Source organism: Marmota flaviventris, chromosome 1, assembly GCF_047511675.1.
Source record: "Marmota flaviventris isolate mMarFla1 chromosome 1, mMarFla1.hap1, whole genome shotgun sequence".
Taxonomy (NCBI): domain Eukaryota; kingdom Metazoa; phylum Chordata; class Mammalia; order Rodentia; family Sciuridae; genus Marmota; species Marmota flaviventris.
Genome location: NC_092498.1, coordinates 121,832,650 through 121,904,738, shown reverse-complemented (window position 1 = coordinate 121,904,738; position 72,089 = coordinate 121,832,650). Strand labels below are relative to the sequence as shown.

The window sequence follows — 72,089 nt, the reverse complement described above, 5'->3', positions numbered from 1 at the left end:
CGTGGTCTGCCTACCGTGCAGGAGGTGGCTGGGCCCCTCTCACCTCTTTTTTATGAGATGGTTAGCCTCTCATGACGGCAAAGGGAGGTTTTTGTCTCAGTTCCCATCATCTGAAGCACTGTGTGAGCATTCAGGCTACTTTCCTGTGTTGAACAGTAATAATTGGCCTCATCCTCCACCTGGAGCCCAGTGATGGTCAGGGTGGCTGTGTTGCCAGAATACGAGCCAGAGAAATGATCAGGGATCCCTGAAGGCCTCGTAGTTCCAAGCATCACAGTTTTGGGGGCAGAACCTAGAATCTGTTGATACCAGCCTACATAATAAGTTCCAACATTGTTGCTATTTCCAGCACAGGAGAGAGTGACCTTCTCCCCTTTAGATGCTGACTTTGAAGATTCTTGAATCAACTTAGACTGTGCCTGGGACCCTAGAACAGAGAAAGTAGTAACATAGAGAGAAGAGGCTGGGTTACTACCTGTACTATGTTAAACCCCTAAAAAGAAAAGATGGACCCAAGTTGTCACACCATCCCTTTTGCGTTCCATAGCAAGTCACCTGAACAGAGAGTGAGGAGGGTGAGAAGAAGATGGGTCCAGGCCATGGTGGAGATGCTCCAGTATCTGCTTCCCCCCCACACACAGCTGAGCAAAACTGCCCACAGTCTCTTATTTTGTCACTCATGTGAGGACAGAAATGAAAGCTTTTATGCAAATCATCACCCTCCCCTGATACTTCTTAGCCTGAGTGTGGTCTAAGCTGAGTAAAGAGTGGTGCCTCTCCTGAGATCCCAAAGGACAGAGATGCTGGGACTAATGAGCACAGGGCAAAGGGCACAGTACAGAACATCAGGGCCTAGCTTTCCAGCTGAGAACTCCCACAGTCCATCAGGTGCCAGGGTTTATTCACCCAGGGTGAATGTTCTGGAGTTTCCCAGAGATATCCTGGAAACCAGCATTGCCCTGCCTTATCAGTACCTACAGAGCGGTAGAGTGTTATATCACCTAGGTACTCCTTATTATGCTTCTGGGTGCTCATTACATTTCAAAGTCCTGGCTTCCTCAGAAGACATATAAGAAGAATGACATAAAACTGTCCTTTGACTGTTCAGATCATTGTATGATTGGAGCGACAGGTGAGTGAACCTCAGAAGAAACATATCTTGCTCTCAGGCAAAACAGCAGGGGCCATTAAGAACCCCTCCATGACTTCTGCATGAGCCAAATGGAATCTGTTGTCTCCCTCTCTCATCACATACCCCCCCCCCCCCCATGGAAGGCCAGTCTCCTTAGCCCATTTAACTGTACCATAGTCATCCTAGGTGGACAGTGTTCATGAATAAAAACACAAAGAAGTCTCCTCAAGAAAATTCCTTTCTTATTATAGACAGAAACTCCTGCTGATCTTCCCAGGAGTCATCTCATAGCATGAGCCTCAGGGTGGAATCCAGGGCCCATGGTCATAGCCAGAGCCTCAGGGTAGAATCCAGGGCCCATGATCTCCCTCATCAGATGGGTCATGCACATCAGGGTGGAGTAAAACGTGCAGAAGTACAGAAGGGCTGGCGTTGTAAAGAGAGAGAGAAAAAGATTTCCCAGAATTTTCCCAGTCTGTCTGAGCTCTGTGTCACAGTGTCATGTTATTTTTGACTAGTCATCAGATCTTCTGTAGCTCTTACTGTGTGTCTGATAGTTTTTAACTCAAATTAAATATACTAATATCATTACTGTCTCTAGTGACCTAATCCACATCTGATATTATATGATAATTATATGAATAAACATACATATGCATATCTGTACATCTATACCTATGTATGTACATAAGAATATATAATTTTCCATTAGAATTACTCAACAAAATTATTAGCACAATATCTCATGGTGAGTCTGATAAACCCAGAGATGCCTGTGGCCTTGAATTTTTCCATTATTGAAACCCCAATTCTTTGGAGAATCAGCCACCTCAATGAACTAAGATAGCAGGGCAGGAGCAGAAGGCAGTCAAGGCTAATTCAGGATGGGTCAACCTGAGACTCTGGAGTCCTCCTCAGAGTATTTTGTTTCACTCTATTTTTTTGAAGTCAGGATAAAGTCCACACTGTATTAGGGCATGAGAAATTATACAGTGAAGGTGTTTCTGATGAGCCATTTCCATAAATCCTTCAGCATATACATGTGTAGAGAAAGGGTGAGGAGTTGAAGCCAGACCGGACAGAGTCTCCCCTGAGTCAACTTCCTGAAATTCCAGAGTATGGACATAGCTACAGCATCTCTGATTCTCTCTCAACTCTTTTGTTGAAAGTGATTCTTATGTGAGTATGTCAATAATTCCTGAGTGTCTCCAGCTACATTGAAGTGCCAGTATGAGAAGCAGATATTTTAAGGTACAGAGAGTAGATGTTTTTGTAGAGCCTGACTGAATGGGGTGAAAGACTGATGCTGCAGGTCACTGTTCAATGAGAGATCACAGCCACATTCACAATGCATCATGGAGGAGATTCTGTTAGCTCAGCATCCCTGATTCCATACAGAACCACTTCTTGTGAGTCTCCATGAGAAAAGGTGTCCGCAGAGAGTGTGTTAATTAGATTTCCATTTCTAGTTATTTTCAAATAACTAGAAATAAAAGAAGAGATAAGGGAAAAAGTTACATTCTAGCCTACAGATTCATAGACTTCAGTCCATGTCACTTGGGTCTGCAGTGGCATATGATATCATGGTAGAATGCATAGTGGAGGAGTTCTGTTTACTTCATGGCAGCGCTGAAGCAAAGAAAGAGAGGAGAGATGCCAAAGTTCTAACATCCTGTTCAAGGGAAGAGCCCAATGATGTAATTTTCTTGGAAAGGCCTCACATTGTAAAAGTTTCACCACCTCCAAAAGCACCTCTTGCTGCAGACCAAGCCTTTAACAATTGGGTTTTTGGAGGAATTTTTCAGATTCAAATGACTAGCTGGAACTAGAATATGAAGAGAAGGGAATCCCACTCTTGGAGCTGATAAGTGGGGCTAGATTTGAGGCAGATTGAACCTGTGACTGATGAGGTGCTCTCAGATCATACAAGTCTGTGTGTCAGGCCTAGATGCTGCATTGGACACAGCTGGAAGAAAACAGCCCAAAGAAGTGATTTATACCATTGAAAAAAAATGTCAAGGTAAGGAGAAGTTATTTGTAATATATGATATTAAGATTTTCTCTAAGGAAAAAGATAAGAGATTTGCACATTTATAATTAGTAGAAACTCTATTGGCTGCCCCCCAAAATGTTAAGAAGTCACCACCTAGCTTAGACTTAGTCTCAAAGAATGCACCTATGAGAGCACAAGTCAGGGAGAAAAAAAAGGGAGTTTTTAATCTCATTTCCCACTTGGTCTGGAACACTGTGCAAGTGCCACTGTTAATATGAAGTGTTAGACAGTAATAATCAGCCTTATCCTCTTGGTGAAGGCCTGAGATGAGTAAAAATCCTGCATTGGCTGAGGCATTTTTAGATTCAGGGAAGTGGCTGGGAACTCCAGAACCCTGGTTCTTATCAGAGTCTGAGGGGTATCTTAGCAGAAACTGGGACTGGTTTTCTGGCTTCTGTGGTACCAGGATATGTGATAGCCAGTAACAACATAATCACTGCTCAGGGTGCAGGAGGATCTGACAGTTTCTCCAGAAGATGCAGAGATGCAGGGTAGCTGATCCAACACAGGCTGGAAGAGGGAACCTGTGAACATAGAGAGTCATGGGTGAGCAGTCAAGGACAAAGTTAGAGCTGCTGATAGTGTCTAGCTAGAGGACTGACTTAGGCCAGGGACTTTGTCCTAGATATGTGAGGATTGTCCCTACCTGAGAAGTGACACAATAGCAGGAGAAGAAGGGGGGCCCTGGCCATGGTGAATACAACCCTTGTGGAGTCCAGACCTGGTGTGGACTGTTCTAGGCCTCTCTTATCCCTTCCCTGCTGACTTAGAGGAGGTGATAATTATGCAAATATGCTCCCACCTACAGCCTCCTTATGTAATACTTATTCAGTGTTTGTAGACATGGAAGTGTAGCATTTAGCATATCCAGAGGGGGTGATGGAACAACAGGGTGCTGGAACAACACAGAACACAAATTCAGATTCCACTCTAAGTTACACTGGGTTCACTTTCCTCTGCCACCTTCACCTAAATTTCGGATCTGTGTTGACTTCTCCATCTTTGAGCATACTCTGTTTCCATAGAAACCATTTTCTGTTTCTTCTCTGTCCTATTTTTTCTTTTTCATGCATGTTTCCATTAAAACTCCATGCAGGGGCTGGGGCTGTAGCTCAGTGGTAGAGCACCTGTCTTGCATGTGTGAGGCACTGAGTCCTCAGCACCATTTAAAAATGAATAAATAAAGATATTGTGTAAACAAACAAACAAACAAAGACTCCATGCCTATTGACAGATGTTATTGTGTTCAGCATTGAGCTCAGCTCCCTATCACTAATAGAAATAGTATCTCTGTTCTTGAGGTGTTTGCTTTTTCAAATGAAAAGCCTACAAGGAACGAATAATACAGTGAATGTTCAATTTTCAATAAAAGAGAAGGGCGGTCATAGACATGTTACTATCATGGACATTTATAATAAAAATCTTAGAGAATAAATTTTTGTTCATGTGCTATTAAAATGTTCATTTTGTTAAGAGAAAATAGACGGTGTAGGAGGCTCAGTTATTTTGAACTGTTACAAAAATATGCTGTATTATGTGGATTATTAAAAAGAGAATTACACATCTCACAATCTGGAAACTGGGAAACCAAGGTTGGCAGACTCTGTGTTGGGCAAGAGCCTACTCTATAGACAGCCATGAACAGAAGGGGTGGAGGATCTCTGCAGGGCTTCTTTCATAAGGTCACTAATCCATGTACTCCTCACCTGATCACTTCCCTAGGGCTCCTTGTCTTAATACCTTCATTTTGGAAATTAGGATTCTATTCTATGAATTTTGGGGAGGCATGCACATTAGTCCACTTAGGTAGAAGTAAAGGCATGACCAACAGATATAAGGGAATGAGGACACAAAGTCCTGGCCAGGCTGGCCAAAGAATGACACCAGAACTTCCTGGGCCAGGCCAGGCCATGTTCAGAACCCTAATGAAGGAAAAAAAAAGACATAGGCAGGATAAGTTTGAGGTCCCATCCCCAAACAGGAAACCAATGAAAAGGGAGTTCTCTAACTTCTTATGTTCCCAGACTGTGAGGATTTCAGCAGCTGCATGAAGTAGGAGGGAAAACAAAAAGATCAGAGTCCAGGCCATAGTGGGATTCTCATCAGGCCCCATTTCTTCAGTCTCTCTGTGTGTTCAGAGAACACTAATCCTTTTTATTCTTTCTGCAAGCACAGAAGAATGAGGTGAGCTTCCTGCAAATGTATTGCTTCAATCACAGTTTGAGTCCTTCTTGTGCCCTGAGACTGACTCTTCTTTTGGATGTTGCTCCTGTGAGGGGCTAAATGATAAGAAGTTTGTGGCCTCATACTCTACAGTGTTCCCAGGAAGCATAAGGCAGAGGAAATACATTTGGGCATAAGGTTTCAGTTTGTGCAGTTGAGAACACACCCACCAGATCCTGCATGTGCTCTTCTACAATACCCTCTGCTGTCTGAGTCAGGGATTCTTCCATGTTGGCGCTAAGATGCCTGGTGCCTCCAGAGAGAAATTTGCCATCTTTACAGCCTTGTCCACAGGCCTCACCCTTGAAGGATCCTTAAAGGGCCTTATCTCTAGTTCATCTCTTCTTCACCTTCATTTGCATACCTCAGTTCTTAGTTCAAAATTATTCCATGTCAACATGGAAATTTCCAGAATAAAATTCCATCATTTTATATGAGCATGGGGCTGGGGATTATGATACACTTCTGTTGGACAGTCTGTCCTGCATCCAGCATAGATAGAGGAGGTGGCACTAAAGGAAGCTATCTTTGAGATCATCAACATCACTGTCCCTTTGTTCCTCTGACCCCAGGTTTCAAGATGGACTTTGTTCCCTATTCTCTGCTTGTGTCTTTATTTACTTTCATAAAATATGTGTTCAAGGACACCATACAACATGAAGCAGAAAAAGACAAGCACAATTATTGACAGTGCAACTTTGAGTGCCCTAGTGAGCTTTGCTTTCTGAGATTCCTGAAGAAACTCCAGCCCTTTCTTTGGGTGGAGTCCAGAAAATTAGAAATTGTGGAGTGAGATGGAATCAGGGGGTTCAGAGAGGTGGAAGAAGGAGAAACAGAAAGAAACAGTGGAACTCATTTGAAGGAGTATATGTGGAATGTAGGTGACTGAATGGGACAGTGAAATGACAGTCCTCACTCATAACAAACTAGGAGTGCACTTGTGAGAGCTCCAGTGAGAGAACAGACTTTAGATTCATATATTTTCAGACATTTAGGGGAAGAAATGCAAGTTTACAAGATGAGTGTTTGTAGTTCCCTGGCAAAAAGGCATTTTTCTTAGTTACAAAAGACCATCATAGAGAGTTTGGAGTTCTTGCTGACTGGGTTTACCTGTCTTACCTCCCTAGATGTCTATCAAAGTATTTCCCAGATTAGAGTTTTCTGAGCATGTGGGAAGAACTATTAATGTCACACCTTTTTCATGCCCCATGGTAGAAAATTTGAAGTAAAATACCTCACTAGTTGATGAATGGAGTTTTTTTTTTATTGTTTTAATTAATTACACATGACAGTCAATGATCTTGACATATCATACATTTGAATCAGATGGGATATCATTTCTCATTTTTATGAGTGTACAGGTTGCAGAATCACATTGGTAATGCAATTACACACACACACACACACAGCAATAATAATGTCTATTTTAAGAATGGTGTTTTGTATCCACTCAGACATCAGCCTCTTGAGTGGGTCTACTCCTAGATTTAATTGAATCAACTAAAACTATCCATAACACCTGGCTGACCGGAAATGTATGTGTATATCTCATAATTTATGAGACCACTGAGATGTACCAAGGATAAACAGTCATTGCCATGTGGCAATTATACATTTTATAATGAAATTTACTTATATTTATTGTGTAAATATCATTTATTTATGAGACAACTAGATAAAGATATTACCTTTCCTATCATACAAGCATCAAGTGAATATCTCATTTAGTAGTTATTCATCGAGTGCCTTTTACACATTTGTATCATGAATTTTAGGTGAAATGAGGAAACTGTAGTTGTGGCCAGACAAATTCAAGGAAGACTAACTAGAAATAGTATATGGAGTACTTATGACTGCAGTTGTCTCAAGGATGACTCAGTAAGGCACAGGCCACATTCTGAGTAGACCAATAAGCAATATTTGCCAACAAAACAATAAATAGTTTGTACTGGTTAGCTCACTAAAGATTCTATTTTATCTAAACACTGGTAAAACCCAAAATCAATCTCAATGAGATGTTACATTTTACCCATAGTAAGAGGTTTATGCTTTGTAACACTTCCAGTCTTTTTGTTGTCTTCTACCTCAAGCACCACAAGGTCAGGACCAGGTAGCTAGAGGATATGAAAACGTAAGTTGTGGGGATACAGTGGCTTTCCTGTTTTCTCACAAATGGCAGGAGATACTAATCCTCATATTTTATTGACCAAATTAGGATTTCCCTGGTAGTGTGAGAGTTGAATAAGAACCTCAAGAGTGATTGCAGACATGCTTTAAATTCTGGTCACCTGTCTTTCAAAAGGGCTCTTTTCTCAATCACAGCTACATCTATATGATGGGGTCTGCCAGCTCCAATCCCTCAAGCAAGAGTGCTCTGAGAGTCTATTTTAGTCAGTTTTTAATGGCTATTACTAAAAGGCCTTATCAGAACAACATAGAGGAAGAATGTTTATTTTGGCTCACAGTTTCAGAGGTCTTTTTCCATATATGTTCAACTCCATAGCTTTGAACCAAAGGTGAGGCAGAACATTATGGTGGAAAGCTGATTATCCCAGCCTAATTCCATTTTAAGATTGGGAGCCATCTCATCACAAAGTTGTAAAAAGTTCATTTCTCTTTTCCTGGTAAAATACTAAGAGTTCTATTTTTGTCTGGCTCTATTTTGATATTTACACTTGTTTGGAATTTATTCCCGTGCTTTGAACTCACCCATGCCTAACTCTCCCTGACAAGATAACACCTCTCACTGAAACCTCAGTGGTACCTCATAAATTATGATGTTGGAATCTGAGTTTACTCTCTACCTTGAAATATTAAGCCACATAGCTTATTAATCTGCTATCTGCTCTTGTATTACATTTGCCAGAACCCTGTTAGCTGTAAGTTTCCTCTTGGGGACTTGCCTTTGTAACATTTTTGTTCCAAAAAGCCCTCAGCCCTTAGACCAGGGCTGTCCTCTGTCTCTTCATTTGGGTGAGGCAGTTGCTGGTTAGCACTCTTGTGTACACAATACAAGTTTGCTTTAATTAGATGTAAATTTGGGGTCAGTGATCTTTTCTTTGTGTCATGGGTTCAAGAAAGCTATGGTACAGGAAAAAGCAGCTCAGTACAAGGCAACAGAAAGCAAGGCAAGCTTTACTTACCAGGGATAAATTATAAACCCCAAAGGCAGACCCCCCACCCTGGAAATTCCTTCTTCTGGCCACTCTATACCTGCCTACAATTACCACCCAGTTAATACATATAAGAAAATTAATGAATGCTCTGGTTAATTAAGGCTCCCATAGCCCAATCATTTCACCTCTGAGCATTCTTGCATTGTCTAACCCATGAGCTTTTGGAGAACACCTCATTTCTAAACCATATTAGAGTCCCACTAGGCCTGAATGAGGTCTACAAGGACTGGAGGCAGATGGGGCATATGCTCTACCAAGAACATATACTATCAAACAAAAGCATATTAACACCAGACATTATTTTCCAGTGGTTTGTGTCTCAAAGAACATGTTTTTCCTGAGAGTAAGTGAATGAAGTCACTCAGTGAGTGTGCCATTCTAACAGATGAGTGAACAGAAGTGATCATTTGACACACATCTTTTCCATTCAGATTCCAGTAATAATTCAATTTAGTTAAAAATCATTTTCTTTATCATTTGAAATTAGATTATCAAAGACTGCAATTTCAAAAAATGATAACAACAGAAAAAAAAAGACTGCAATTTCATTAGCCCCATTTTAACTAGTAATTAATCTGGTACTGAGGAAATATATGATATCTTTTTTTTTTTTTCTTTTTTGGTACCAGGAATTGAAGTAAGGGGCAATCAACCACTGAGCCACATCCACAGCCCTACTTTGTATTTTATTTAGAAACAGGTCTCACTGAGTTGCTTAGTGCCTCACTGTTGCTGAAGCTGTTTTTGAACTCTAGATCCTCCTGTCTCAGCCTCTGAGGCTGCTGGGATTACAGGCATGCTCCACTGTACCTGGCCAATATGTGATATCTTAGAATCATAATTTTCAGACAATAACACTTTGTCTTTTAAATTTTTATCTTATTTTTAATTTGAATTTTATAGTTATGCATGGAAGTTGGGTTCATTTTGATAAACTCTTATATGCATTAAATTGAATTTCACCTCACTATCCTCTTCCTTCCCTCCCCTCCCTGTTCTCTTTCTTCTACTCTGCCAGTCTTTCTTTTGCTCATCTATTTGTTTATATTTTATTGGTTCTTTTTACTTATATATAAAGGTGAAATTCCATGTGGAATGTTAATTTTTCACATAATATGTTTTTTTAAGAATTCATTCCACATTTCCTGTCCTTTTCCACCCCTCATCTCTGCCTCTGGATCTCCTTCATCTTCATTGCTGTTCCTCCCTATATCTAAATGATATCCCATTCTTCCCTCCACCTTTCCTTTATTTAACTCTAGCTTTTACAGTGAATAATCTTCTATTAAATGCTTCAAAATCTTCTCACATTTGAGTTTAGAACTGTAACAGTGGTACATTTCACCTTTTGAATATAGCTCTGTGGTTTGTTTTTAAAATGGTCAAGTTTTCCTATTCCTTTTTTTTCCTCTCCTCCTTTCTTACTTGTTGTTGGAGAACAAAATTATCTTGAGTTATCTGTGCTCCATAGGAATGAGATGTCTGCCAGAAGATCCAGGAAGTGAATATCTCCCAAATAATCAAGTGAATCCTAATCCACTGTTGAACCTGCAGCGCAAAGAAAAGGCCACTGACTCCAATTTTAATTAAAGCAAGCTTATATTGTGTACACAAGAGAGCTAGCTGGCCAGTGGCTGTCTCACCAAAGCTGGGTTGGTGAACAGCCCAGCTCTCAGAGAAGAAAAGGTTTATATAGCACAGAAAGATACAAAGGGACATGTCTTGGAAACTTACAGCTAACAGGGTTCTGACAAACATAATACAAGGGCAGATAGCAGATAAAAGATCTACGTGGCATGATGTTTCAAGGTAGTGGATAAATTTAGATATTAATATCAGAATTTATGTGGCACCACTGAGGTTTCAGATAGGGTTATTTTCTGGTTAGGGAAGGCCAGAATTTATGAGGCACCACTAACATTTTAGAGGGGGTTGTTATCTGCTAATGGAAAGCCAGGCATGGTAAGTTCAGAGAACAGGCAAAAATGCCAAACAAGTTTAGACATCTCAGTATTTTATAGTAAAACAGAAATAATAATTCATGACTTTGTGCAAAATGGGTCCCAATCTTAAGATGGAGTTAGGCTGGGTTCATCAACACCATCCATCAATTTTGGGACCCCCTACCAAAGCACATCTGGAATGTGGCCTTTGAGTAGCTCCTTTAAAAGTACTCTGTCTTCCCTGATGGGCATAATCACAGCCTCTGGCACAGGAGTCTCCCTGTTTCTTCTTTGGTAGCAAAACAATAAAATATATTTTTCCTTGATCTCAAAACTGTGTCCTCATTATTAAATTGGCAAATTGATATTGGCATTGAGGACAAGGAATGAGTTTCAGTTACAGTACCACAGTACCAATGTTCACCATAGTGATGTATTTTACATTATATTTGAATTTTCCATGAGAGTAAACTGTTTTTTACTGTATATGCCATAATTTAATGTTAAAATTCATTAAATACAAAGAAATATCATGTTTTAATAACATGTATTGTTGGGACAAATGAGACACACATGATGAAGGCAAAGCAAGATGGGAAGATGAGAGATGGGAAGCAAAGCCTTTCTCTATTCTACTTAATAGTGGAGATAATTGATGGAAATCTGGAGTAGCTCATTTTCAAGGCAGAAAATGACAGTGAGCTGGAGCAAGAGTCTGGTTATCTAGGCTTAGTTTAGTGTGGGACAGGAATGAAATCACTGGGGTTCATTGTATTGGGATCCTGCTGCTAATTCATTAGGGTGGGACAGGAATGTTAATAGAGAAATTCGTGGGGCTGATTGTATTGGGGTCAGTTCACCCATCAGGGTGGGATTTCAGGTGCCAGTCAGGTTGAACTTATTTTTGTGTTTCTTTGCTGTGGCTGAGGCTTGGGATTTTAAATGACAAAAGCCTAGAAAAAAATGTCCTTGGATTTATTTTTCATGTTCTTCATGTATAAATGTGTAATTAGAGATATATATGATGTGAATTTATAATTTTTATTTGTTTAGTACATATGTAAAACCTCATTGGAAGAATTATGAGGGATGAAGAATAACCTTCTCATAAATTGAATCCTATTTGGCTATCTAAACGAAAGATGATAAAACTCAGTTATTTTCACCATCACGGTTTCAGTTGCTTCTTATCTTTACAACTCATATCCACCCTCAAACTAAATGAAAATTCTTGGAGTTACAATTTCAGAAGTCTTAGGCAAGGTCTGGCTCTATACCTGCTATTGGGGCTACCTTGGACTCTCTGAGCTTACAGGAGCTCCTAGGTGGAAGACACTGGGTATGCTCACTTTTCCAACAGACATGATACTGAGTTGTATGGTGCCATTGGGACATTACTGTATTTCACATTCAAGTAAAATTTAGCAGCATGAATTCCTTTCAGATTATTTCAACAGTGTAACATGTTGCTTTGATAATTTCTTTGGTTGTTTTGTTGTTAGATTTAACTCTTCATGTTTTGGTGAAAAACTGGGAACATTTTTCTGATTGTTTTTCCTTTTTAATACTAGCAGTATATATATTCCACCCCCCTTTTTTTCCTTTTCACTACTGGGAATCAATCCATGGGCACTGTACTTCTCAGCTATATTACCACTCCCATCCTTTATTTTATTTTATTTTATTTTTATTTATGACTTTGAGACAGGATTTTGCTAGTTTGCCCAGGCAGGCCTTAAAGTTGTACTCCTCCTGCTGGACCCCAATGATGTGCAAAAGGACTAACCCCAAGGCCAGAGTTCCTTTGAGTTAATGGTCCTGAGAAGCTATATAAAGATGATAGGGCAGTCCCAGTTTCCACCTGCTGGTGACAGGATGTAAATCTTACCATTCCCCAGAATCATAGGTACCCAGCTGGTTGTCCAGAGATTCCCAAGTTAGTCTCTCTCTACACATCCATGGTAAAATTCTTAAATGCTTTTGTTTTGTTTTCTTTTGGTGTTTCCCTGAATGACTCAATCCCAGAATGAACCTTGGACTAAGTGAGATATTAGTTATCCAACAAGAGGTTGTACAAGTATTATATCATTTCATTGGTACATAATTCAACACACACATATATTATTCTACTAATTGTATAATTCTTAAATGCTTTTGTTTTGTTTTCTTTTGGTGTTTCCTGAATGCCTCAATCCCAGAGTGGACCTTGGACTAAATGAGATGTGTTAGTTCTCCAACAAGAGGTTGTACAAGCATTATATTTTTTTCATTGTACATAATTCAACACATACATATATTATTCTCCTATAATCAGTATTCAGTAAACAAATATTTTTCAACTACTATCACCTGAATTTCATTTTGTTTCAATTTCCCATATTTTTAATATTGGGATCAATATTTTTTTTTTTTTTGTTAAAGTGAAGGAGGCATAATAAATCCATGTTAAGTTCTGCAGTTGTGGGGCTCCCTGTGTGCCATATTGTATTAAAGTCCAACCTGGCACATATATCCTCAGACACTCATAAATCAGCCTTAAACATCCATTCTCAATGCAGATATGCCTCTCTTTGAGTCCATTAAAACTCAGACAAGTGAAGAGAATGTGGATTTTCCATGTGCTCACAGCTCAAATTGTGAAAGTTGTCTTGGTAGAGGACTTTTTGGGAGAATTCCAAATCTGTTATTAGGTCACTTCAGTGAAAGGTATTAGGTTGACTCTCAAAATTACAGAGGTGGGGATAGTAAATATACCACATGATTTACAATTTTCACAGAGACTTGAAAATTGTAAAGCTTTCCAGAATTTTGAATAATTTTGGTCAATTTCTACAGATCTGATGACTTTACCCATGTTATTATTGATGTATGGTGGATCAGGTATTCTGAGTTTATCATTCCACCATTCCAAAATTGTTTCTGGAATTGCACATTTAAAAGCTATGAGAAAGTAGAATCTTGACATTCAACATCAGTTCTGTTATGATGACATTAATGTCTATGCCTTTTACCTCCCTCTAGGGTAGATTATTTCTTATCAGTTGTCTTCTTTATTTTGGTGGCGATTGTTTCTCCTCCTTGTTTCTTATCCTCCAAATCCATGCACTGAATGTATTATGAAACCTTCAAAAACAACTAAATTATTTAAAATATTCCTACCTATAAAAAATTCATAATCTTATCTCTAATTAGATAGAGTGTGATTTCTAGCATGTTGTTAGACAACCAAAAATTTTTAAATTAGAGTTATCTTCTAAAGTTGATCATTTAAATCAGACTTAGTGTGGCACAGTGATATGTGCATGGAGTCCTGAGGTTTGAATCTAGAAAGGAGAATGTCATGGTACCCCCATAGAAAAATTGCACCAGTATGGGGAATGTATCTGCCATAGTATTTGCCTATGACTACTGATCTCTGCACTATATAAGAGTCTCAACAGGTGACCTGCTTCCCAAGAAACACTAAGCAAGAATAAAAATGCATCTAGGTCTCCTCTTGTAAATTTTTAATCAGCATTTCAGTTTTTAGACACCAGAAACTTTTTGGAAACCATGTTACAGCCTTGTTTGTAGAGTAAAAAAGAGTTTTTATCCCACTTCTCCATTTACTCGAGTCTCTGGTTTACCCAAATGTTACCAATGTTATTAGGTACCCTATATATATAGTCATATTAAGCTTCATATTGGATGTTGGAGATACATAAGTATTCATCAAACCCTGAGCTGAAGCCTGAGGAGCAATCAGGGATCCTGTTCCCCTTGACATGGTTTCCATCACTTTTACATGACATATAGTGGGGCCTTCCTTGGCTGTTGATGGTATCAGCAAATGTAGTAATTGCTTTTCTGACTACTGAGGTTATTGGTGAGATTACTGAAGGATGGAGCAGATGCAGAGGGTTACTGAGTCAGTATGAGCTGGGAAAGGGACCCTGAAAATGATACCACCAGTTATCGATGGTGAGTTATGCTCCCTTAAATTTTGAAGAAGTACATTAGAGAAGCACACCGAGGAAATAATATAAAGCAAGTTTTATTTAATTAGAAGGGGTAACATAGAATTCTCCTGAGGAGAAGGAGGCCATAGGTGGTATCCTGGTATCCCCAAAAGTGAGAGTGTTTTGCCTTTTATATGTCCTAGGTTTCCTTTGTTTTCCTGTTCTCTTCTCATCTCTCTCCTTCCTGTATACTAGGTCCAGGAGATGGTTTGTGAAATGACCAAATGACAAGAAGCCAATGGTGGAGGGTGGCAGATGGAGCAGCCCAGGACACATTAATTATTAACGTTATAAATCCCTATAGGTAGGGGCAATTTCTTGGATATTTTAACTTAGCAACAGATTGGAGCATGGGCAGGTTATGTTGATAGGGTAGAGGAAGTGCTCTGAAGGAATTAATACGTCAATTTCTCCCTTCTGTAGATCTGATCATTGCCTATTCTGCCTATCTAATCTTAGCTTCAATACCACAGATATTTATTATATTTCAAGAAAGCACCCAAAGAAAATACATTTATGGCATGAGTTTAGAAAGCAGTACAGGTCATCTAGGGATCAGGATACTGGGCTGGGGATATAGCTCAGTTAGTAGAGTGCTTGCCTCACATGCCCAAAGCCCTGGGTTCAATCCTCATCACCACAAAAAAAAAAAAAATAAATAAATAAGAAAAAGAAAAAGAAAAAAAGACCATGCGGATCTGTGCAGTATAGGAGGAGAGTAAAGGAGAAGAGGACTGGGGTCCAGGCAATGGTATAGATGCCCCAGAGTTCTGCTGAAGCAGACATGGCCCAAGTCTCTTAATCACCTTCACAGCCCAGAGGACAAAAGAGGATCCATTCATGCAAATTTGTGTCCTTTACATAGGCCAACAAACCCTTCCTGGATGGCTGTCATTTCTGGGAAGAGTGTGCCTGGACTGAGACTATCTAGGTGTCTAATAGGGTCCTTGCCTGTGGAATAGTGAGCTGTGAGTAGAGACCAGAGGGCAGGTATTAAGGTTCTCACATTAGAGCCCACAACCTGTCAGTGTGAGACCTACATTGTCCACATTGCACAGATTCAGGTCCATCACATCTATGTCCAGGTGACAGGAGGTTCTGACCACCTCCCACAAGTCCTTCAGCACTGCTTGACCTCTAATTATAGAGAGAATGAGGACCATCCCAAGGGATAGCTTCCTAGCTCATGTAAAAAAGTGGATGTGTAACCAATGTGAATCTGCAATATGTATACCGGGTAAAAATGGGAGTTCATAATCTGCTTGAATCAAATGTATGAAATATGATATGTCAAGAGCTTTGTAATGTTTTGAACAACTAATAATAATAAAAAAGATAAGTCTTTAATTTTCTATTTTCTTCCCAAACCATGGAAACAGGGAACATATTTCAACCCATTTTCTATGGCATTCTCAGGGGAAGAAGTGTCTTATATCATCTCTACATGAAATGAAAAATACATAAGCTGAGAATGAAAAACTGAAACATATCTGCTCTAAGTCCACTTCCCAAGCTCCTTGTGAAACCAGAGTTCTCCCTGATTCCTCCCAAAATTGGTGAATATAGGCCTAATTGATTAATATTTGGGACTTTGAAATTGTACAGTGTGTGATTCACTGGATTCATTAGAAATGAGAAAAAAAACTGGAGCTAGAAAATAAAGTTATTACTAGGCTTGAAAATGAAAGCATGGTGTCTGTGACTTCTTAGTAGGGCTCAAGAAAGATCAGAGGGTGGATTTTTAGGGAAAGATGTCAAAAACAGTGCATGATATGGTTATGCAATCTGTATATGGGGTAAAAATGGGAGTTCATAACCCACTTGAATCAAAGTGTGAAATATGATATGTCAAGAACTATGTAATGTTTTGAACAACCAACAATAAAAATTAAAAAAAAAGAAAAAAAAAAGTGATGAAAACTCAAAAAAAAAAAAAAAAAACAGTGCATGAATTTTCTGATAGGAATATCTTTTTTATATTGTTATAGTATCATTCTGACTTATGCTTACCACCATCTTATGGATATCCCCACTTCCAATAGTGATCAAAAATAAATGCCAATGGATACATTCTTGGAAGATAATGCACTGCTTGTTCATGAAAATTTGCTGTGGGTGTATATAGCTGCTTAGAGTCATGGCAGAAGGCCTATTAATTTTTGTGTTGGCAGAACAACATAGGTTTCTGATGCAATTCTCTGGATACCTATGCTGCCTGTCAGGCTTTGTTTCTGTTAGAGCTTCTTTAAAGGCATTGCCTAGACTTGGGCATCATTAATAGAATAGGACAAGAGCTCTGGTGGCTGTGGAGGCACACCTCATACAACACATAGCTCTAGGCCACCCACACTGCTGACACAACAAAGCCATTGGACAACTCAGGAAGCATATCTCCTTTAATATATTTTAAAATGTATGAAATGTTTTTGCATTGTACTAAAATTAAGTATCATGAAATGAATTTTATTACTACATAAAAGTATGCCTCTCCATTTTGTTTTAGTTGCAAAAGAATATCAATGGAGTTGATAATTACTGGAAGGAAATGCTTTGACCTATGTCTTCAGATCAGATTTAGCTATTACTATCTCATTTGAAAAAGAAAATAATTGAATTCTCTATTTTGAGGAACATTTTTTTCAGAAATAATCCACAAATATCTTCCATTTTGCATTTAAATGGATATAAAAACTAATCAGTCCCTTTCCTTCACTTTGCTTTCAGGACAGTCATCATTAGACTGACAGAGATGTCAGTGTCTGGGCTTGTGATTCCCATGTCCTGTGACTATGTCTCTCTCCAGGCTAAGTCACGTGTGTTTAGGTCTCTGTTGCCCATCTTGTTCACTCTGTGCTGAGTATCACCCTACTGTATCACACAATGATCCTTAGTCTCACCCTCAGGCTGGGCACCTAAGAGGGCGAGGCAGCTTTGTCCCAACAAAGGAGCCTGAGCACCAGGAAGGTAAAAAAGAGTGTCTGTTGATTGTGTTATGCACCAGTATTCTGGGCACTTGGCTAGACTTCTGCTGCAGCCAGTATGGAAAGTGTTCGTTGGTGACCAAAACTGTGCTGGAACAACAAGTGAGATTGACTGTTGCTCTTGGGCATGTGGTCAGTGAGGGATTCCCTAGTTCCACAGCCTGAGTAATGAACCATGAAACCCAAACCAAATAAGTTTTGAATTAGGAAGACAGCAGCACTAAAATGGCCTGTTATCCTGAACACTGAATGATGAAGAGAAGTGTCTGTGGTGTGCATTTTAGAAGAATTTTCTGTCCCTAAATTTAGGCCAGACATTGTGATGGCCCATCATTTCTTCGTGAACCACCTGGACTGAGATGGCATGCATATGTGGTGTATTATATGTATAAAAGCCCTTACTATCTTCTTCCAAAATCTGGTTGTCAGTCCAGAGAACACTTAGATTTTCAGTGGTAGACCTGTTGTGGCTGAGTGCTGTGGATTTTCCCTTTGGGAGGAAGCAGCTGCTCTAATATGGGTATGGTCAAGTGAGTAACTGTTCATGATCCAATAAAGCTAAAGCACTTGTTTTTGCCAGTCTTCTATGAATATTCACCTGATATCGAGAAAACATTTGGCATTGTTTTGGGGGGGATTGGCTAACTTCACTTAGTATTATCTTCTCCAATGCCATCCATTTACCTGCAAATGCCATGATTTTATTCTCTTTTTATTCTTTTAATCACTGAGTAATATTCCATTGTGTATATATGCCACATTTAAAAAAATATTTTGTTGTAGTTGGACACAATACCTTTATTTTATTTTTTTTATGTGTTGGTGAGAAATGAATTTAGCATATGCCACATTTTTTTTTAATCCATTCATGAACTGTACTGGAACCACAAGTGAGACTGACTGTTGCTCTTGGGCAACATGAAGTGAAGGGCATCTAGGTTGATTCCACAGTTTACCTATTGTGAATTATGCTGCTATAAACATTTATGTGCCTGTATTATGCTATTTTTAAGTCCTTTGGGTATAGACCAAGGCGAGGGATAGCTTGGTCAAATGGTGGTTCCATTTCCAGTTTTCCAAGGAATCTCCATACTGCTTTCCATATTGTTTACACCAATTTGCAGTTCCACCAGCAATGTATGAGTGTACCTTATTCTCCACATCCTCGCCAACACTTATTGTTGTTTCATAATTGCTGCCATCTGACTGTAGTGAGATGATATCTTAGAGTAGATTTGATTGACATTTCTCTAACTGCTAGAGATGATGAACATTTTTTCATATATTTATTTATGGATTAGCCTGTGTCTTTTGATTGGTGAGTTGAAGCCATTAACATTCAGGGTTATTATTGAGACATGGTTTTTATTCCTAGCAGTATTTGTTAATTTTTGTTATTTTACTTGACTTTTTTCTTTGATTATTTTTTTCTTTAGGGTACTACCACCCTCTGCTGATTTTCATTGTTGTTTTTCATTTCTTCTTCACGAAATATTTTTTCAAGGATGTTTTGTAGAGCCAGTTTTCTAGCTCTAAATTCATTTAATTTTGTTTATCATGGAAGGTTTTTATTTCGTCTTCAAATCTGAAGCTTAATTTTGCTGAATACAAGATTATATGTTGTTCCAGGATTTTCTTGCTTTCAGGTTCTGTGTTGAAAAATATGCTGCTATCCTAATTGGTTTCCCTCTCTATGTAATCTGATTCTTTATCTCTTGGCTTTTGAAATTCTTTCCTTATTCTATATGTTGGGCATTTTTATTATAATGTGCCTTGGTATGGACCTTGGTATGTGATTTTGTACATTCAGCATCCTATAGGCTTCTTGAATTTAGTTTTCCAATTCATTATTCATGTTTGGAAAGTTTTCTGATATTATTTCATTGAATAAATTGCTCATTCCTTTGGATTGGGCCTCTGTGCCTTCTTCTATTTCATTAACTCTTAAATTTGGTCTTTTTTTTTGCTATCTCATATTCTTGAATGTTCTGCTCATGTTTTTTTTTTAACCATTATCACTAGGTGGTCTATGTTCTTTTCAAGACTATATATTTTGTCTTCATTGTCTGATCTCCTATCTTCCACTCTGTTGGTGATGCTTTCATTTGAGCTTTTAATTTGGTTTATTGTTTCTTTCATTTCAAGGATTTCTGTTTGGATTCTTTTTTAGAACCTCTATCTCCCTCTTGAGGTGATCTTTTGCTTCCTGTATTCGTTTATGTAGTTCATTGTCAAAGTATTCTTTCACTGCCTGTATTTAATCTCTAATATCTTTGTTGAGTTCACAGAATATCTTAACCATGTACATCCTACACTCCTTCCTGTCATTACTTCTGCTGTGGCTGCCAATGATTCTAATGATGTAGTGTCTTCATTTGTTTGGGGCACTTTTTTTCCCCTTGTCTTTTCATGTTGATTGTGCATCTTTCTTTCCAGCTATGTGTGTCTAGATTGTTATTGTTCTTACCCTATAGGTTTTTAGTGCTCTTATAGGGTTAAAAACCTCTCCTTGTGGGGAAAAACAATGTTAACAGATCCAATATCAACAATATACCACCTATGAACAATTTGTTGTTATTAAGATGTTTACAGTTAAATTTCAATGTACAGAAAGGTTGGTTTCAATTACTATCTGAAATACAGAAGTTTTGTAAAAAAGGTTAACAGTTTCTGATGGTAGACAATAAACTGGAGGTGAAGTGTGGGATGATATGCTGAAGAGGTAGGATGTGAGGATATAGGGTTACTATATCTTAGGAAGTATGAAGAAGAAATCTAATGAAGAGGGTAGTAGCAAGAGAATAGACAGGAAGGAATTTAGGGTAGGCAAGTAAATGGGATGACAGTACAGTACATAAAACAAACACACATATGTATTTAGAAAAATACAGATGTTAAAACAGTAAAATTTGGAGGGGGGAAAGAAAAATGGAAGAGGAAAAATAAAAGAAAATAAGGGCATTTCCAACACATCTATATTATATTATTCTGTTGAGAACCACAGCCGAAGGGGCCCCAGCAAACTTCCAGCTGCCAGCAAAATTTCAGCTGATGATTGGCTCACAGCGGCCCCAGCAAACTTCTAGCTGCCAACTGATTGGCTCCTCTGCGGTGATGCCCATTGGGCTGTTTCCCCGCCCTTTCAGACCACAGAGCTGCTCATTGGGGGACTTTTTTGGCTCCGCCCACACAACCCAGCCAATCGGCCTCAAGAGCAGGAGTGGGGGAGGTTGAGAGGCTTATGGGAAGCCGGTGGTGGCAGTTGGGCTCTGAGGGTTTTTCCTGAGGAGCTGTGTGGTGCGGTGTGTGTGTTCTAAAAATAAAGTTCATTTCTTTTGACAAGTGGCTCCTGAATTGTGCCCAGCCAGACTGCAGCATTTCGTGGCTTGCACGGGGAACGACTGAGGGTAAGTGATAAGGTAAACTGCTCGCCCCTGAGGGCAGAGCGAGAGGATGGGTAGCCATTTTAAGATTCTTCTTTTGTTTTGCTTCACTTTTGTTTCAAGTTGCCTGTCCCTGGAGATGTGTAAGACGGAAGAAAAAATGCTCACATCTGAGGAACAGATAGGGAGAAAGGACGGATGGAATTTCAGGAGGATAGAAAGGCTATAATGATTTTCTGTTGTTTCAATTTTGTTTCATTCTGTTTCAGTTTTTTTTTTTGGTGTTATCTTGTTGGGTTGTATTATAGTTATAGTAGAAATATTCAAGTAAAAGAGAAGGTCTCTCAAGCTAGTCAGACAGAGAAAAAAATTCAAGTAAAAAAGAAGGTCTCTTGATCTAGTCAGACAGAGGAAAAAAATCAAGTAAAAGGGAAGGCCTCTCGAGCTAGTCAGACAGAGAAAGAAAGTTTAGACCAGAAAAAGCCATCAGGGGAAAACTTACAACATGAGACTGCTACTAACAACTTTCTTTTTATTTTTTGTTTTTTGACCTGAGCTATTTGTTTTATTTTTTTATTTTTATTTTTATTTTTTTTATTGGTTGTTCAAAACATTACAAAGCTCTTGACATATCATATTTCATACATTAGATTCAAGTTGGTTATGAACTCCGAATTTTACCCCAAATACAGATTGCAGAATCACATCGGTTACACATCCACATTTTTACATAATGCCCTATTAGTAACTGTTGTATTCTGCTACCTTTACTATCCTCTACTATCCCCCCTCCCCTCCCATCTTCTCTCTCTACCCCATCTACTGTAATTCATTTCTCTCCTTGTTTATTTTCCCATTCCCCTCACAACCTCTTATATGTAATTTTGTATAACAATGAGGGTCTCCTTCCATTTCCATGCAATTTCCCTTCTCTCTCCCTTTCCCTCCCACCTCATGTCTCTGTTTAATGTTAATCTTTTCCTCCTGCTCTTCCTCCCTGCTCTGTTCTTAGTTGCTCTCATTATATCAAAGAAGACATTTGGTATTTGTTTTTTAGGGATTGGCTAGCTTCACTAAGCATAATCTGCTCTAGTGCCATCCATTTCCCTGCAAATTCCATGATTTTGTGATTTTTTAGTGCTGCATAATACACCATGTTGTATAAATGCCACAATTTTTATCCATTCATCTATTGAAGGACATCTGGGTTGGTTCCACAGTCTAGCAATAGTGAATTGTGCTGCTATGAATATCGATGTGGCAGTATCCCTGTAGTAAGCTTTTTTAAGGTCTTCAGGGAATAGTCCAAGAAGGGGAATAGCTGGGTCAAATGGTGGTTCCATTCCCAGCTTTCCCAGGAATCTCCATACTGCTTTCCAAATTGGCCGCACCAGTTTGCAGTCCCACCAGGAATGTACAAGAGTACCCTTTTCCCCACATCCTCGCCAGCACTTGTTGTTGTTTGACTTCATAATGGCTGCCAATCTTACTGGAGTGAGATGGTATCTTAGGATGGTTTTGATTTGCATTTCTCTGACTGCTAGAGATGGTGAGCATTTTTTCATGTACTTGTTGATTGATTGTATGTCCTCCTCTGAGAAGTGTCTGTTCAGGTCCTTGGCCCATTTGTTGATTGGGTTATTTGTTATGTTATTGTCTAATTTTTTGAGTTCTTTGTATACTCTGGATATTAGGGCTCTATCTGAAGTGTGAGGAGTAAAGATTTGTTCCCAGGATGTAGGCTCCCTATTTACCTCTCTTATTGTTTCTTTTGCTGAGAAAAAACTTTTTAGTTTGAGTAAGTCCCATTTGTTGATTCTAGTTATTAACTTTTGTGCTATGGGTGTCCTATTGAGGAATTTGGAGCCCGACCCCACAGTATGTAGATCGTAGCCAACTTTTTCTTCTATCAGACGGCGTGTCTCTGATTTGATATCAAGCTCCTTGATCCATTTTGAATTAACTTTTGTGCATGGTGAGAGAAAGCGATTCAGTTTCATTTTGTTGCATATGGATTTCCAGTTTTCCCAGCACCATTTGTTGAAGATGCTATCCTTCCTCCATTGCATGCTTTTAGCCCCTTTATCAAATATAAGATAGTTTTAGTTTTGTGGATTGGTTTCTGTGTCCTCTATTCTGTACCATTTGTCCACCCACCTGTTTTGGTACCAGTACCATGCTGTTTTTGTTACTATTGCTCTGTAATATAGTTTGAAATCTGGTATCGCTATACCGCCTGATTCACACTTCCTGCTTAGAATTGCTTTTGCTATTCTAGGTCTTTTATTTTTCCTTATGAATTTCATGATTGCTTTTTCTATTTCTACAAGAAATGACATTGGGATTTTGACTGGGATTGCATTAAACCTATGGAGAACTCTTGGTAATGTCGCCATTTTGATTTCCAGTTTCATTCCATTATTATCAGATAAAATGCATGGTATTATCTCCACCCTTTTATATTTACTGAGGGTTGCCCTATGGCATAATATATGGTCTATTTTTGAGAAGGATCCATGTGCTGCGGAGAAAAAAGTATATCCACTTGATGATGGTTGATATATTCTATATATGTCAGTTAAGTCTAGGTTATTGATTGTGATATTGAGTTCTGTGGTTTCTTTATTTAACTTTTGTTTGGAGGATCTGTCCAATGGTGAGAGAGGTGTGTTGAAGTCACCCATAATTATTGTATTGTGGTCTATTTGATTCTTGAACTTGAGGAGAATTTGTTTTACGAACGTCGCAGCACCATTATTTGGTGCATAAATATTGATAATTGTTATGTCTTGTTGGTGAATGGTTCCTTTTAACAGTATTAATGTCCTTCCTTATCCCTTTTGATTAACTTATTCTTGAAGTCGATTTTATTCGATATGAGGATGCCCACCCCTGCTTGCTTATGAGGACCGTGTGTGTGGTATATTTTTTCCCAACCTTTCACCTTCAGCGTGTGTATGTCTTTTCCAATCAGATGTGTCTCCTGGAGGCAGCATATTGTTGGATTTGTTTTTTTAATCCATGTTACCAGCCTATGTCGCTTTATTGGAGAGTTTAAGCCATTAACGTTTAGAGTTACTATTGATATATTGTTTGTACTTCCAGCCATGTTTGATTATTTATCTTCTTTTTTTTAAATTTAGTTTGTTTCTCCATGATTAGCTTTCCCCCCACCCACGGTCTTTACAGAGGCACTTCCCACTGATGGTTTTGGTTATTGTTTTTCATTTCTTCCTCGTGTAGTGGTTTGCTCAAGTTGCTTTGCAATGCTGGTTTTCTGGCTGCAAATTCTTTTAGCTTTTGTTTATCATGAAAGATTTTTATTTCATTGTCGTACCTGAAGCTTAATTTTGCTGGATACAGAATTCTTTGTTGGCATCCATTGTCTTTCAGTGTTTGAAATACGTTGTTCCAGGATCTTCTCGCTTTCAGCGTCTGTGATGAAAAATCCGTTGTTAATCTTATTGGTTTACCCCTGAATGTAATCTGCCTCCTTTCTCTTGTAGCTTTTAATATTTTCTCTTTGTTCTGTATATTGGATATCTTCATAACAATGTGTCTTGGCGTTGGTCTACTGTGATTTTGTGTGCTTGGTGTCCTGTATGCATCTACAATTTGTATATCCATTTCCTTTTTTATTTCTGGAAAGTTTTCTGTAATTATTTCATTCAGCAGGTTACTCATTCCCTTGGTTTGAATCTCTGTACTTTCCTCTATCCCAATGACTCGTAGGTTTGGTGTTTTTATGTTATCCCATATCTCTTGGATATTTTTCTCGTGATTTTTTACTAGCCTTTCTGAGTTGCCTAGGCTCTTTTCAAGATGATATATTTTGTCTTCATTATCTGATGTTCTGGCTTCTACTTGCTCCACTCTGTTAGTGATACTCTCAATTGAATTTTTAATTTGGTTTATTGTTTCCTTCATTTCTAGAATTATTGTTTGATTTTTTTAATAATCTCTATCTCCTGATAAAGATGCTCAACTTCTTCTTTTATCTGTTTATGTAATTCATTTTCAATGTGTTCTTTCACTGTTTGGATTTGCTGTCTCATATCCTCTTTAAGGTTCCATTCCATCTGTCTAAGGTATTCCTTGAATTCTTTATATGACCATTTTTCTGCTGACTCTAGGTCCTCCTGAATATTTAGGCTGTCCTTCATTGTTTGTACTCCTTTTCTTCCTTGCTTTTTTATGCTGCTCATGTTACTTCTTATTCTGTTTGCTGAGTTACTGTTTACTCTTATAAATTTATTTGATGCTTGGGAGGAAAGATATTAGAAGGGAAGGGAAGAAGTCACTAAAGAGAATGAGTGTAGGCAGGTAGAATTCAAGGAACGGGGAATAAGAAAATTGAAAAGAAATGAAAACACAAAAGAAACAAAAAAATAGAAAATAAATAAAGAAAGAAAAAAAATTACAAAAATAATAATGTTAATATAATTTGAAAATTAAAATTTAAAATAATAATAATAATAATAATAACAATAATAAAATAAAAAAAATTAAAACATTAAAAAAGTTAAAGAACAACAACAACAACAAAAATTAAAATGAAAGAAAAAGAAAAAGAAATAAAAAATGCAGTCATAGAGTTCAATTAACTTCTCTTCCAGTAGGTGGAGCTGTGCCCACTGGGCCAAGCTTCTCCTCTCAATAGTTGGGAACCAATCACTGTGCAGCAGCTCTTCCTCCCAGACTGGGCGGGTCTCCAATCCTGAGTGTCGAGGGCCTTCTCTTGTGTTTCCTCAAGCCAGGCCATGCTCACCTGTGATGCTCACCACAATACTGGCTACACGCCAGGTCTGCGGCTCCTGGGAGCCCTGTTTTCATGAATGCCTGGGCACACTCTCCCTGTTTGCCTCCCTCAGACCCTAAGTTTGTAGAGCATGGGGCTGCGAACCCCCAGCAAATTTGTTTGCCCTCCGGTTGCCACGCCCCCGGTAGCTGGTGCAAGAGACCTCAGTTGTCAGCACTGGTGGGAGCTGTAGCTGGGAGTTCTGTGCCGTGAGTCCCATGCCATTCCTGGTTCCCTTGGTCTGGCTATCACGCTCACAGGAGAGCTGGGAGAGGCCCTTAAGGTTTCCCCGCTGTGTGGAGAGAGATGGCTAGGGGATTACACACCTGTCGCACTGGTTTCAATGAAGTTATCTCCTCTGCCCGTGACATCAGTTCTCTGCCAAGGTGGTATCCCATGCAAATGGTGACCGTTCGTTCCCTTTGCCGGGTGACCAATGCAACGGGTGTGTCCTGACTGTCTCTCCCAATCCCTGTTTCAATCCTGTGGCCACTGCCTATGAAGGCTCAGTTGGCTTTTACCTCTGTAAGTTCAGAAACGCCGACCAGTTATTTCAGCAGGATCGTTAGTGCTGAGTCACGAGAAGCAGGCAAACCGAGGTGAATGCAGCCAATCTGGGCTCGGTGTGTGTGTTCTGAGGGGCCCAGACTGTTCGCCCCAGATCCACATCAGCTCAGCATTGCCTAGTGATCCTGAGCAAACAGCATTTAAACAATTTATGGCTCCCTATGCCCGCGCAGCTGAAGAGGTCAGAGACTTGATCTCTCTGCGCCTGCCGCCATGTTGGATCTCCTATTAAAATCTTTCTATCACCAGAGGGTGTAAGTGTCCAACCAACAGCGCCACCTCTACAGGAGACTGCTACTAACACCTTTCTATCACCAGAGGGTGTAAGTGTTCAACCAACAACACCACCTCCATATGCTGGGAGGCCCCCAACCCCCGCAGTTGATAGTTGGGACCCTGAGACAGGATCTCAAATATTAACATGCCCTGTATTTGAGGCAGGAGGGCAGCGAATTCACCATGCTTTAAATTTCAAAACAGTGAAGCAGCTAAAAGAGGCTGTAACAACCTATGGTCCTCAAGCACCCTTCACTGTAAGCATGGTCGAATCCATTAACAACTTGAACATGATGCCAGCAGGTTGGGCTAATATGTGTAAAGCTGTGCTAAATGGAGGACAATACCTGTTATGGAAGGTTGCCAATGAGGAATTTTGCAAGGAGATGGCTAGGCGAAATGCAGCAGCTGGTTATCCTCAGAGAAATCTAGATATGTTGTTAGAAAAGGGACCTTATGAGGATCAGCAGCAACAAATTGCATATGATCCTGGCGTATACGCACAAATTGCTGTAGATGTGGTTAGGGCATGGAAGACTTTACAAGGACATGGAGGTTTACAAGGTCAGTTATCTAAGGTAATACAAGGAGCTAATGAACCTTACACTGAATTTGTAGATAGGCTTATTCAAACAGCTACCAGAGTTTTTGGGAATACAGAACAAGCAATGCCATTAATAAAACAACTGGCTGATGAGCAAGTGAATCGTTGGTGCAGGGAAGTCATTAGACCATGGAAACATGAAGATTTAAACACATATATTAAATTTTGTAGAGACATTAATGAACAAGGGCAAGTTGTGGCAGCTGCAGTACAACAGGTTTTAGATGCCAGGCCAAGAACATGCTACAATTGTGAACAAACAGGACATTTTAAAAGGAATTGCCCCACAGGAGGAGGGTTTAACAAAACTATGCATCAAAGGAGTAGAATACCAGGTATTTGCCCACGATGCCACAGAGGGAAACATTGGGCTAATGAATGCCATTCTCAAACCACTATAGAGGGTACTCTGTTATCAAAAAATGAACAAGGACCAGGTGTTTATACATGATATCATGGAGAAAGGCATTGGGCTCCGTTGCCAAAAAATGGACAGGGGGGCCCAATGCTCCAGGGCCCAAGACCACAAATATATGGAGCACTGGAGGAACTCAGCAACCCCATCAGTGTAGTGCCAAAAATACATTGTCCATTATATCTCTCATCAGACAAACCAGAGGGAGTGGAGGATTGGACATCTGTGCCTCCGCCAGAGCAGTACTAACTCCAGAGATGGGAGTTCAAATCATTCCCACAGGGGTAAAAGGATCTCTTCCCAAAGGAACAGTAGGCTTATTATTGGGACGCAGTTCTTCTACTCTAAAAGGACTTATGATAAGTACTGGGGTAATTGATCCTGATTATGAAGGTGAAATAAAAATTATTGCCAGTTCTCCAAAGGGTATATCAGTAATTTCACCAGGAGATAGAATAGCACAGTTACTAATAATACCCAGCCTACATGATAAATTTTCCAGTCGTACTGTAGAAAGAGGTTCCAAAGGATTAGGCTCCACAGGTGTAGATTGGGCTATGCTTTCTTTAAATTTAGATTCTCTCCCCATGCTAAAACTAAATATTCAAGGACATGAATTTAATGGGCTACTGGATACAGGTGTAGACCTTAGCATCATCTCTCGTCAAGAATGGCCAAAACATTGGCCATTACAACAAGCCACTCAAACGTTTCGAGGCCTGAGAGTGGCAACTAATCCCCATAGAAGTGCAATGGTATTAGATTGGAAGGATCCTGAAGGATGTGAAGGAACTCTACAGCCATAAGTATTGGATCATCTTCCCGTAAATTTATGAGGACGAGATGTCCTAGATCAATTAGGTTTGACATTAACAAATAACATCAAACAAAATGCACCCACTATTATGACTAGACAAGGTTTTAGAAAAGGAAAAAGATTAGAAAAACAAGAACAAGGTATAGCAGCACCAATACAAATAGATCAAGGAACGGACAGACATGGGTTGGATTTTCAGAAAGGGCCACTGAGACAATAAAAATTACTTGGAAATCAGAAAGACCAGTATGGGTTCCTCAGTGGCCCCTGACTAAAGAAAAGATACAAGCAGCTCATGACCTGGTCAAACAACAATTAGTGGAAGGACATATACAACCTTCTGTATCTCCCCATTTTTCTGTATACTTTCTGTATACTCCCATTTTTGTCATCAAAAAGAAATCTGGTAAATGGAGATTATTGCAAGATTTAAGAGCCATTAATAATGAGATGGTTATTATGGGACCTGCTCAATCAGGGATTCCTCAGTTGTCTGTTTTGCCAAAAACCTGGTATGTTTTAGTTATAGATATTAAAGATTGTTTTTTTTTTTTTCAATTCCAATTCATCCTGAGGATAGTCCACGTTTTGCATTTACTATCCCTGCACTGAATCATGAAGGTCCTGATCAGAGATATGAATGGAAAGTACTCCCTCAAGGGATGGCTAACAGCCCAACTATGTGTCAAATTTATGTTAACAAAGTAATCCAGCCATTTAAAAATCAAAATCCTGTACTACAAATATTTCACTATATGGATGATGTATTATTAGCACACAAAGATAAAACACATTGCTAGAATGTTATGCCACACTTACAAACTTATTAAAACATTATAATCTAGAGATAGAAATAGATAAAGTACAATTAAATTTTCCAATTAATTATTTAGGAGTTCTATTATCCTCAACCATGGTCCGTCCACCAAAAATTCAAATACGAGTAGATCAACTCAAATCACTTAACGAGTTTCAAAAGTTATTAGGAGACATAAATTGGATAAGGCCTTATCTAGGTATACCAACAGGAGAGTTGGGACCTTTATTTGATATCCTAAAAGGTCCATCAGATCCAAATTCACCCCGCATGTTAACGCATGAAGCAAGAAAGGCATTAAAAATCATTGAAACATATATGGAAAATATGCATTTTGATAGAATTGATATAAGTTTGCCTTTATTATTTATTGTACTACCAACAAAAAATAATCCTACAGGAGTGTGTTGAGAGCCACAGCTGAAGGGGCCCCAGCAAACTTCCAGCTGCCAGCAATCCAGCTGCCGGCTGATGATTGGCTCACAACGGCCCCAGCAACATCTAGCTGATTGGCTCCTCGGCCCCAGCAACATCTAGCTGATTGGCTCCTCTGCGGTGATGCTCATTGGACTGTTTCCCTGCCCTTTCAGACCACGGAGCTGCTCATTGGGGGACTTTTTGGCTCTGCCCACGTGACCCAGCCAATCGGCCTCAAGAGCAGGAGGATTGTGGAAGGTGGAAAGAAGCTTGTGGGGGGAGAGACAGGCTTGTGGAAAGCTGGTGGTGGCAGTTGAGGCTCTGAGGATTTTTCCTGAGAGGCTGTTTTGTTTGGCATGTTTGGTTCTAAAAATAAAACATGCCCTGTATTTGAGGCAGGAGGGCAGCGATTTTACCAAGTTTTAAATTTCAAAACAGTGAAGCAGCTAAAAGAGGCTGTAACAACCTATGGTCCTCAAGCACCCTTCACTGTAAGCATGGTCGAATCCATTAACAACTTGAACATGACGCCAGCAGATTGGGCTAATATGTGTAAAGCTGTGCTAAATGGAGGACAATACCTGTTATGGAAGGTTGCCAATGAGGAATTTTGCAAGGAGACGGCTAGGCGAAATGCAGCAGTTGGTTATCCTCAGAGAAATCTAGATATGTTGTTAGGAAAGGGACCTTATGAGGATCAGCAGCAACAAATTGCATATGATCCTGGCGTATATGCACAAATTGCTGCAGATGGAATTAAGGCATGGAAGACTTTACAAGGACATGGAGGTTTACAAGGTCAATTATCTAAGGTAATACAAGGAGCTAATGAACCTTATGCTGAATTTGTAGATAGGCTTATTCAAACAGCTACCAGAGTTTTTGGGAATACAGAACAAGCAATGCCATTACTAAAACACCTGGCTTATGAGCAAGCGAATCGTTGGTGCAGAGATATCATTAGACCATGGAAACATGAAGATTTAAACACATATATTAAATTATGTAGAGACATTAATGAACAAGAGCAAGTCGTGGCAGCAGCAGTAAAACAGGCTTTAGATGCCAGAGACATTAATGAACAAGGGCAAATTGTGGCAGCTGCAGTAAAACAGGCTTTAGATGCCAGGCCAAGAACATGCTACAATTGTGAACAAACAGGACATTTTAAAAGGAATTGCCCCATTGGAGGAGGGTTTAACAAAACTAGGTATCAAAGGAGTAGAATACCAGGTATTTGCCCACGATGCCGTAGAGGGAGACATTGGGCTAATGAATGCCGTTGTCAAACCACCATAGAGGGTACTCCATTATCAAAAAACGAACAAGGACCAGGTGTTTATCCACGATATCGTGGAGAAAGGCATTGGGCTCCATTGCCAAAAAATGGACAGGGTGGCCCAATGCTCCGGGGCCCAAAATCACAAATATACGGAGCACTGGAGGAACCCAGCAACCCCATCAGGGTAGTGCCCAGGACACATTGTCCATCAGATCCCTCATCAGACAAACCAGAGGGAGCACAGGGTTGGACATCTGCACCTCCGCCAGAGCAGTACTAACTCCAGAGATGGGAGTTCAAATCATTCCCACAGGGGTGAAAGGACCTCTTCCCAAAGGAACAGTAGGCTTATTATTGGGACGCAGCTCTTCTACTCTAAAAGGACTTATGATAAGTCCTGGGGTAATTGATCCCGATTATGAAGGTGAAATAAAAATTATTGCCAGTTCTCCAAAGGGTATATCAGTAATTTCACCAGGAGATAGAATAGCACAGTTACTAATAATACCCAGCCTACATGATAAATTTTCCAGTCGTACTGTAGAAAGAGGTTCCAAGGGATTAGGCTCCACAGGTGTAGATTGGGCTATGCTTTCTTTAAATTTAGATTCTCGCCCCATGCTAAAACTAAATATTCAAGGACATGAATTTAATGGGATACTGGATACAGGTGCAGACCTTAGCATCATCTCTCGTCGAGAATGGCCAAAACATTGGCCATTACAACAAGCCACTCAAACGCTTCGAGGCCTAGGAGTGGCAACTAATCCCCATAGAAGTGCAATGGTATTAGATTGGAAGGATCCTGAAGGATGTGAAGGAACTATACAGCCATATGTATTGGATCATCTTCCTGTAAATTTATGGGGACGAGATGTCCTAGATCAATTAGGTTTGACATTAACAAATAACATCAACCAAAATGCACCCACTATTATGACTAGACAAGGTTTTAGGAAAGGAAAAAGATTAGAAAAACAAGAACAAGGTATAGCAGCACCAATACAAATAGATCAAGGAACAGAGAGACATGGGTTGGATTTTCAGAAAGGGCCACTGAGACAATAAAAATTACTTGGAAATCAGAAAGACCAGTATGGGTTCCTCAGTGGCCCCTGACTAAAGAAAAGATACAAGCAGCTCATGACCTGGTCAAACAACAATTAGTGGAAGGACATATACAACCTTCTGTATCTCCCCATTTTTCTGTATACTTTCTGTATACTCCCATTTTTGTCATCAAAAAGAAATCTGGTAAATGGAGATTATTGCAAGATTTAAGAGCCATTAATAATGAGATGGTTATTATGGGACCTGCTCAATCAGGGATTCCTCAGTTGTCTGCTTTGCCAAAATCCTGGTATGTTTTAGTTATAGATATTAAAGATTGTTTTTTTTTCAATTCCAATTCATCCTGAGGATAGTCCACATTTTGCATTTACTATCCCTGCACTGAATCATGAAGGTCCTGATCAGAGATATGAATGGAAAGTACTCCCTCAAGGGATGGCTAACAGCCCAACTATGTGTCAAATTTATGTTAACAAAGCAATCCAGCCACTTAGAAATCAAAATCCTGAACTACAAATATTTCACTATATGGATGATGTATTATTAGCACACAAAGATAAAAACACATTGCTAGAATGTTATGCCACACTTACAAACTTATTAAAAAATTATAATCTAGAGATAGCAATAGATAAAGTACAATTAAATTTTCCAATTAATTATTTAGGAGTTGTTAAATATATCACAATGGAACCATCATGGTGAAGATTTAAAAAGAATAGAAAAGAAAAGCCCAGGGACTCTGCCAGTTGGCACATTGCCATTGTGGACGTTCATATCTTGTTTGCTTAGTCCAAAGCCTTCAGTTCAGACAATGGTAGAGGAAGGAGAAGACATATTGATTCAAGTAAAAGAGAAGGTCTCTCAAGTTAGTCAGACAGAGGAAAAGATTCAAGTAAAAGAGAAGGCCTCTCAAGCTAGTCAGACAGAGAAAGAAAGTGTAAAACAGAAAAAGCCATCAGGGGGAAAGTTACAACAGGAGACTGCTACTAACACCTTTCTATCACCAGAGGACGTAAGTGTCCAACTAACAAGGCCACCTCCATATGCTGGGAGGTCCCCAACCCCCGCAGTTGATAGTTGGGATCCTGAGACAAGATCTCAAATATTAGTTAGTTTCTTTTGACAAGTGGCTTCTGATTGTGCCCAGCCAGACTGTGGCAGGAGTGTTTTGGCAAGAAGGTCCGTTATTATGGATACATTTGTCTTATTCTCCTAACACTATTCGTACTAGGTATCCTGAGGCTGTAGGACAATTAATACTCAAAGGAATAAAAGCAGCAAAGGGAGTGTTTGGAATTTCTCCCAATAAAATTATTACTCCATATACTATGAATCAAATTAATGAGTTAGCTAATGAGTTAAATACTTGGGCAATAATCATGTGCAAATCTAATGTTTCATTTGATAACCACTTACCATCTAATCCTTTATTGTCTTTTTGGTCATTGCATCCTGTAATTTTTCCAAAAATGACAAGAAAAACACCTATCATGAATGCTCCAAATATATTCACTGATGGGTCAAATAATGGTACAGCAGCAATAGTTACACCTGATCAAACTGTTACATTTTTAGTACCCAAACAATCAGCTCAAAAGGTAGAGCTTAATGCAGTTTTACAAGCTTTTGTGATGTTTAAAGATTCTGTATTTAATATATTTTCCGATAGTCAGTATATAGTTAATGCTATAGTATCCCTTGAAGTTGCTGGTAGGATTTCCCCTTCCTCTACTGTTTTTTCTTCACTTTCCACTATACAAAGTCTAATCTGGGACAGAAAAGATCTATTCTTTATAGGACATATCAGGGCACACACAGGATTGCCTGGAGCCCTTAGTTTGGGCAATAATTTAGCAGATAAAACTACACATGACATACATATTTTCTCTACACTAGAAGAAGCTCAAATTTTCATAAAAATTTGTAGCTTTACAAAAGCATTTTAAAATAACTAAGGAACAAGCTAGACAAATAATAAAATAATGTCAAAATTGTGTGACCTTTTTACCACAAGTTAATCTTGGAGTCAATCCTAGAGAACTGATACTTAACCATATTTGGCAGATGGACATCACACACTTGCCAGAATTTGGAAAATTAAAATATTTGTATGTTACAGTTGATATTTCTTCCGGATTTTTGATGGGCTCCCTTCATGCTGGAGAAAAAACTAAAGATATTATGGCTCATTGCTTACAAAATTTTGCCACTGTGGTCGTTCCAAAACAGTTAAAAACAGATAATGCCCCTGGTTATACTTCTACCTCTTTTAAACAATTTTGCTCATCATTTGGCATTACTCATATAACAGGAATCCCATACAATCCACAGGGACAAGGCACAGTTGAAAGAGCTCATCAAACTATTAAAATGTACTTATTAAAGCAAAAAGAGGGAATTGGGAAGGGGTATATATTCCCCAAAGATAAGCTGAAAATAACCTTTTTTACTCTAACCTTTTTAAATTTGGATTCATCAGGACTTAGTGCTGTGGAAAGGCATATGTGTCCAAAAAATGTACATAAGCCCAAGGTACTTTGCAAGGATATTCTAACAGGGCAGTGGAAAGTTCCTGAGCAGTAACTGTCTGGAGTTGGGGGTCTGTTTGTGTGTTTCCACAGGGAGAACAGCAGCCGATTTGGATTCCAGAGAGATTAACTAAATCGATTTCTACAGACCAAAAAGAAGATGATTTGGCTCAAATCCATAATAGCTGATATCCAAAACTCCAGTTTGGCTATCCTTACATCTGCCACAGAACCAGGATGCTTTTTTCAATATCTATTTTATTATTACCCTTTCCCACATCATGAAGTTCTATTTTGTTTTTTGAGCTCATACAGACCTAGGTTAATGTTTTGCTGATCAGTTCTATTTTTTGACTATAGAGTTTTTAAAGATTGCAATGGAGATTTCACCGGAAAAAGTTATAAGGCCTTTACTATTATGTTATGTGTTGTATGTATTATATTATGTGTGCACACTTATGTTTTATGTTGTATGTTAGTATGTACGTATATCCATATATCATATATGATGAGAGCTCATGAAAAAATGGATCCAAATATTTTTTTTTTTATTCACATGATTTAAATGGTTTAATTTAAATTGGGTAAACAGCTGTTGAGGATTGTTTTAATATGTGAACAAAAAGGAGGTTAACATATCTGTTTGTTTACTTTTACCTTTTCTTTTCATTATATTTAATAATTCTGTTCAAGATAATGCAAATTGTTCAGAAAATTGTTTTCTTTTAGTGCCTTCTGGAATGTTACATAATTTTTTTCTTTAGCCATTATTGCCAGAATTCTTATCTTCATCCCAGTGCTGGTGAAGACAAAGATAAAACCAATCTACAGCTTCTGCAATATCCATCACTGAACTGCTTGCAGAACTTGCCTGGACTATGTATCACTTGTATGCATTGTGAACTCACTTGTATGCATTGTGAACTATCTGTTGGTGCAGCGACTTGTGGTAGTGTTGGGGTATTTTTGCTGATGGTGTCATCGGTGGTACAGTTTTTCCAAAAGGAGCCGTCAATTGGCTTGGTGTATCTTCCTCCCTTCTGCTTGTGATGGTCGTTCAGCTAAAATTTGGGGGCCAACAGAGGTGAGGCAAAGAACCTCACCCCCCACTGGTACAAAGACCTATCCACAGGTGTGGCTGTATGCTGGACCGGTAGTCAATGATGGGTAAGATCCAATTGCAATGGTACCAACCTAAGACAGGAGGCTGACGCCTTGAGGTCAGCTCATCTGATGATGGGTAAGAACCATATGTACTATTGGACAACCTAAGGCAGGCAGGGTCCCTAAGCCACATGCTTGTTGTTTAAACAGAGAGGGGGAGATGTTGAGAGCCACAGCTGAAGGGGCCCCAGCAAACTTCCACCTGCCAGCTGATGACTGGCTCACAGCGGCCCCGGCAATCTTCTAGCTGCCGACTGATTGGCTCCTCTGCGGTGATGCTCATTGTGCTGTTTCCCCGCCCTTTCAGACCACAGCACTGCTCATTGGGGGACCTTTTTTGGCTCTGCCCATGCGACCCAGCCAATCGGCCTCAAGAGCCGGAGGAGTGGGGGAGGTTGAGAGGCTTGTGGGAAGCCGGTGGTGGCAGTTGGGCTCTGAGGGTTTTTCCTGAGGAGCTGTGTGGTGTGGTGTGTGTGTTCTAAAAAAAAGTTCGTTTCTTTTGACAAGTGGCTCCTGAATTGTGCCCAGGCAGACTGCAGCATTATTCTGATGACTCAGTCCTCAAAGTTCTATTTCATGCAAAGTTCTTTGTTTCACATAAGTTGGGGATGTGAGGGCCAGAGGACAGAGGGGTAGAAGATAAAAAACAAACAAACAAACAAACAAACAAACTTGAAGGAAGAAACCAGTGTTGTAGCTAGATTTAGAGATCTGCATCTTTCCTGCTTCTCTTCTCATCCAAATAGGTATGGTGCCTATTGTAAGCTGATGTCTCTGCGCTCCAGATGTTGGAGATAAGCAGGGTGGGAAGACTAGTCTTGGCACAGGGCACCGGGATGCGGGGAGTGGCATCCGCCAGTCCCTGCAGGGAGACTACAATTCAGGGGTCTCTTTTGGGGACTGCTCATATGACTTGAGTATCTGGTACTATCTGCCTCTCTTGCCCGGAGATATTCCAAGTTCCTGGCCTCTTTGTTAGGCTCCAAAGTTTATCCTGGTCTCCCTTTCCCCTAGCAGTTCCGAATTGAAGAAACTCTCACCCTGGGACTCCTGGGTCACACTGCTCACCTGTGGTGGGCAGCTACTGTGTTGGGTTACCGCAGCTGGGGAGGCGGGAAGGTTGGGAACCTGGTACCTGGATGCTGGAGATCCAATCTGGGAACTATCCCCACCTAATATGGCAAGAATGTTGAGCCAAGATGGCAGTGGTCTGCTTTCAGCCCCAGGGTGTCTGGTGAGATTGGGGGAGCCAGGCAATAAATGGACTGTGCTGTGAGTAGATAGCAGCTGAGTAACCTGTGTGGGAGCAAAGCAAAGTCTTGGCAATCTGCAAATGTTTTGATTGGTGATTCTGCTAAAGCACCCACTGAGCATTGTGTGCGTTAGAACTTCAACCTTTGGGTCCTGTTCAAATGCCAGGCATCCTACTCAAACACTGAGGCCCGGAGCCTTCCGAAGGGTCACAGTGCTGGTGATTTTTGTGTAGAACAGCTGTATAGGGGTCATCAAGCATTCTCAGAAGTATAGTAATCTGACTAGGTGAGATCTGGATCACAGAGCAAAACAGAATGCTGCTTCCCTCTGGCCTGCCATCTTGAGAATTCTGCATTTTACCCCTTCTACAAAACTCAGGTTGAATTCAACTGCTGTCATAATATTTTAAGCAATCAGGCCTTTGATATGTAAACATGCACAATAAATGGTTATTGCTAAGAGGAGATTAGTTATTAAGCAATGTTTGGTGATTAACCATAATCACTATTAACATTTAATTATGTCTAAAAGGTGATTGCTTATTGCAGGAAGCTGGCCCTGATATAGGAATTAAATTGGGCCAGTTGTTTTTCTGTCTGTTATAATAAAGCACAAAAGCCACATCCAGAGGCCAATGCCATGCTGTTGTTTCCCACTGTCTAGAATCATGAGCCATAGGAACATAGACTATTTAAATTTTACCCAGTTCATTATATTCTGTTATAGCAGTTTCAAATGAATTGCCTTTACAAAATTAGGGGAAAAATAAAAATGCTAAACTTTGTATAAAGTGAGTAAATAATAGTATAAAAAACAAGGGATTCTGGGCATCCATCAAACCAGAAAGAGATGTGCTAAGAGGACCCAACAGTATTAGGGCCCCAAAAGAATTTACTATAACCAATTTAAAGTAATAAATAATATGAATGCAATACATGCTGAATTATGTATCTTTATAATGGAGTCAGAAAATACAGTTTTAATATGCATGACATCAGAGAAATTATCCATGAATACAGAATTGTCTAGGGACCACAAAGATCATGATGTGTCCTCAGTAAAATCAAGTGAAATTCAACACAATGTGGAAGGATCTCAGAAGGAATTTATACAGTGAAAGAAGCCATTCAAGAGGGAAATTCTACTGTTCTTTTTCAATTGTAAATTTTATCAAAAAGGAAAACTGAGCAACAGTCACAAAGAGAAAGTCAGTGGTTGCCTGGGAAGAGATGTGAGCTGAGATGAAGGGAGGATTCCCAAAGGGCAAAGGAGGTTTGTGGGCTGGTGGGTGGATTCCTTGGCCTGACTGTGCTGATGTTCCCAAAGGTGTGAAAATATCTCAAATTCTGTCACAGTTTTCACTTATGTGTGTTTTATTATCTGCCAAATATCCTATATTAGAAAATGTATATAAAATTAAGCTAAAACATGAATCACAGATGTACACAATAAACCCAAGGAGAAGATGACATAGCTCTAGAATTCCTGGAAACAAGGAATCAGTGGATGATGGAGTCACTGAATTCCCCATCATAGATCAAGTCTGAGATGACTAGGGTTGCACTGGTTGCCTCATCACCTGAACTTCAGGGAATGAGACCATAGCATCCTTCTCAGATGCTCAAGCTAAAGAGGATCAGAAATTTCTGTTTATGTTGAGTACTCTTCCTAGGAACAGGCTGCTGCAGATGACTCTGAGGATAGAAGAGAGGATACTTCTCACTCAAAATGTTGCCAGTAGATTCAGCTGGGCCCACAGTGGTGGTAGCAGAAGCTACTGGCCAGGCCTGAGCAGAGGTGATGGGCATTATCCCTCCTGAGAGATGGTAAAGGGATTCTTGTGTAACTTTCCCATGAGCCTGGAGCACTGAGATTGTTGTTATAGGACTGATAGTAATAGCCTCCTCCTCAGGCTGCAGCCCAGTGATGGTCAGCAAGGCTGAGTTTCCTGACTAGGAGACAGAGTAGCGATCAGGAACCCCTAAATGTGGATTGCTATCATCACAGATGAGGAGTTTGGGCACTTGTTCCTGAGAGCTACAGATACCAGTGCACATAATCTTCTTTCTGAAACGTTGGCCATTTTATAATTTTTTTCTGTGTTGCTTGGTGTAAAGAGTTCAAATATTCTGGGTTCACATTTAGAGATACAATTAGAGAAAGGAATAAAAAAAAAAACAATTCTGTATGTCTAACCAGAGATCCCAAAGGACTATTTTTTAAGAGAGTTTAAACTTAAAAATTTTGATAAGTAAATTTAGTTCTTGTCAGGTAAATGATTTAAACATCACAGTCAATCTACACCCAATAGAAAAGTAAAATAATAAGAAATACACTTTTAAAAAAAAATATTTGTTTTAATTAGTTACACATGACATGACAGTACAATGACCTTCACATATCGTACATTTGAATTAGATGGGATATAATTTCTCATTTTTCTGAGTGTACAGGTTGCAGAATCACATTGGTCATGCAGTCACGAATATACACACAGCAATAATAATATCTATTTTATTCTACTATCCTTCCTTTCCCCCATCCCCTCCCCTCCCTTCCCATCACCTCTCTACAGAAATACACTTTCTAGCTTAAAACACCAAAGTTTTGAAATTATCCAGATAAAATTTATTGTCCTATACATTTCTAGAAGATCTCAATTCTTGGTATAGGAATGAAAGATTATGAGGAAATTAAATGAACATATGACTTTATGTCTGAGCACAAATGAACACATGCATATTTGCTAATTCCCAGCCTCCTCTGAGCAGTGACAGAAGACGCCTTGTGTTAGAGAATGCGACCTTAAAACCAACCCTGAAGGGCCTCTCCTTGCCATCCTTCCCATCTTCATTGCGTCCTGGAGAAACTTCCCAGACTATGGACCATGACAGTTATTCAGAGCAAGGGTCATGTCTTGTCATGTGAAGCCAAATGTGCTTTAATTAGAGAGACAAGAGGGTGTTCATGAAGAGTTAACATTATGGAAGGAGAAGTCTGGCTATTTCCTGGCCCATGGTGGGTAATCTCCTCATCCTGGGAATTTTCTCAGACCCCACATGAGTTTATGCTCAGGAGCTGATTCATGTTCTGTCACCAAATAATTTAAGAAAGGAGATGAGCATACTAGAAAGACCAAGTAGATGACTACGAATTTGGAGCTTTGAGTGCATTCTATCAGAACAATCTCCTCATCTTCATGAAGTTGAGGGGGTTGAATATTGAGTTTACTTCAACAGAATTATGTTGATGTGTTTAAGGTATAAAGACCTCATAACTAGTATGCATTCTCAACTCCTGAGTGATCATCTGTGCTGAGTAATCCTTCAAAACTATCAGCAGAACAAGGTATCCAGAGTATAAGGTTGCTTCAAATCAATGAACTCCCTGAAATGGACTTCTCTGTCTCTTTAACTGACTTGACATAATTTGAATTCTTTATAGTAAGATTGTAATCTTCTAAAGAATAGAGCTTTCATTTTGTTTTCTAATTGTCATGAATCTGCAAATCTGAGGGATTCATAGGAACTCCTCAAGTTGAGGTGAAATGATACTTAGTGTAGTTTGTCTGGAACCCCTAAATATGACTGGTGTCTCAAGCAAAGTTGATATTAAATCTGTGAGATCTGCCCTAGCTCCAGGTAACCATCAGCATAAACATGCTGCAGAGTGATTTTCCTGCACATGAATAATTTCACTGTATGGATAACAAAGGAGCAACTCCCAAAGGTGCCTCAGTTATATACAGGCTCAAATCCACAACCTGGGTGCTGTATCAGTTCTCTCTGTTTCTGGCACTTTCTCTCCCTGACAGAAACAAACTCCCTGAGATCTCTGTGTATTTATCAGTGTATGAAGGTGGCAAGGTGGGTGAAGCCCAGGAGGACAATGTGCATGTGTTACTCCATGTCAGTGTCAAGACCTGGAATTTCAAAGGAAATATTCAAATCCCATCACTGCGTGGAATACTCCTAATTGCTGAATATGGACAAAAGTAGCACAAGACGACAAGAGAAGGATTGTATGATGTACACATCTGTAGACAGCTTTACAGTGTCTCAAATAAAATTCCATCAGCAGATTCATGACTGGGAACAAACACACATGTCCAAATACACTTAATATTTCAAACACTAAAAGAGCTTATTTGTATATGAGGGATATTTAATGTGCATTAAATTCATAAAATATCTGGGGAAGTAGAAATTATTAATCAGGGTCAGGAGGCTTCTTATGACCTGTGAGTAAGGACACTGAGAAGTGAGGTGTAACAGGGCCCATCAGCTGGTGATTTTTTGTCTTACTTCCCCTCTGCCTGTGTCACTGTGATTACACGAAGCTGCTCCCACTGCCATGGTTTGACCCACAGTGGTAGACACTCTCATCCTCTTCCTGGATGTTCTGGAGGGTCACATACCGATCCAGGCCAGAGCCTGAGACTGAGAAGCGATCAGGAATCCCATCCCCCTTGGATCCCACAATGCCACTACTGCCCACTCGCATCACAAACCGGGGGCTCTTCCCTGGGCTTTGCTGGTACCAGTCCACCTCATAACTATTGTAGCCACTGCTCAGGGTGCAGGTGAGTTTGGCTGTTTGTCCCAGAGAGGCAGATACAGAGGGTGGCTGAGTCAGTACAGGTTGGGAGAGGGACCCTGTGGACACAGATACATCACAGTGGAAGTCAGGTCAGGGTGCATGTGTTTGGAGATCTGAGCCCATGAGGATAGACTCAGGATAGAGGTCTGCCATAGAGCACAGAGGTTTGTCCCTACCTGGGCAGTGAGTGAGCATCATTAGGAGGAGAAGAGTCCCAACCATGTTGGACAGTTTCCTGAGTTCCAGAGCTGGTGTGGGCTGCCCTCAGCCTTTCTTATCCCTCCCCACTGGCCTCAAGTTGGAACCGCTCATGCAAATGTGCCTCCACCCACTGACCCTTACTGGCTGTTCCTCTTCTGGGCCTGAAATCATGCAAGACAACGTGTGGAGGGTGGGGATGCTTTTATTTTCTATTGGACAGAACCTGGGAGGAAGCAGGTGCTAGAGCTATGCAGAAGCACACTGTTGCTGAATCCACCTTAGTGACACAGGGTTCAGTTCTTCTGCCCAGCCCTGTTCAGATGTGGGGTCCTCTGGGGACATCTCAATCTGTGACCATACTTCAACGGTCCCCAAAAAGTGTTTCATGATGTCTCCTGAAAATTACTTGTAGAAGTTTAGACTCCTCTTGTGTATGGACTCAATTTTTTACATTTTCATTTGAATCCTAGAAATACTGATGAAGATATTTCTGTGTCAGGTACTTTGCTCAGATCACTATCACTGCTGCATGAGGTAATTAGGATGTTTTTTCCTGTCAAAAATTCACTAGGAATCAATAATCAAATAATTAAAGTGTCATGAAAAAGAAGCATGGAGCTGAACATTCTCACTGCTTGGGATCACTTAGGAAAATCAACTCAGATAGTCATAATTAATGTTTCTTTCATGCCTCTCATTATGTCCATCTTTCCAGGATGTGAGTTGGCTGAATTGAGTAAGTCACTTTCTCAAATACAGATCCAGCACCTTAAGTTAGAGTTCACATAAACCTGATCAAATGAATGACCTTTCTCATAAATACTGTTCCATTGGGCTAAGTGAAAATTTGGGGATATATATCTATAATTGAAATGACTACTATTTAGGAGGCATAAACCAATACAAATTACTTATCTTTCATTTGCAAAGGTCAGTAGAATGACAGGGATATCACTGGGCTAACTTCAGGGTGGTGTCATGGCTGTGCTATCTTCTGGAGGCTCCAGGTGGAAAAACTGTCTTTTTTCATTTTCCAAATTCTAGGGTCACCAGCATTCCTTAGCTGGTTGTCACTACCTCCATCTTCAAAGACAGAAATCCTGAATGGATGGATACATTCTTATAACACACCACATAGTTGCTTCATTTTTCTCTTCCACTCTTAAGACCCTCACAATCCCACTGTCTCCAGGTAAATTCCAGGATTATCTTCTGACCCTAATGTGAACTGATTAGTAACATTAATTCCATGACTATTTTATTATCACTTTATCGTTCATTCTAGCATATTCATAAAATTCAGGGTTTTGTGTGTACACAACTTTGTGGTCCGTTATCAGCTAGCCACACTGCTCTTGTCTAAGGAACTTGTAACCATTTATGCACATTAATTGAAAATATAATAAGGCATCACCCAAAAGTAAACAAGCATGTCAAGTTGGAGTTTTTGGTGCTTTTATATTGCACATATATGATCTTTATAGAACATTTGTAATTTCTAATTATATATTATTTATACTATGATTTAATTATTATGGACATTAGAAAGCCACTAAGATTGTCCTGTGAACAAACATCATGAATTTGACATTCTGGTTTGTATCTTTTTAGCATCATGTATAACACAGAGTAGGACTCTCTCTCTTTTCTGTGTGGGCTAATAGCACTGAGTAAATTTTAGAAATATCATGCCATGCACTACATAATAGTCAGCTTATCCTCAGTTTCAGAGATGTGCAGAACACATGTGTACTTGTTCAGGCATCTGTGTTCTAGGCAAGTACCTGGGGACTCTACAATCCTGAAACTTTTTATGAAGCTGAGTAGCATACTACCATTGTGTGTAGGATCTGCTGACACTAAAACTGCTATTCCATGGGAGTAGGTGAGTCTGGCAGGTGATTCAGGAGATGTAGATATGGATGCACTTGACAAATACAACCTTGAAAGGGAACCTGCAAACACAGATAGGAGTAGGGGATGAGGTAAGGGGGAGGAGAAAAATTTCTCATTTTTCTGAGACTGAGTGATTGATTTCAACTAAGAATTGAGACTTACCAAAGACTGATGTTAACCAGAGTAGTAATGAGGAGGTGCAGAATGACTCCAGTTTATAGTGGACACAGTCCTTGATTGTCACATTGGGGCTGGGCTGTTGTAGGTGACATTTAATTTTTCACCCTCTGCTAGAGCAGGGCTGTTCATGCAACTCTGGCTCCATCATGGTTGCCCCAGCTCTCTCTGAGCCCTGATGCTGGAGTGCAGCACACAGTGTAGAGTAAGAAAGAATGAAATTTCTTTCCTTCTGGGGGAATCCTCACAGGAAGCACCTGATGAGATGAGAGAAAAGGCTCTGCTCCAGGGACTCAGTCAAGCCAGATAGTACACAGCTGCTGAGTTCCCATCAGAGCACAGAGGGTGCACCAGCAAAATTAAGGCTCCTTTGTGTGAATAGTCCTAACTGAACAGTTTTGTGGAGCAATAAGGCAGTCCTACAGCACACTCTGGTGGTGACAGAACACATAAGGACACTACTGAAATACAGATGATAACTAAAGCCTACTTTGAAAATTCATACTTTAATAAAATAGAAAATCTCGAAGACATTGACGAATTTCTAGAGACCTATGACCTACCCAAACTGAATCAAGAGGACATACACAATATAAATAGATCAATTTCAAGCAATGAATTAGAAAATGCCATTAAAAGCCTACCAACCAATAAAAGCCCAGAACACATGGATTCTCACCTGAGTTCTTCAAGGCCTCCAAAGAGGATTTAACACCAGTACTCCTCAAACAATTTCATTAAGTTGAAAAGGAGGGAACCCTTCCAAACTCATTTTGTGAGACTATTATCACCCTAATACCAATATGAAACAAAGAAATAACAAGAAAGACCAATATCACTGATGAAAATAGAGCAAAAGTTCTTAATAAAATTCTTGCAAATCGCATACTCATACAAATTAAAAAGATAGTGTACCATGATAAACTGGCATTCACCATAGGGATGCAATTTTGGTTCAACTTATAGAAATCAATAAATAAATTCAATAACCTTAAGACAAGAATCATATGATCATCTCAATAGATATAGAAAAAACATTTGAAAAAATACAGCATCTATTCATGTGCAAAACACGAGAAAAGTAGGGATAGTAGAGACATATTTCAACATGGTAAAACCTATTATCTAAACCAAGAACAACATCATTCTAAATGGGAAATACTGAAAGAATCCCCCTAAAAAAGTAGAACAAGACATGGATGCCAAGGTCATGGATTTTATATTTAGAAGACCCAGAAAATTCCACCAGAAAAATTCTAGAATTAACAAACGTTTTTAGCAAAGTAGTAGGGTATAAAAATCAACACCCATAATTAAAATGTGTTCCTACACATCAGTGATGAATTCACTGAAAGAGAAATTGAAAAACTACCCCATTCATAATATCCTTAAATATATACTTGAGGATCAATCTAAAGAAAGAAGTTAAATATCTCTATAATAAAAACACTAAAGAAATTGAAGACAACCTTAGAAGATGAAAAAATCTCTCATCGGCATAATTAAATATTCTCAAAATGGGAATACTATCAAAAAGGTATACAGATTTTTTGTGCAATTCTTCTGAAAATCCTAATAACAATCTTCAAATAACTACAAAGAGCAATTACAAAATTCATTTGGAACAATAGGAGACCCAGAATAACCAAAGCAATCCTAAGCAAGAAGAGTGAAGCAGAAGACAAAACAATATCACACCTTAAACTATACTACAAAGCCATAGTAACAAAAATGGCATGGGTCTTGGGATGTAATTCATTTGGTGGAGTGCTTGCCTTGCATGCACATGACCCTGGGTTCAATCCCCAGCACTACCCAAAACAAACAAAACAACAAAATGAAACAACAACAACAACAACAAAAACCAGCATGGTATTGGCACCAAAACAGACATGTGGACCCATGGTACAGAATAGAGGACACAGAATCAAACCCACATAAATAGAGTTATATCATACTAGACAAAACACCAAAAATATTCATTGGAGAAAAGATATTCTCTACAACAAATGGTGCTGGGCAAAGTAGAAATCCTTATGTACCTACTTGAAATTAAACTCCTATCTCTCTCCCTGCAAAAACAAAAACAAAAACAAACAAACAAACAAAAACAACTCAAATTTGATTACAGACTTAGGCACTAGAACAGAGACCCTGCACTTAATAGAAGAAAAAGTAGGCCCAAATCTTCATCTTGTCACTAATACCTGTCTTCCTTAATAATATTTCTAAAGCACAAGAAATGAAATCAACAATCAATAAATGGGATGGATTTAAACTAAAAAGATTTTTTTTTGCAGCAAAAGAAACAATGAATGATGTGAAGAGAGAGCCAAAAGAGCCAAAAGGATGGGAGAAAATCTTTACCACATGCAGAACAGATGGAACATTAATCTCCATGATATGTAAATAACCCCAAAAATTTAACACCAAATAAATAAATAAACAAACAAATAAATAAATAAAACAAATAACTCAGTCCTTATATGGAATGAGCAGACACTTTCACTGAAGAAGAAATACAATTGATCAACAAATACATGAAAAAATGTTCAACATATCTAGCAATTAGAGAAATGCAAGTCAAAAGTATTCAGAGATTTCATTTCACTCCAGTCAGAAGAGCACTTATCAAAAATTCAAGGGCTGGTGAAGAAGTGGGAAAAAAGATACACTGATTCATTGCTGTTGGGATTATAAAATGGTGCAGCCACTTTGGAAAACACTCTGAGATTCCTTAGAAAACCTAGAAGAAATTCACCATTTAATCAACCTATCCCACTCCTCAGTTGATACACAAACAAATTAAAATCAGTATACTATAGTAGTGAAGTCACCTCAATGTTTATAGCACCTCAATTCACAATAGCTAAACTGTGGAACCAACCCAGATGTTCTTCAATAGATGAGTGGATAAAGAAACTGGTATATATACACAATGGAATATTACTCAACCTTAAAGAAGAATGAAATCATGGCATTTACAGACAAATGGATGGAAATAGAGAATATCATGTTAAGTGAAATAAGCCAATTCCAAAAAACCAAAGGCCAAATATTTTTCTCTGATAAATGTGTGCTGATCCATAATGGGGGAGATGGGAGGGAAGGTTTGAGGAACTTTGGATTGGGCACAGGGAAGGGAGGATAGGAGAGGGGTAGTAGGGGTGGGGAAGATGTTGGATTTTAGGGACATTATTACCCTAAGTACAGGTATAATTGCAAGAATAGTGGACTCTACATCATGTATAACCAAAGAAATAAAAAGTCATGTTCCATTTGTGTAAAAAATTAAATTAAATTTTAAAAAAATCAAGGAAAAGGATGAATTCAAACTAAAAAGCTTCATCAAAGGAAACAATAACACGAAGAGAGAGCTTACAGAATAGGAGAAAATCGTTACCACAGGGACATCAGATGCAGTATTAATCTACAGGATATATAAAGAACTAAAGAATCTCCACATCAAAAAAAGACAAAAACCCCAAACCCCAAAACCCAACAACAACAACAACGTAAATTACCCAACGAATAAATGAGCTAAGGATCTATAAAGATACTGCAGTAATTTTTATGTGTTTTTTGTTAATTTGTGATTCAACAGGTTTTACAATGCATGTGCTATATTCTGTAGGTCAAAAAGAAATGCATACTGTATAAATTTGGCAGATGGTCATTTTGTTAGCCAAGAGCAAGATAAAACACAATTTCTGAAAACAGAAAGGACTAGGGCCACTAAAGTGCAGAATTGATTTTCCACAATCTTAAATAGCTAAAACTCCTGCAGAATTGAAGGGAGAGACATGAAACTGCGAAATAAATCATAGTCAGTGCTAGTTAATTTAGGAAAGGGGGAAAAATCCCAAACTCAAGTAGGTATCAAATGGTCCAATTATTATTATTATTATTAGAGTATTCCATATGATGTAGCTTTAGCCATTTTGTCACACATGCTTGCTAGCATGTATATTAGAAAACTGCTGCAGTCTGGCTGGGCACAAATCACGAGCCACTGAAGCAGGAACAAACTTTATTTCTGAACTCCACCAGCATGCTCCACACAGGCTCCTGGGAACTCCTCCTGAACGCCACGCGGCTCGTCCAGCAAGCAGCAGCTGGAAATATCCTCCAGAAATCCCTCTTCCTGTACTTCCCCAACCAATGGGAACTCTCTGGGAATCCCCGGGAATCCCCACGAGAACTCCAAAGTAGCGTGAGAACTGCAAAGTAGCGGCCAAGGCGGATAGTAATGCCTCGCCTGTCAATCAATACTATTGGCAAAATGCCAGGGACCATTCCGACTCAGCTGTGGCCCTCAGCATCTCCCCCCTTCTGTTCAATTAAACAACAAGCAATGTGGCTTAGGGACCGTGCCTGTTAGGTTGTCCAATACAACATATGGTTCTTACCTGTCATCGGATGAGCTGACCTCTAGGCGTCAGCCTCCTGTCTTAGGTTGGTACCACTGCAATTGGATCATACCCGTCACTGACTACCGGTCCAGCATACAGCCATACTTGTGGATAGGCCTTTGCACCCGTGGGGGGGTGAGGTTCTTTGCCTCACCTCTGTTGGCCCTCAGATTTGGCCTTGGGGCCAGTGGGGGGGTGAGGTTCTTTGCATCACCTCTGTTGGCCCCCAAATTTTAGACCATCAAGAAGGGAGGAGGATACAGAAATGCCACGACACTAAGCCAATTGATGGCTCCTTTGAGCAGTGACAGAGGGGCCTCTCCTTACCATCTTGCCATCTTCTTTCCATCCTGGTGGATCTTCCCAGTTCTGAGATCATGACAGCCATTCAGAGCAAGGGTCATGTCCTGTTATGTGTAGCCAAATGTGCTTTAATTAGAGAGAGAGTATGTGTGCATGAAGAGTTAACATTATGGAAGGTGAAGTCTGGCCTTTGTCCTGGCTCCTGGTGGGTAATCTCCTCATCTTAGGAATTTCCTTAGGGACCCCACTTGAGTTTATGCTCAGGAGCTGATTCATGGTATGTCCTCAGAAAGGAGAATGACTATACTAGAAAGATCAAATAGATGAGTTCAAATTAGGAACTTTGAATGCATTCCATCAGAACAATCTCCTCATTTTCATGGAGTTGAGAGGGCTGGATGTTGAGTTTACTCTAACAGAATTATGTTGATGTGTTTAAGTAGTAATAAAGAACAAATAAGTACTCTGGATTCTCATTTCCTGAGTGATCATCTGTGCTGGATAATCCTATAAATCTATTAGCAGAGTGAGACATCTGAGTATAAAGATTCTTCAAAATGAGAACTACCAGAGGTGGACTTCTTTGTCTCTTTAGTTGACTTGATATGATTTGCTTTCTTTATAATAAGACTGTAATCTTCTAAAGAATAAAGATTTCATTTTGTAAGGTAACTAACTGTTATGAATCTGCAAAGCTGAGGTGTTCATGGTGGGGTGAATTGATACTAAGTGTAGTTCATCTGGAACACCTGAATATGACTGGTGTCTCAGAAAAGTCAGTATTAACCTGTGAGATCTGCCTTGACCCAGGTAGTTAGCAGCATAAACCTGTTGCAGAGTGATTTTTCTGTGCATGAATAAATTTATTGTATGGAGAACAGAGGGGCAACTCCCAAAGGTGCCTCAGTTACAGAGCAGGCTCAAATCCACATCCTGGGTGCTGCACAGTTTCTCTCTGTTTCTGACACACACACTCTCTCTGACAGTCAGAAACAAAGTCCCTGAGATCTCTATGTACATGTCAGTGTAGGAAGGTGTCAAGATGGGTGAAGCCCAGGTGAACCATATATGCCTGTGTTACCCCATGTTGGAGTCAAGATCTGGAATTTCAAGGGAAATAGTCATATCCCATCACTGTGTGGAATAATCCTAGTTGCTGAATATGGACACAATAGCACAAGATGGTGACAAAAGGACTGTATGATGTACACATCTGTAAACAGCTTTACAATCTCTAAAATAGAATCCATCATCAGAATCATAGAAACAAACCCATATGTCCAAATACACTCAATATTTTAAACACTACTAAGAATATATTTGTATATGGGAGATATTTAATGTAAATTAAATTTATAAAATATCTTGGAAGGTAGAAATTATTAATCAGGTTCAGGAAGCTCCTTCTGTCCTGTGAATCCTGCTCCCACTGCCATGGGGTGTCCCACAGTGGTAGACATTCTCATCCTCTTCCTGGATGTTCTGGATGGTCAGGTACTGATCCAGGCCAGAGCCTGAGCCTGAGAAGCCATCAGAAATCCCATTCCCCTTGGATCCCACAATGCCACTACTGCCCACTTGCATCACAAACCTGGGGCTCTTCCCTGGGCTTTGCTGGAACCAGGCCACCCAATAACTATTATAGCCACTGCTCAGGGTGCAGGTGAGTTTGGCTGTTTGTCCCAGGGAGGCAGATGGTGGCTGAGTCAGCGCAGGTTGGGAGAAGGATCCTGTTAAAACAGACACATCACAGTGGAAGGCAGAGTGCATTTGTTTGGGGGATCTGAGCTAGTGAGGACAGACTCAGGATAGGGGTCTGCCATGGGGCACAGAGGTCTATCTCCACCTGGGCAGCGAGTATCATAAGAAGGAGAAGAGTCCCAACCATGTTGGACAGTTTCCTGAGTCCAGAGCTGGTGTGGGCTGCCCTCAGCCTTTCTTATCCCTCCCCACTGGCCTCAAGTTGGAGCAGCTCATGCAAATGTGCCTCCACCTACTGCCCCTCACTGGCTTCACTTCTTCTGGGCATAGAATCATACAAGACAAAGTGTGGAGGGTGGTGATCCTTTTATTTGTCTGATGGGCAGAACCTGGGAGGAAGCAGGTGCTGGGACTTTGCAGAAGAGCACAGTTGCTGAGTCCATCTTAGTGACACAGTTCACTTCCTCTGTCCTGTTCAGATGTGGAATCCTCTGGCAACATCTTAATCTGCGAACATACTTCTGTGGTCCCCCAAAAGTGTTCCATGATGTCTCCTGAAAATTACATGTAGATGTTTAGACTTCTCTTCGGTATGGACTCTGCCTTTTTATCTTTTCATTTGAATCTTAGAAATACTGATGGAGATATTTCTATGTCAGGTACTGTGCTCAGACCAATATCATTACTGCATGTGGTAATTTGGGTGTTTGTTTTTTTCCACCAAAATTAAATAATTGAATATTAACAATGCCATGAAAAAGAAGCATGGAGCTGAACATTCTCACTTCTTGGGATCATTTAAGAAAATCAACTCAGAGAATCATAATTAATCTTTCTTGTTTTATCATTATGTACTTCTTTGCAGGATGTAAGTTGGCTGAGTTTGGTAAATCACTTCCCCAAAGACTCACCTGGCACCCCAAGTTAGAGTTTTAGGTAAACCTGATCAAATAAATGACTTTTCTCATAAATACTGGTCCACTGGGCTAAGGGGAAATTTTGGGATATATAACTATAATTGAAATGACTATAAGTTAGGAAGCATGAACCAATCAAAATTAATTATCTTGCATTTGCAGGGGTCACTAGAGTAACAGGGATCTCACTGGGCTAACTTCATGGTGGTGGCAGGTTGTGCTACCATTTGTTACTTCAGGGGGAAAATTTGTCTTTTTTAATTTCCCAAATTGTAGGTCACCCACATTCCTTGGCTGGTGATCACTGCCTCCATCTTCAAAGCCAGAAATCCTGACTGGTTAAATTTTAATAATATACCACACTAGTTAATTCATCTTTCTTTTCCACTCTTAAGGACACTCATGATCACACTGTTCCCAGGTAAATTCCATGATTATCTCCTGAGCTTAATGTGAGCTGATTAGTAACATTAATTCCATGACTAATTTACTATCACTTTATCATGCATCCTAGCATATTCAGACAATCCATGGATTAGTGTGTGTACAACTTTGTGATCCATTATTAACTAAGCACATTGCTCTTGCCATAGGAACTTGTAACCATTTATGCATACTCATTGAAAATATAATAAGGCATCACACAAAAGTCACAAGCACATAAAGATGTTTTTTGTGTGCTTTTATATTGCACATATATGATCTTCATAGAACACTGGCTAATTTATAATTATATATGTTTTATACTATGATTTCATTATTATGTACATCAGAAAGACAGTAAGAATGTCATGTGAACATACATCTTGCATTTGATATTCTGGATTGTGACTTTTTAGCACCATGTATAACACAGAGTAAGGTTATTTCTTTTTTTCTGCGTGAGATAATAACACTGAGTAAATTTAGACCTGTTAAATCATGTACTACATAATAATCAGCTTATCCTCAGTTTCAGATATATGCATTGCACATGTGTACTTGAATAAGTATCTGTGTTCCAGGCAAGTGCCTGGGGACCCAAGAACCCTGATACTTTTTATGAGGCTGAGTAGCATGGTACCATTACATGTAGGATCTGCTGACACTAAAGCTGCTATTCCAGGAGTAGGTGAATCTATCTGGCAGGTGATTCAGGAGATGCAGAGATGGAGTGCAGTTGACTCAATACAACCATGAAAGGGAACCTGCAATCACCAATAAGAGTAGGAGATGAGGTAAGGGGCAGGAGAAAAATTTCTCATTGTTCTGAGACTCAGTAGATGATTTGGACTAAGAATTTTATGTTCACCAGAGCAGTAATGAGGAGGTGCAGGAGGAGAACTGCAGTTCATAGTGGACACAGTCCTTGATTGTCACATTGAAGCTGGGATACTGTAGGTGGCCTTTAATTTTTCACCACCTGCTAGAGGAGTGCTGTTCTTGTAGCTCTGTCACCATCATGGTTGCCCCAGCCCCTCCTTGAGTGGGAGTGGAGCACGCAGTGCAGAGTGAGAAAAAAATGAAGTTACTTTTCTCCTGGGGGAACCCTGGTAGAAAGCACCTGATAAGATGAGAGAAAAGCCTCTGTTCCAGGGACTCAGTCAAGCCAGACAAAATACAGCTGCTGAGTCCCCATCAGGGAACAGACAGAATGTTCACCATCAAAATAAAGGCTCCTTTGTGTGAATGTTGTGTGGAGCAACAAGGCAGTTCTACAGCACACTCTGGTGGTGACAGAACACATAAGGACACTACTGAAATACAGATAATAACTAGAAACTACTTTGAAAACTCATACTTTAATAAAATAGAAAATCTCAAAGACATTGATGAATTTTTAGAGACATATGACCTACCCAAACTGAATCAAGAGGACATACACAATTTAAATAGATCAATTTCAAGCAATGAATTAGAAGATGCCTTTAAAAGCCTACGAACCAATAAAAACCCAGAACACATGGATTCTCACCTGAGTTCTTCAAGGCCTCCAAAGAAGATTTAACAACAGTCTCCTCAAATAATTCCATTAAGTAGAAAAGGAGGGAACCCTTCCAAACTCATTCTGTGAGGCTAGCGTCACCTGATACCAACACAAGACAAAGACACAACAGGAAAGACCAATATCGCTGATGAACATAGATAAAAAATTCTCAGTAAAATTCTGGCAAATCACATACTCATACAAATTAAAAAGATAGTGTACCATGGTAAATTTGGGTTCACTGTAGGGATGCAATTTTGTTTCAATTTACATAAATCAGTAAATGAATTCAATAAACTTAAAGACAAGAATCATATAATCATCTCAATAGATGTAGAAAAAGCCTTTGAAAAAAAATAAAGCACCTTTTCATGTTCAAAACACGAGAAAAAGTAGGGATAGTAGAAACATACTTCAAAATGATAAAAAAAATTATGCTAAACCAAGAACAACATCATTCTAAATGGGAGATACTGAAAACTAAAATGAGTCAAGGATGCCCTCTATCATCACTTCTATACAGTATATTTCAGAAAACTGTAGCCAGTGCAATTAGACAGATGAAAGAAATTATAGGAATACGAATAGGAAAAGAAATACTCAAACTATCACTATTTGCCAACATCATGGATTTTATATTTAGGAAGAATCAAAATATTCCACCAGGAAAAGTTGTAGAATTAACAAACGTATTCAGCAATGTAACTGGGTGAAAAAATCAACATTGATAAATCAAATGCATTCCTATACATCAGTAATGAATTCACTGAAAGAGAAATTAGGAAACCTGCCCCATTATACTTAAAAATACTTGGGGATGAATCTAAAGAAAGAGGTGAAAGACCTCTGTAATGAAAACACTAAATAAATTGAAGACAACCTTAAAAAAATGGAAAAATCTTCCATAGGCATAATTATATATTGTCAAAATGGCCATACTATCAAAATGGTTATACAGATTTTGTGCAATTCCTATGAAAATTCCAATGACATTCTTCAAAGAACTACAGAGAGCAATCATGAAATTCATTTGGAACAATAAGAGACCCAGAATAGCCAAAGCAATCATTAGCAAGAAGAGTGAAGCAGGAAGCAACACAATACCAGACCCTAAACCATACTATAGAGTCATAGTAACAATAATGGCATGGGGGCTTGGGATGTAGCTCAGTTGGTAGATTGCTTGCCTTGCATGCACATGACCCTGGGTTCAATCCTCAGCACTACCAAAACCAAAACCAAACAAAAAAATTAGAACAACAACAACAAAAATAAATGGTATGGTATTGGCACCAAAACAGACATGTAGACCCATGGTACAGAATAGAAGACAGAGACAAACCCACATAAATACAGTTATATCATACTAGATAAATCACCAAAAATATTTATTGGAGAAAAGATAGCCTCCTCAACAAATGGTGCTGGGAAAAGTAGAAATCATTATGTAACAAAGTGAAATTAAACCCCTAACTTTCACCCTGCAAAATACTAAACTCAAAGTGGATTACAGATTTAGGCACAACAACAGAGCCACTGTGTCTAATAGAAGAAAAAGAAGGCCCAAATTTTTATCATCTCAGCTTAACACCTGACTTTCTTAAGTGTACTCCTAAAGCACAAGAAGTAGATTCAAGAATCAATAAATGGGAAAGGATTCAAATTAAAGTTTTTTTTTTTTTTCAGCAAAGGAAACAATGAATATTGTGAAGAGAGAGAGCCAAAAGAACCAAAAGAAGGAGAGAAAATCTTTACCACATGCACATCAGATAGAGCAATAATCTCCTCATGTGTAACTAAGTAAAACAAACAAAACAAAAGAACTAAAAAAATAACACCAAACAAACAACAACAACAAATAATTCAATTGATAAATTGAATGAGCAGACACTTCACAAAAGAATAAATACAATAGATCAACAAATATATGAAAAATATTCAACAGCTCTAGCAATTAGGGAAATGAAAATCAAAACTACTCTGAGATTTCATCTCAATCCAGTCACAATAGAAATTATGAAGAATTCAAGCAACAATAAGTGGTGATGAGGAGGTGGGGGGAAAGTTACTTTGATTCATTGTTGGTGGGATTGCAAAATGGTGAAGCCACTTTGGAAAGCAGTATGGAGATTCCTTGGAAAACTTGGAATAAAACCAACATTTGATCCAGCTATCCCACTCCTCAGTTGATACACAAATGACTTAAAATCAGCATACTACACTGGTGCAGCCACCTCAATGTTTATACCATTTCAATCCACAATAGCTCAACTGTGGAACCAACCTAGATGCCCTTCAGTAGGTAAATGGATAAAGAAACTGTGGTATATATACACAGTGCAATATTACTCAACCTTGAAGAAGAATGAAATTAAGGCATTTACAGGTAAATGAATGGAACTAGAGAATATCATGCTAAGCAAAGTAAGCCAATTTCAAAAAAAAAAAAAAAAACAAAACAAAGGCCAAATGTTTTCTCTGATAAATGGATGCTGATCCATAATGGGGAAAGGGGAAGAATAGAGAAACATTGGATTGGGCAGAGGGAAGGGAGAGAAAGGGAGGAGAAGCAGGGGCAGGGAAGATATTGGAGGTATATGGACTTTATTACCCTAGGTACGGGTATGAGTCTACATCATGCACAACCATAGAAATGAAAATTCATGCTTCATTTGTGTAAAAAATAGAATTGAATTTAAAAAACCTCAAGCTCAAGTAGGTATCAAATTGTCCAATTATTATTATTATCAAAGTATTCAATATGATGTAGCTTTAACTATTCTGTCACACATGCTTGATAGCATGTATATTAGAATAAGTTCAAATTTAATCTGGATATATTTCTGTTATTAAGGTCTGAGAAAGTAATAATAACACTAAGTCTTTTTTTTTTTTTTAGAGAGAGAGAGAGAGAGAGAGAGAGAGAGAGAGAGAGAGAGAATTTTTAATATTTATTTTAGTTTTCGGTGGACACAACATCTTTGTATGTGGTGCTGAGGATGGAATCCGGGCCGCACACATGCCAGGTGAGCGCGCTACTGCTTGATCCACATCCCCAGCCCAATACTAAGTATTGAAAGCCCCAAAACAAGATGATGAATATGTTGCCAGAACTTTATTTTTTTATAACTCATGAGTCTAGACATTATTAAATATAAACTCTAAAACAAGAAAATATATTGAATACCAACAATAACAACAAACAAAGCTTGTTAAAATATAAATAAAAATACCCTACTTTGTGGTGAAAAAGTGAAAGATAATTTTATTATTGCTAAATGGTGGACATTAGTCATCAACTTAGTTTTATAAATGTTTTCTTTTAAAGTGAATTAAATAGAGCCATTCTATACCTGAGTTATTGGGTGTTTAAGTTGGAGTGAAGCACATGGAATATATAAGCTATATATAGGGAAGATAGCTTGTTCTTGTATATCTGGGGTTTTCTTGGTTTCAGCACAGAACATCCAAGAAACCCTTTAGTTGTGAGCCACCCAAGGTAGCAGATCATCTAAAGTCAATGTTTCAAAAGAGATAAACTCACAGCTTTGGAGATCAGTACACTTTAATTATGTTGGAAGATATTTTATAGATATGATATGGTAGATATTTTGATTAATACTACAAATTAAAAATAACCAATGACACAAAATTGTATTAGAAATTATATCCAAGTCCTACACATAGAGATACAGATGTTAAGACACATGAAATAACTTATAGTAATAACAAATGATAATTGATCTGGAGGTAAGCAGGTATCATGGTCAGAATTGTGGAAACAATGGAGATAAAAATTACTAGATGCACTTAAATCCTGAAATGTATATATATTTATAAGCCATAAACTTCCATAAATACATATTGCAGGAGCCAGGTTTGATGTTGCATACCTGTAACCCAGTGACTCGGGAGGCTAAGGCAGGAGGATTGAGAGTTCAAAGTTAGCCTCAGCAAAAGTGAGGCACTGAGCAACTCAGTGAGACCCTGTCTCTAAATAAAATACAAAATTGAGTTGAGGATGTGGCTCAGTGGTTGACTGTACCTGAGTTCAATCCCCAGTGCAAACAAAAACAAAAACAAAACAACCATATTGTAGGGCTGTGAATATATATTATTTGGTAGAGTGCTTACCTTCCATGCACAAGGCTATGGGTTCAATCCTCAGCAACACACACACATACACACACAAAAAATACTGTAATATCCACATTTCTTAGATTTGAGAAATGTTTTTTATTGAAATGATGTAATAGAAGCTAAACTTTATTTACCCAGTGAATGAGGGTACTTTTTGTTGTTGTTGTTCCTGGTTGGCAAAATAGAACATGAGACATTTTCCTAAGAAATCAAAAATGTTTGATCAGACTTTTCAGATCATCCATATTTTATACTTTTCTGTAAATCTGGAAAGAATTGGTCTCTAGTTACTGGAAAATCTCCTCCTAAGTTAGGAATGTGATTTCCTCCACTTTGGACTCAAGGTGGAGTAAGAATCATTGGTGTGTCTTTCCTTCACTTTCCTCTCATTTAGCTGGTCTGGAGAGCTCAGACAGGGCTCATTTGTCTTTAGTTACAGAGGTCATTCATAGTCTCAGGCTGGGCCAAGTGTTGGTTATTATCATGGTTTCTCACACGATTGTCACTGTATGGTACACCACTAGACCCCAGTCAGCAGTGGTACTCAGCCTTGTCCACAGTCAGCTGGAGACAACTGGGGGATGCTGCTTCAAACCCTAGAATCTCTAACTTGGTATCAATTTTCATTGAGGTGGACTTAGTTCCGGCCACACTGGTCTCAGAGTGAGTGAGTAGCCTATGGAAAATTGTGGAAGAGGGTCAGAATCAGAAGCATCAGGGTGACAGAACCATTCAGTGGCTCATGTGAGTAAAGGGTGATGATGGTTACAGGGACTTCTCACAGCAATGAGGACATTGTGTATCTCCATTCTAAGAGAGTGATCAGTTTCCCAACTGTCTCCTTCCTTCCATCCTCCAATGTTCATCCTCTCACAAATAATCTTGCAAAAACACCTGTTGCCATACAACTGGGACCCCTAATCTAATGGTCCACTCAATGGAGACACATTTACACCAACTGAAGATGTACAGTCTTGGCAATTCTACTCTGTGTCAGTGTAATCCTCATTATTAACCCAAATTCAGTGACTTCAGTCCATAGAGGCTAAATTCTTGGTCATATATATTTTCTGCTGTGTGTGTGGGCAATCACTCTGCATATGCTAAGTGTCATTCCCTTCCTAAAGTCAAGAAAATGCTACACTTTTGTATGAGTCTGGTCAGGGTAGCAGAATGAAAGGTGAGGGGGTCAAGGTCACTTTTGGATCATAACCATACTCCATGGAAGTACAGCAGGCATCAAGAAATTATATTTCACTTTAAGGGTCCAAATATTATAATATACCACTGAACAAGACTTGGATATGGGGAAACAGTGATACAATCTGCATTTATTCCAGGTGAAGAGGACTTTGTCAACATACCCACATCCAACGCGAACACCATTATGGTGGTTCACCCCATCAATGTTTCTAACAACCAATAATTGGAAATGAGTTCAATTTTCAGAGATCAGATTAAGAATGATTTGTAATTCATGACACAAAGGACCCTGCTTGTTGATTTCACACAACCACCCAGGCTAGTGGTTATAATGGGCAGGATATAAAGCTTTTCCAGTCTGCTTCTCTCCTCAATGTTTGGCATTAGACCCAGAAGGAAAACGTAGCATGCACAAAACCGATTTTCACAGCTGGTGGGAATGCAGAGTGTGTTAGTAAACATTTCATTACTGTGACAAAATACATGACCAGAACAACTTTAAAAAAGAAAAAAATTATTTGGGTTTATGCTTTGAGAGGTCTCAGTCCATTGTCATCTGACTCCATTGCTTTGGGTTTGAGGTGAGGTAAAACCTCATGGTAAAAAGGTGTGATGTGGAGGAAAGCTTCTCATCTCCTCCAGCCACACCTTATCTCTCCCTGTTATCACTCAGTAGTCCCTTCAAATGATTAATCCAAAATTGGGTGTCATCCATTTTTATATCATTATCTAATCATTTCACCACTGAGAATTCCTACATTGTCTGACATGTGAACATTTGAGGAGACATTTCTATAGCCTCATTCAGTCACTTCCTTCTTAGAGCTCATTATTCTTTTATGTTATTTAAGCATCTGTCCAGAGTGCCTCAGATTCACAGAGGAATAGGGAATAGAATGACCTCTATGATTGTCCCTTAAATACCTTTTAGTAGGTTGTAGAATGAAGGGACTCTCCATGTGGAGTAGAGTATTGCATTTTGAGTTCCTGAAGTGCATTCCAAAAATATGTTTTTTATCTTAGCTGTTTCATTCTTAATCCATTTTGTGCCCCTTATATATATATGGAAAGATCTCAGCCTAGTTCTTGACATTTTTGGATTCTTGCTTAGATTGATAGTTGTTTCCTTTGAAGATGGAGTGTGTGCTACCCGTTGGCACATAACCCTTGGGAACTTCAGCTGAAACAAGATTGGGAAGGATATACCAAATTGAAGTCACACATTTAACTTATTAAACTCATTGATTCTCAGTGTGCTGATTTGGAGACTCCACAGGCAGAATACAGTGAAATGCTTTCTCAGGCATGTTTCCAAGAAGTTTCCATAATTCTACAGGCAGAGATGGAATGCCACACTTTCCCCACCTGTCATAGCAGTGTGTACCCTGCAGGGGCAGCAATTATTGTCAGCAGATGAATCTGACATTTTCTCCTAATGTTTCTTGTCATTGACTGAGTTGGGGGATTTGCTGGAGGTAGAAGAGTACTGGCCACAGATGAAAAGAAAGGGTCAGGAGAAAGGATGTAGGAGGAATAGGAAGTACTTTTTTTTTTTTTTACTAATTTTTATTTTGCATCTCATTATTAATGTAAATTTATTTTATAAAATTTAATAAAATTATCAGTACTGGTGAAATAGACTAGAGTATATGATAATATAAGTCACAGGTATGGCTGAACATCCCAGTACTGCTAATTGAAAGACATGCTGAGCCTTGGGTTCAGCCTTGACCTGAGGGAAGTGGAGAAGGGACCCCAGGATGTGATAGGCAGGGAGTCAATGTTAGGTGTCTGAATTTCTCTACCCTTCTTATGTCTGGAAAGTGGTGGGGCCTTTAGGAGTATTTATTTTCATGGTTTTGCTGTTTTACCTCTATTGAGTCTACTGAATTTAGATTAATGTCAATGGATGAGAGCTAGTGTGGCTTGTTATGAGGGAATGCAGGGAACTGTCTATGGAGAAGGCACATCTCAAATAAAGCTTAGAATAAGATTCCTCCCAATAATCAGTAGATCTATTAACCAATTATCCTCTGTCTTCCTTCTACCCATCCCCTTGTAACCAGTGGATTAAAAAACTGGACATGGCAGAAGAACACAAGGTTTCAGGAGCCTATCACCATGGGGGAAGAAGCAGAGAAGTAACTAGGGAGATGCGCTTGACCAGGTGAGAGCTTCATTTGGGGTATCATTTTATTCCTCTAGTCCCAAAAGATCTGTGATGCATTTCAACATCTTCTCAAGCAACAAGTAGGGCAGGGTGATTTATTGGATTAACGTGGAAAACTTATCAGGTTTAGAGAACATGAGGCATAATATAATCAGTAGGTGGGTTTCTCCTGTACATGGGATTTAAGGAGCTTCTTTAGGGTGTGTTATTCTGAAAAAGATGACCCCCTTCTGCAGTAAGGGAGGACTGGGTCATAAGGGATGGCATATCCTTTGGAAGACATAAGTGTTGGATTTCTACCCCACTAAATTTGAAAGAAATAAGGGTAATTTTTGTATGTTCAAATATCTAAATGGTTTGGCAGAATATATCAAAACTATTCTCCTCTACAATATCTTTAACGTGGTCTTTTATAATTTCAAATTTTTATAATTTTATAATTTCAAATATAACTTTGAAATTACTTTTTTCCCTATTTTATTGGTGCATTATAGTTGTGCATGATGGAGGGATTTTTTTTGTTCCATATTCATATAAGCACACAATACAATAGTCTACTTGAAGCAATATCATTCACCAGGATTTCCCCTTTCCCTTTCACCTCCCTCCTTCCTCTCCTGGTCCTATTCTTCTACTCTAGTGATCTACCTTTGATTATCATGAGATACCCTACTTTTGAATTCTTTTAGTGGAATTTTTGCAGAGAAGAATACAGATAATTCACATGGAAAGTAGGGTTGACTTCAAGAGGCATGAGCCTTTTCCCTAACAGCTCTTCCCTGCAGATTCTTGTCCTGTGACCTGCAATCAACCTGAAATTCCAAGCCTGTACTTCAGAACCCTCAGCACACACTGCAGGGTCCTGTGGAGTCACCTTGGGGAGCATTCACTGAAAGCACAGGCACCAGGGTTTCAGCTCAATGATTCAGGTTTCACAGGGCGGATGAGTTTTGGTAAATTAGCTTAAGATTGAGGAAAGAAGTTGCATTGGCTGAAGTACATGTACAGGTACACTTTCCTGAAAATTTACTTTCCATATTAAATTTTGAAAGCTACCTCTGTTCCTTCCTTTGGATCATTTCTGTGCATTTTAGATCTCTTTCCTTTGGATCGTTGTTTTGTCCACTTTAGATCATTTTATACTTTTCTAAAAATGTAGTGAGAACAATATGTAATGTTACCTTGTTTCAATGACATTTATCCTACATTTCACTTTATATAATCCACTGCTATCTTTATACACATATCATCGTAACTGTGTATTGTATCACTGAAATACCAAATTTTTCTCTTGGGAACAAAATGCTGCTAAGCTGAAATCAGGGTGTATGTGTATGTGTATACATGTGTGTTTCTGTAATTTTTGCCACTCCTATCCATAATTGTGCAATACAGGACAGATTTATACACTGATTTTCAAGAATATATCTTTATGATAAAATATGTAGTAAAACATCTTGGAGCCTTGAACAATAATTTTATAGCCTTTTCTGGAGCAATTGAAAAGAGGTATACTGAGCCCACAGTAACTCAATGCAGAATAATTTTCTGAAGAAGAGAGGTGTTAGGAACAAGAGTGAATCTGAGTCAGAATGTTTGTGTCTCATTTCCCCATCTGTATGTGTCACTGTTGAAATTGTTGCTGAACCACAGAGCACAGTAATAAGTGGCCTCATCCTCAGTGTGGGCCCCCATGATGGTGAGGGCAGCCTTATTTCCCAGCAGGGAACCAGAGAATTGGGCAGGGACTCCTGGGACCCAATTACTGGTGTCACTTATTACACCCTGAGGTACCTGGTAGACTTCTGTTGAATCCATTTTGCATAGTTACTGGTGGTGACAGCCCAAGTACTGGTGCCACAGGTGAGTGTGACTGTTCCTCCTGGAGTTGTGGTCAGTGAAGTTTCCAGAGTCACCACAGCCTGGGAAGTGGAGCATGAATACAGAGAGACCCAATGATCAGAAGCAGATTTGTGGCATAAAGGCTGCCTCCCCCCCCCCCCCGCCCCAATTCCAGCCCAGAAAGTTCCCTTGACCTGTGCAGTGAGCCAGAAATGTGAGCAGGAGTGGAGCCCAGGTCATGGTGCATACAGTCCAGGGCTGAGCTTTTCAGGTCTGTTCACTACACAGCTCCACAGCTTTTTTATAACTCTTAACATCTGTTTGGTGGGGGATAGGGTGGGACTTTTATTTAAATGAGCTCCATTCCAAGGGCAACTCAGCAAGTTCACAGCTACTGAGGTCTCATATACCAGTGACCATTGTCCAGGTCCAGAGCATTGATGTTCCAGGTTCCAGCTGCCTTTTTTTAAAATAGATTGGACAGCAGTGCCCTGGTATTTTCTAGAGGGCTTCAGCAATGGACTCTATACTCCAGCATGTCTTTCCCTATTTTAATGAGAAGCCTGGTCTATATTGACTTTATTGGAAAGGAGTGAATGAGAAAAGCATTACAAAATGACAATGGATTACTAAGATTACTAAATTAAACATGGGGAAGTGATTTGTGCTTCATTTGTGTCTTCACCAAACTTGTTACTTCATAAAAGAAGCTATGTCAGTGATCATTGGAGAGGCAGTTGGGAGAAAACACCTATTGCTTCAGGACCAAGGTCCTTGCTCAGGATACCTTGCCAGGCCAGAGAAGACACAGCTGGTGAGTTCTAATTAGTGAGCAAGGGCTCAGCCCTCAGGCCAGAGATCCCTTCAACTGAAGAGTGTTTACTGAGCAGCTGGCAGTGTAGGAACAACAGAGTAGTTCCACAGCTCCCTTTGCTGGTCACAGTGCACACACTATGCCTGGCCTAGATACCTGACAGCCTAGCTAGCTGGTTTCTGCTACTCATCAGGCCACTGGCTCTATCCACACATTTCTAGTCTGATTCCTAAATGCACTGATTCTCATATTTTTATGTGATTACTGTAGTTTCTCACTATCAGAGGAGTCTTCTCTACCTCGGGGGTGTTTTCATGGTGCATTATGCCAACATGAACCCCTAACCAAGTCCTTCCCTGCCTGGTGCTTGGCCTTCATAGCAGTTATGCTGTCAGAGTTGAATCAGGGAGGCTGTGTGCTTGGATTTGCCCCATGGGAGAAAGCAACTGCTCTAATATTGTTCATGGACTCATAAGCAACAGTACATGGTCCAGTACATTGATTACTTGATATCTCTTTAATCCTTTGAGAATATGCACAGCTTTCCCTGGTGTCTTCATTATCTGAAGGCATGTGATCTCAATCATTTAACAAATAACTGTTTATTTATTTTTATGACATTGCCAATATATTATCCATTTATTGCTTGTCTCTTTGCTTATCCCTGTTCACATACATTTTTCTAGCATTAGTTGAAATCCCTCCCTAAGTGTAATTAAATTTCATCTTTGCATGGTCTTAACCATACCAGTGTGGTTTGAATGAATAAAGACAATTGCTTTCCTGACCAACTGACACATGAAGTTATCTATTTTGAACCTCATATTTTTTATGTACATTTTGTTTAAGTTAGAATTATCTCAGTACTTTAGAGAATTAAACTGGTTTTTCTGGTTTCTTGAATAGCGATCACCAACTTTTAGCTTGATATTGAAAAATCTTTAGACCATTTTTTAATAATTGGGAGTTATTCATGCTTGCAAATACTGAGAGACAAAAGTCAAATTTTCTAGACAAAATTATGCTTTTTGTAATACAATTTAAGAATAATAATTTTATAAAACACTTTAGTTTTAATCTGTTCTCTATAGGAACTGACATGATTTACCCTGTTGGCCACCTGGCCCAGTTCCTAAATGAAGGCAATCTCTAGAATGCCTTTTTCTTTTTACCTTTAGTTTTTACTTTTGACAATTCTTTTAGTCCTGTTGGCAGCACGTTACATTTTAATGCAAGCTGTAGTGAGCACAGTTAAAACCATTTTAACCATTTTTTTCCATTAGAAACAAATTGAGGTAGAAATTAACACAGCACACAAAGGGAACAAACAAAAACAAACCAACAGATAAAGTCCTGAAAATTGTTAAGAAAACAAGTTAAAGGTGTACAGGTAAAGATCTCTGAAGCGCTTCCTTGTCCCATGATGTCAGGGGAGTGAAGGAGTCCTGATGAAAGAAGAGTGGTTATGAGAACAAGAAAAGGGCCAATGCACAAACACAGACAGATAAACACAAGACAAACGGCCGGCGAACAGACACTGGACAAATGACAAACAGCAAGGCAGACACTGGAGAAACAACAAAGAGCAGAACAGACACAGGACAAGCAACAATCACTGAGGTCACCCAGAGAGACCTCCAATGGGGCAGAGACCACGCAAACAGAACAAATAGCCAGCAAACTGACACTGGACAAATGACAAACAGCAGAACAGACACAGGACAAGCAACAATCGCTGACGTCACACAGGGAGACCTCTAATGGGGCAGAGACCATGTTTTGTCCTGCCCCCAGAGAGATGAGGCCCTGTAGAGAATCAGATGTGACTGCATAACTATTACTGTCCTTGATGGAGTCTGCCTGCAAATGGCATATTCTGTATAGATATACAACTATATATATATATATATATATATATATATATATATATATATATATATATATATATATATATAGATAGATAGATAGATATAGATAGATAGATAGATAGATAGATAGATAGATAGGTATAGATAGGTAACAGCGGACATGCTTGAAAACGAGATGTCTGCTGTCCTTGGGAGGACTTGCTCGCAAACGGGATGTTCTGCCAAGTGGGCTAGGAGGGCGCTGAGAAAAATTTTATTATCTGTTCTCAACAAAGAGCAGAGCTCTGCATGCCCCGGGCCAAAAGTAGATTAGCCATGAGAAGCGGGTCACTTTTGATTAGAAAGTAAAACTTCTGTATGCTATGTTTAATTAGCTGAAAGACCTGATTTATTGCTTTTGGAAGGTTGCCTTCTTTGTTCACAATACTGTAAAAAGATTGCTGGATACAATAAAGCACTTTTTTCTTCTGCTGCTTGGCTTCCTCTGCTTCTTCTTTCTTTCTCGTGCTGACCTGCAAGTCAGTTACTGCAACAGACCCCGCAGGGAGGCCTCCAGTGGGACAGAGATGATATCTTGTCCTGCCCTCAGACAGATGAGGCCTCCCAGGGAGGCCTCCAGTGGGCCCCAGATACAGACAGATGAGGTCACATAGGGAGATCTCCAGGGAGACAGTGACAATGTCTCGTCCTGTCCCGGGGAAGGTGTAAGTGAGTGCATCCAATCTGACCTTTTCCCCCCAGAAGAGTTGACTCACCAGAACTGACAGTCCAGCAGGAGGCTTTTCAGAGCATCCTAGGACAGATTAGAGTTGTCCTAGGAGTGAGGCTGAGAAACATCTCTCAGGAGCTCCCCTCTACTCTGGGGCCAAAGGACCATCATTGGAGGTAAATTTGGCATGAGGGTAGGGAAGAAATGGACCAGGGCAAGCTCCTAGATGTTATGTTAAAACTTCGTCCCCGGGTTTCATAAACTGACTTCCAGACCACTCACGTATAATCGAATTAAGCCTTTATTGAAGCCCATCGGTGGCAGCTGACCAGAACATAAAGCTGTTCACTGATCATCCCCGAACAATTGCAAGGGCACTCCTTATAAGCCTGAAAACCACAAAAGGGATGTTCAGGGAGTCTAGCCAATGCAAGCAAGCCAGGTTACAGAAGCGGGACAGTGCAGTCAAGTGGAGGGAAGCCTAACCAATCACAGTTAGCCCAGTCACCCCAGTTACAGAAACAGAGCCCCGTTACCCTAGTTACAGAAACAATGCCCCATTAGGTAGTTCTGTGTTCTTAAAGGTTTCTATAGCAAAAGGAAAAGAACATCTTGCCCCAGTAATGACTCTTCTACTTGGCATGGTTGTTTACAGGATAAGTCATAAAACACAATGGAGTCACATTTGCTTCTACTACCACAGACTTCTGTGTTCTAAGCTCATGGACATCAGGACTTGTTTTCTTAGAGACTCTTTAATAATGGCTACTGTGAGTGACTATCATGGAAGAACAAGTGGAGGCACCTCATCCTAGGAATTGTCCATGGATGTGCTTAGGCCCATGGTGGCAAAATCCTTATAGAAAGCCGGAGTAGGAGCTGATATGTGTTCACCTTCTGGCTGATGAGGAATATTCTTGTCTTACTTCCCTATAGATTTGGAGCTCTGAGGGAGCATTGGGACTGCTGTCATAGGACTGACAGAGATAATCAATTGTCATGCAGGAGCTCAGTAATGGTCAGAGAGACCTAGTTGCCAGACTTGAAGCCAAACAAATGGTCAGGAATTCATGAGGGTGAAATGCAATTAGATTAGAATTTTGGGGATGTTCATGGGAGCTGTTGGGACCAGGGCAAATCATAGCCACCAATGTTAGTGCTACTTCTAGTGCAGGAGATGGTGACCTTCTATCTTGATGCAAAAAATGAGCAATGGACTCTAGAAGTGGGAGAGACCTAAAAATGTTGATTATGGGTCTATAGACAAGAGGAGAAATCCTAGCCCCATGGTTTTTGCAGGTCCTTACCCTGCCCTGTATGTTGTCATCCCTACAACAAATAAGGAGGTTTATGAGAAGAGGTGACCAGGCTTGGTGGAAGACATCTCTGAGTCCTGTCTTCTGTGCCTCACAGCTGAACAGAATTTTCCCCAAATATCTTGCTTTCTCCATACTGTGTGAGGAGGCATGGTCTATTCATGCACCTAAGTCTACACATAAGATCCCTCCTTTCTGATCTTCAAATAGTGTTTATCTCCAAATGAGCCTAATACGTTATAATTATTGGGATCAACTATTCCAAATAGGAGTCTAAGGAAAAAATATGATGTTTACTCCAGATTGCTGGCTATGGCAGATGTTTGAATTTGAGAGAGAAATTCAAAATTTGCACTAAAATGAGCACTCAGTATATAGGAAAACAGAAATAAAAACTTTAGGAAAAGATGGGTGTTTGTATTTGTTTGTACTTGTGTGTATATACACACATATATCTTGTGTATTTCTTCACTTGTGTATTTAATATATATATATATATATATATATATATATATATATATAAATATATATATATATTTATATATATATATATATATATAAATATATATATATATATTTATATATATATATAAATATATATATATTTATATATATATATATATATTTATATATATATATATATATATATATCTACATATATATACATATACTAATATATAATGATATACATACTAAAGTATGTCTATATACATATTCTTACGTGTTGTGTATTTTTATATGTAAATGGGATTGATGCACTACATAGCAATTCTACTTTTATTTTTTATGTACTACTTATACTATTTTCCAAAATAGTTGTACTAATTGAAATGAATACCAATACTGTGCAAGTGTAATTTTTCCACATCTCACTAATATATATTTCTACCATTACACAAATTCCAATCCATACCAGACATGAATCACATTCATATGGTAAGTCACCTAAAAGTTACTAACTTAAATTAAAGTTATTGTTTTAATATTGATATTTTGTTTACATAAACATTATTTTTTCAAATCTTTAATTTTTTTTTGTTTTACTGTATTATAGTTAATTGTAATAGTGAAATTCACTTTGACATATTCTAAATGCACATAACATAATTGGCTTCATTCAAATCTCTCATATTTTCTCTTTCCTCCCCTTCTCCATTCCCCTGATTCTTTCCTTTTAGTGTATTCCTACCTCAATTTATTTATTGTTTTTTAATTGGTGCATTATAGTTATACATAAACGTGGAATTAATTACAATATATTCATACATGCACATAGAATGATTTGGTTAATTTTATTCTGTGGTTCGTCTCCTTCTTCACTACAGCAAGTAGAGGAGACCAGAGAGAAGCCTCTCTGGTGGTTCTTGAGATATTCTCCTTGATCTAGGTAAGAACTTTATTGCACTGTTCTTTCTGTCTCTGAAGGACCATGTTAATGTATGCTGCCCCACCTGGGATACACTTTCAGTAATTCCCACAGTAATTCAATAATAAAGTGTATGAGAATGTAGCACAGAGAACCCAAGGATTTTATTGGGGAGGATGACATATTGACTTATTACCTCTTTCTACCTATATTCCTTAAAAATGTTAAACAACTTCCAGATACCTGTCAAATACACTATTTTTGACCCAATTCCTCCCCAGTAGTCAAGGGGAATTTCAGAAAAAGAACATGGATTCTATGTGCTAATATGCAAAAGATTATTTGAATATTTGGTAAAAATGAGATTGCCCTATACTTTTCATGTATAATACTATTTGTATTGGTTGGTTGTCATTATTATTATAAACAAGTTTGGTTTTGTGCTCTGTTTTAAGTATTTGAAATACTTTCTTGCATTTTTCTTATGATGCCACATGACTCAGACATGTATTTAGACACCTTAGAAGCCTAGACACATGACTGGTGGAGGCATCACAGTTTGAAGAATGACATTGAGAATGGGGAAAATGAGATGACCCATCACCTGTATCTAAAGCCAGCAAGAAAGGGCAGTGGAAGTAAAACCATAAGTGTCCTTTAATTTTCCCCCAGAGAACCTGCATCTCCAATGATGAAAAGATGAATATGTGTCCACCCAAGGGTTTGGGCAGGCATTAGTTGTTTCTGGTCCTTATTGATCTCTAGTCTGCTAAACACATGGTGTATTGTGCAGTATTTATAGGATCAGATATATCAGCTTAACCTGGCCTTTGAGTTTGCTCTTACTGTGTTCCTGGAGTCATCAATACAAGATTATAATAACCCAGGTTCAAAGATTAAAATTTCCTCAAAGCATCTCTAGGTTAATAGGTGAGAATATTTCTTCACAGGTTACATTACAACTTTAACTTCTTGTTTTGTTGAAGGTCTTCTGTTAGGCTTCCCCAGCCCCTATGGTACAGGCCCTGGAATTTGATGCTGTGTTTTTAGAATATTAGGAATAATATTAGAAAAAAAATGTCTTTATAATATTAGGAAAATGTGTCCTCCTCATTTGTTTCCCACCCTGAATTTTAATTTGTTTTTTTAATAGTTACCCTGTCAGTACATTATACTATTGTGAATCTCACTCTGATATACTTAATGTGTATAAATATATTTTTATAATTGTTCTTTGTACATAGATTGATACATGAAAGAATTCCCCGCTTGTGAAGGTCTTTTGCTGTACTTGGCATAGTGGTTTCCATGGCTTATTCTTCTGCATACTGTAAGTCTGAATTCTGTTTATTTCATAAATGCTCTACAGATTGACACTGAAGAAAAACAGAATTTTCTGAAAATATGTATGTAATATTTATGTTATTTGTATTAATATAGACTAAGAGCATGTGCTACATCACCCAAATGACTGAATTTTGTCAAATGTCATCTCAAAAAGAGAAACATGGGTGAAAAACATTAAGGCTCCTAGGTTACTCAGATTTTCACCACTGTGACCAAAATACCTGATAAGAACAATACAGAGAAAGGAAAATTGATTTTGAGCTCATAGTTTTAGAAGTATCTTTTGCTGGTTGGCCAATTCCATTGTTGGTTTTGAGGTGAGGAAAAACATGGCAGAAGGGCATGGTGAAGGAAAGCTGCTCAAGTAATGGTGGCTGGGAAGTGCAGAGAGGAAGTGAGATACAAGGGACAGATTATAAACCCTATTAGGATGGCCTTAGGCCTGAGCCTAAGCAACTCCATTTTAAAAACTCCAGTTTGAAACCTGCAGTTTCACCAGACACACCAACAGAGCCATCCAGTATGGCCTCAAACAAGTTACTTCCCATCTCCCTGATAAACAGAGTGAAGCCCTTGGCAGGCTGTCCTTGTCTGATAAGAAGGAAAGGCAAGAATGTCAGGGTGGAGACCACCAGACCAGATGTTTCTGATCCCAGGGTAAATGATATCACTGAGATGTCTGGTGGTAGATGATATGGATTAAAAGGGGGGGGGGGGTCAAAAGTCCCCAAATTTAGTATAAATGATAGAGCAAATTATCAGGAATTCAGCCAGCCCAAACAAGGATGTCCTCTAGCTAGAGATCCTGATGAGGACCTGACATCCCATCACTTGTCATCATTTCCTGATTCTCTGCATGGTCCTCATTGCTCTTAAACTCTACTGCTTTGTCTGGACCCTGGTGAGACCTGCAACTTCTCCCTATGACCCTATCCTCAACTGGTCATCCACTCCACACCAGGAAAAGCCTGCCTTGGTTCCAGACCTGGTCACCGTGATCTAAGTGAGTGTGCATCTGCTGGAAATAAAGCCTAAGTCTTAAGACTTGTGAACTTAGCATGCAGAAGAATTGTCTGTCATAAGCCTATCATGATGAAGTGTGTTTTACAGTGCTTGGAATTAATTTCGAATAGTTTGCTGTGAATTGATTATGCCTATTGCAGTGCCTAGCATTAAGGATTGTCATTTTCTTCATTGAGAACCTACAGAATGAAACTGCATTGAGTAATTGGAGCAAATAAAGAACTGAAAGGGGCAGATGCCGTGGACATTCTTTATTTCTCCCCTCAACTGTGTACGTCACAATTTTGCCCCCTTGCAACAAACCGTAAAGATGTGCTTCCAGGGATCTGCTTCTTCCAGTCACATTTTACCTGACCTGCATGCAGTTACCACTGATAAATTCATTTAAATTATTAATGTATAACATGATTCATTTTTCTGACTAGCTCTCATATCTAAACATTTCACCTCTGAACATTTCTTCACATGAGCTTTTGGGACTCACCTCATATGTAAACTCTGAGATGAAATCAGAGAACATGAGCATGTGATGGTTTGGAGAACCATCTCCTTCAAGGGGAAGTTTTATCCTTTATCTAAAAGTTTAGAATATTTTTGAGAGTGTAACCTTAGAAGAAATGCAGAAACTCAGACCTACCAAGAATTTATGGGTCAGGGAATGCTAAGCAAATCTTAGCCAGGTGGAGAGCTCATATGTAGATCAGGTCAAAGGCACCTGGATCTCTGGGTTTCAATTACTGAATTCTTCCTTTTCATTACCACCCCCAGGTCATCCAGATCCATCATATGTGGGTAGTACCTTTTGGTTCTGGAAACAAATGGATGGTTAAGAAAATGAGGTTTTTGTTTTGTTCTGTAGCAGAGATTTAACTCTAGAACACTGAGTCACTCGGGACACCTGAGTCATGTCCCCAGCCCTATTTTATATTTTATTTAGAGATAGCATCTCACTGAGTTGCTTAGTGCCTCATTATTGCTGAGGCTGGTTTGAACTTGCAATTCTCTTGCCTCAGCCTCCCAAGCCACTGGAATTACAGGTATGTGCCATGGCTCCCAGCATAAGAAAATGAGTTATTTTTGTTAAATCCAAATTCTGCTTTATTAGCAAGAGTACTCCAGAAAGCTTCATCAGAAGATGGTGTTGGTCAGACCAGGCCTGGGAGGAATGGGTCAGACATGAAAAGCAAGAAGTTTTATTTTTTATTTATTTTATGTTC

The 72,089-nt window shown here is 39.1% G+C and overlaps 2 gene segments (V, D, J or C); both read right to left on the bottom strand.

Annotated features, from left to right (window-relative positions):
- Positions 1 to 41,231: 41,231 nt before the first annotated feature.
- On the bottom strand, positions 41,232 to 41,805 carry LOC114082823 (immunoglobulin lambda variable 9-49-like). The segment is given in 2 exon segments: positions 41,232 to 41,557; positions 41,678 to 41,805. Coding segments are annotated over 2 exon segments (372 nt in total).
- An 8,077-nt stretch (positions 41,806 to 49,882) lies between these two features.
- LOC139705361 (immunoglobulin lambda variable 9-49-like) lies at positions 49,883 to 58,600 on the bottom strand. The segment is given in 2 exon segments: positions 49,883 to 50,220; positions 58,579 to 58,600. Coding segments are annotated over 2 exon segments (360 nt in total).
- Positions 58,601 to 72,089: the final 13,489 nt, after the last annotated feature.